We start from the raw sequence: 72,089 nt of genomic DNA, 5'->3' as shown, positions 1-72,089 counted from the left end.
TCCAAATCTTTGCAACCCCATGGACTGTAGTCCACCAGTCTCCTCTGTCCATAGGATTTCCCAGGCAAGAATACTGGAATGGGTTGCCAATTCCTCTCTAGGGGATCCTTGCGATCCGGGGATCAAACCCAGGTGTCCTGCTTGGTAGACGTCTCTTGCTCAGCAGGCGGATTCTTTACCACTAATCCACCTGGGAAGCCCTCCCTGATGGCATAAAGAAATAAAAATCGTCATAGCAAACAATGTTTGTTGAGCTGCCAATATGTGCCTTTAGAGCTTTACCTATTTGACTCTCAATTTTTCAGTTCTTCCATTACTATAGGGTGATAAGTCTTAGGGCAGGAATGGGGCCTCTAGCATTGATAAAGCCGAAGAATGCATATTCTAAGAGATGTGCTTACATGTTTGTTATAGTTATGAGGAAATACGGCCAAACCTGAATGTTTGGGAAACACCAGAGAAATTATTATGAGTATTTTTGTGGCCCATTCTTTTATTCTATGATTGTACTAGCATAGTAACACTATTTTTAAGATATTTTCTTATTGTTTCATAGGTATGTGTTTTGTCTCGTTATAAGCTTTTTGTTGATAAATAATTTTTGGTTCATCCTAGATGTTCTCTGGATGAGCCTGATTGTAACCTTGCATTCCAAGGGTTCAAAAATCTTAAGTCGGTAAGAGATGAAATCTCCAGTTTTAATGTATTGATGTCAAAATAATGCAGAAACTGCTCCAGCAATAGCTGATCATTTAGCAAGAGAAAACTTTTTGTATGATTTTTTATTCTATTGAATTTTTCAGTTTTACCCTTATAGAAAGGATACTTTTGTTGAAGAACTCAATGTTTGCTTAAGTATTCTCACAGTTTATAAAGCTTGACTTTATTTTTTTTTTTAAAGCTTGAATTTAAAAGTAAGTTAAATAAAATAACAGCTGTAAGACTTACTAATTGCCATCAAATTCTATGGAAACCCTGCAGTAAATAGTTTCCTCCTTATTACTTCCTATCTGAACAGTCTTTGTAAAGCTGTTCCTTTCACTGTAATGTAACAGCCAGCAAAGATAACAAGTGTACCATTAGTACTATTAAATACATGAAAATATGATTTCATTTACATTATAACTATTTTATATTTTACTTTCTCCCTCATGTTTCTTAAAATTAGTTGGGATTCAGACTAAAGCCAGTTGCATTAAAATTGGAAAATTAAACCTGAGAAATACATAAATTATCTAACTATAAATACATGAATTACCTAACTATATTTCATGATGAAATTATGTTTTTTAATAATGTGTAAGAGTTTAAAGATATTTCATAACTTTTAAAAAGTTATATAAATTTCTTAATTTTTAATTGCTTTGTTGTTGCAGGAAAAACCTATCTTTAGTGTAGTATAAAATTAGTGATTTAAATAGCATCTATTGAATGAAATTATGAGAACAAATTGCTGTTACACTTAAATGCAAAGTAAATGTTCATATTTAACATTCCCATAGGGATTTCCCTCAGCTCAGCCGGTAAAGAATCTGCCTGCAATGCAAGAGAAATGAGTTTGATTCCTGGGTCGGGAAGATCCCCTGGAGAAGGAAATGGCTGCCCACTCCAGTATTCTTGCCAGGAAAATTCCATGGACAGGGGAGCCTGGTGGGCTGTGGTCCATGGGGTCACAGAGTCGGGCACAACTAAGCGACACTTCACCTCTCTTCAACATTCCCATAAATTATGTTAGGATATTTTATGGGAACTAAGCAGTTAATAGTATTAAATCAGAGAATGAGTGAAGGTGGTCTTATGAAAAGTGTCTAATGAATGACTGAAAGTGAAAGTGAAAGTTGCTCAGTCCTGTCCGACTCTGTGACCCCATAGTGACTGTATAGTCCATGGAATTCTCCAGGCCAGAATACTGGAGTGGGTAGCCTATCCCTTCTCCAGCGGATCTTCCTGACCCAGGAATCTAACTGGAATTGAACCGGGGTCTCCTGCAATGCAGGAGGATTCTTTACCAACTGAGCTATCAGGGAAGTCCAAATGAATGATTACATTGCATAATTACATACTTTAACCTATAAACTTTAATATTAAGGGTATATATTTATTTCATACAATTTAAAAATGTAAATATAGTGTTTCCTCCATCAAGTGGAAAGATTGGTAGATAATTAAAAAGGAAGTGTTTTTGTAAAGTAGAAGTCAGTATGTGTATTGATAACTTTTCTGAATGATTTTAAAAGCCTGCAATCCTATTAAATTTTGAGAACTAATTAATTAAAATGAAAGGAAGCCAGTTTCCCCTCCACAGCATCTTCAAAAGTAATGATATTTTCAGAAGTTATTTAAAATCTTCAACAAGCATTTACTAAGCTGTAAATACTATATTTTTAGCTACTTAGAAGTTAAATTTTAAAGTTTTTTTAAGTGACCTAAAAGTGTGTTTTCTCAGTTATAAAATCCTAAGTGATATAGACACATGTAAATTAAAACATGAAGCCCTACCCTTCACTTCCATTCTCTAATTCCATCACTGTTAACAGAACTTTTTCTGTAAACAAAGAAACATATGAATATACATTTTTTCCATCAAAAATTGAATTATTATATACATTTTAAAAAATAATTTGTACTTAAAGTTATTCACCTTAAATATTGTTCTACAATAACATAAATTTTCGGAATTTATGACTGTAACTGAGTAGTTTCTATAACACTTACTTAACCTGATGTAATTCTCTTAATGTTCATGTAAATTAATTTCCCTTTTTTTCTGAATATTAGCGGTTATATGAGCATCTACGTGTGTGTGCACATGCATGTGCTTTGTCTACCCTCATGCACCTCTGTGGTTGCTTTTCTAAAGCTAGACTACTAGAAGCACTATTTCTTTTGCTAAAAGTGTGAGCATTTAAAATTTTGTTAGGTTTTATCAGTTGCCCCTGGAAATGGTGTGCCAATTTAAACTCTCAAAATATATATTAATAGTTTTTTTCTCAATACCTTCATCAGCAATGAATATTATTTATTCTCTTAATTTTTAAGCACTCTCATAGTATTTATGGATTATTTTCTAATCTCTCTAGTGATTAACCAAACTAATGTTTAACTGAAGGATTAGAATTGTGTGAGACCTTCTGAAAATGGGCACTTTAAACAGAATTATCAGAAGGAGAATAGTGTACTTTTTAAAAGTTTTTCTTTAAGGAAATAGTAATGTCTTATAAAAATCAGTTGAACTTCAAAGTCAGTCTTAAAACATATTGGAATATTGATACGAAGGAATTTCTGATGAGATTTTGTATTAAAGCCTTTTGAGGGAAAAGAAAATATCGATTTTTATTGGAAGAGAGGTGATTATTATCACCACATGCCCAGTTAAAATAAGAAATTCTGGGTTGGGCCACTTGCCCAGACTTTCTTTTTGTCTCCATGTTCTCCATTCCTCAAGTTCTTCTAACATACCCTTCAGTTCACATCTCCCTGACTTTAAAGGTTCCCTGTTACCTCTAAAAGATGAAAAATAATATCATAACTTGCAAACTTGTTCAAAAATCCAGTTTCTCAGGTCTCATCCCTGAAGATTCTGATTCACAAAATTTGGAGTGGGTCAGATCATCTGGGTTTTCAATAGAAATGCCAAGCGATTCTCCAGACCACATCTAGAGGAAGACTGGAGTGAACTAGTAACTAGTTTAGTACTGTCAAAGTCTTCTAATAATTACCTGTTAAACCTCTTCAGGCGAGCTTCTCAGGTGTTCAGTTGGTAAAGAATCTGCCAGCAATGCAAGAGAAATGGGTTCTACCCCTGGTTTAGGAAGATCCCCTAAAGAAAGGATCCAGTATTCTTGTCTGGAGAATCCTACGGATAGAGGAGGCTGGTGGGCTACCGTCCATGGGGTCAAAAAGAGTCAGAACTGACTGAGCAGCTAGCACTTTCACTTTTTTCAAACCTTTTTAAGCTTATATTTAATGTCTGTCTAGCCAATGGAATGGTGTGCTGTCTCTCAAACTGGATTCTGGGTTCTTCTGTCTGTACTGTTCCCCTAGAAAACCAATCCCCCTCTCCACTTCACTTCTCTCTTTACCTTATCCCTCATGTTCTAATCGAATCTCACCTGCTAAACAAAGACTTCTACTTCCTCATCCCACAATGATCCACTTCTGCAAGAATTTATTCCCATCACGCATTTGGTATTGTGCTGTAGAATTGTTACTTATGGTTCATGTGTAATTCTCTGTATCTCTCATTGTGCCTTACACATAATCAACACTAAAAATGTGTTGGTTGGCTGGTTGAGTGAGTGAGTGATAATATAATTAGACTAATAGGGAGCAGGTCAGAGATTGCACTTCAACCCCATGAAGCCACTTCTTGACATTTTGCAACTTGTTCTGCTCCTGAGAGACTTCCTTGCTCTCACTTCAAATTGGATTGCTTGTTTTGGTGAATAAAACAAAAGCTAATGCTTACCATTTATTTAGGTCTGTTAATTACATATTTAAATCACCCTATGTGAAGTGCTTGAGAACATTAATCCATAGCAGAGCCGGAGTTTAAAAATTAAATGTGAAATCTGCTGTTACAAGTCTGGACAATTTTTATCCCAGCAGGTCTGGGTTGCTAAAGGCCTGGATGTCTTAACTTTCTTAAAGTAGGTTAGCTTTCTTAACAGAAAATTATTTTTGTGTTTGGAATAATTTCTTATTAGAAGCTACAAAATAACATTGCGGTGAGGTCTTTAGGATAAATGTATCATTTGTCACAGGCACAGCGCTTGAAGTGCATTTGGCTTCTATGCTGTATACTTGCTATTTAGAACCAAATTACAGAATTTGGCGTAGCTATGAGTATAACCCAGAACTGTGTTCATAAAAACATGGGATATACTTAAAAAAAGATAATTTCCTGAGAATGGAAAATGGAGCTAGCATTTATTTACTAATATCATTCAAGATTGTCTCGAGAAACACTATTCATTTGAAAAAACTTAATCATGAGGTAGGCATTGTCCTAATACTGTTTACTGAAATAGGAAAATTTGCACTATATGTTTTTTTCAGTTTTGAAAAGCAAGCACTTGGTAAGTCACCTTGGAAAAATGGAAGTGATTTATTAATTTGTCATTTTCTGGGACTGAAAACAAGATCTTGACAAATAAAAAGACGTCCACTGGACATGTATTCTTTTCTCTTCAGACTAGCGGTTTAGTACTTTAGTGGAACGTCTTGGCCAGGCTGGTCTCCTGTAGGTTTGACTGTGGAGGAGCAGGTGTGCGCTTCCAAAGTGTCTTTACAAGTGTCTCAGTGGGGCTTCCCTCCCGCGCCTCTGCAGGAGACAGCTCATCTGTTTAATCCTTATGTTTTAGTCAACCTTTCTTATTATGCAGACAAGGCTCCGAGGCTCAGCTGGATCTTGACTCTCCGGATGAATTGATGGGGCTCTTTGATCTTAACTGTGTATTGCATCTGTTTCATCTTTCCTCTTCATGCATAGTCTTCCAAACTCCAGTTCTAGCTGGTGCTCTTAAAATAAATGGATGATTATAGAAACAAATAAAAATTGCCATTTAAAACTCAGGTACAAACATGTCCACTTTTCTTGTTGGACATTTTTGTCATTGTCCTGATAAACTTTCTTGAAAAAAAAAATTCCCAAAGCAATTAAATGATGTGGCTCTGGAAGGGACCACCAGAGTTAAGAGTATTTCACTGTGTGTGTGTTTGAGTGTGCACACATAGTGCTTTGTAGGACCAGACTTGCACAGAAACTAAGAATGACTGATCTTTGCAATTTAGTTTATTGTACGTTAGCATGATATCTTATTGATGGACCATATTGAAGTAAGAGGCATAGCACTCGCTTAGAAAAATCTATCATAGAATTATAAAGACCCTGCTAGGCAATATTTCTCTTTTTGATTGGACTGAAAAAAGGCTGAGTTGCAAGGAAAATCAGTTAGAATCAGAACTAATCCATATGGAAAGATCATTCTAGGATATAGGATGCTAAAATAACATTTCTTTTATAAAAAAAAACATCTAAAATGAAATACGGATGTAGCAACTTGTATGAGGTGGGAATGGAGGGATGTTGAGGGAACAGCATGGATTGTTTGCTTCCCTCATTAAAGCACATAAAGTTATGATTAATTGAACCAGAAAATATCAAGTTTTTATCTGAGTAACCTTTGATATTCTCATCTGGTATTTTGCAGACTTGTGTTAATTCTTTTTATTTTTAATTCCCCATGAATCTTCATTTAAGTGTATCACAGTCTTGTGATGATAATGTAATGTCAAAGCTGTCAGAATAATTCAGCTGAGCAAAATACTGATGTTTCCAGAAGCCCTTGAGAGGGTTATGAAAAAGTTTCTCTCTGAGAGAAAGAATATTGTGGTATGACCTGCTAGTCTATTAAACATATACTTTACCCTGCCATGCATACACTAAATATACTAATAACTATTGGTAAATTATCAGAATAAATACTTTCCTTCAAACCATTTAGAGATAAAAAAATATAAGGAATTTAATCCCTACTCATAACCCTATCATATTGCTGTTTTAAAAATATTCAGCTAACTAACTTACACTGAAAGTAACCCTCAAGCCCCCACACGGTATTCAACACTGCACTGGGGATTCTTTCATCACTATTCTTGTATTTCCCATATGGAATCTGAGAAGAACTGTACAGGAAAGAATACGGAATGTTACTCAATCCTTCAAGCAGAACTACCCTGTACTACCCACTCAGTAGTGTTACTCTCCTCTAGACAGTTTGTTTTACTACCACCTGGAATGTACTTTCCATGTATTTATGATACTTATTTACTTACTTCTTTCCTACCTACTTACTTATTACTTAATGCTTCCACTGGGGAAAAAAAAAAAAGATCTAGCAACCAGCCAAGCAAAGATACGTGGTTTCAGTGAGCTCCATTTAGGTTTCCTGACCTTATTTTCTGTAGTTTCTCATCTCCTATGCTTGACTGCTGTTTCTTCTGTATAGTTGAGACAAAAGTGCCTACACTCTTCTTAGTCTGTAATGATTCTGTGCTGCTTGAACTTCTGAAAGGTTTGGCCTTGCCCACATGAAGTGAGTCAACACAAGCCAAAATCTTATTTTATTTCTGTGCTTGTCTGTGATTTACATGTCCCAAAGAGTTCCACCTTATATTAGAATAATGTTCATTTGGTTCACCAATGTAGCCCCCAGGTCAATTCAGTTTAGTGTGTTAGAATTTATTTAAAAGACTCTACATTGCTACCTGCACATTTCCTTATGTTCAATAGTTCTGACCCATATTAATTCTTAATTTGCTTCTTAAATAGTAATTGGGTCATTTGACCTCCCTTGCTAAGTCGCTTCAGTCATGTCCGACTCTGTGCAACCCCATAGACGGCATCCCACCAGGCTCTGCCATCCCCGGGATTCTCCAGGCAAGAACACTGGAGTGGGTTGCCGTTTCCTTCTCCAATGCATGAAAGTGAAAAGTGAAAGTGAAATCGCTCAGTCGTGTCTGAATCTTTGCGACCCCATGGACTGCAGCCTGCCAGGCTCCTCCGTCCATGAGATTTTCCAGGCAAGAGTACTGGAGTGGGGTGCCTTTGCCTTCTCCGTTGACCTCCCTTAATCCTACCTAAATGTGAAAGGTGATTTTCTTACATTATCCTCCAAAGAAGGAAGGGGAGAAAACATTTATATTTTGCATATATTGGTGGGTTGGTGGAGATGTGGTTTCTAATTTTCAGCTGCCATTGAAATGCCCTTGTACAGGCTCTCTGACATGTATTTTGGTCTATGACCATCATACATGTCTTCAATTCTTGAATGTCTGTTGCATTTATAAATTTCCAGAGAACCATAAGTTACCCAAGGATGCATTATTGTCAACTCAGAAGTTTGAATAACTAATTAGTGGGCCATAAAATCAACTGAGTACATAAAGCATGACCAGCATTAAAAGAAAAAGGTAAAAGCAAAAATAGAAATATCATTGTGCATTGCATATAATAAAAGTAAATACTGTTTCATGAGCAATATTTTTCACAAATATTTTGAGTATATTTGTGGTACTTGGTTGTGCTATGAATACTAATATTTTCATACTATGAATCTCAGTTTTGTTTTGTTTTGTTTTTTTCAAGCCTAAAAATCCAAACCAAAAGTGAGCTGGATCATATAGCTTGTAGGAATGTTTTTGCCTGTGTGCTGAGTTTTAGAATTTAGAGTATTATTTTACCATATTTGAATTATATGTTTCACCAGTTAACCTGAAGCAAATCAAAGGAATTCTCTCATAGCAATGGAAATAATAATGAAAGCTTAGCAGATGTTTCCAGAATTCTAAAGCGCTAGGCTGTATCAGCATACTGAGTGTACAGTGTTCTTACCAATCAAACTATTTAGTTTTCAGTAGTTGTTTTAGAAACATGAATATTTAGTTACACCAGAAAAAGGATTTTGTTAATACCTTGTTTTGTCACTGGGCCAGAGTGCATATAGACTATGGCTGTATACTTCTTTTATGACAAGAAAGGAAATAACAACTATCAGTCTTTTAAAATATCTCAAGGTTAAAATCTTTACCTTTTCACTTAAAAAGCCATTGTAAATGTGATCCTTTCAGTATGAAAGATATCATTAGGGTTTTCCCCCTTGCCTTTGTATCCACTAGGAATTAATGTAGGGAGGAAGTTCTACTTGTCCTTCCATTGCACACTTGCATTTACTTCAGAAATGAGAAATGTAAGTGCTGCTCCATGAGGTAAGCGTGAGAGAAAAAGAAAATTATAATTTGGTTGCACACATGTGTATGGGGTTTAAGATTCATTGCCATGTCATTCTCACCCTTTGTGAAGTCCGTGTTGGTATGTGATTGGTATTCTGCAACTAGTAGTAGCAGAGTCACTTCAGAGCTTGTCAGAAATGTGGGGTGTTGGGCTCCACTCCAGACCTACCAAATCAAAATCTGCACTTTAACAAGATCACCAAGTATATGACATGATCATGAAAGTTTGAAAAGTGCTGGTATGTAGGCTGAGTATTACCAATTACTATATGGACCCAATGGCATTGTGGCTCAGATGATAAAGAGTCCGCCTGCAATGCAGGAGACCCGAGTTTAATCCCTGGGTAGGGAAGATCCCCTGGAGGAGGGCATGGCAATCCACTCCAGTGTTCTTGCCTGGGAAATCCCATGGACAGAGAAGCCTGGTGGGCTACAGTCCATGGAGTCATGTAGAATCAGACAAGACTCAGTGACATCTATCAGTGACTCACACACACACACACACACACACACACACACATGACTCAGTGACACGAATCAGTGACTAACACACACACACACACACACACACACACACACCCATAGCCATTTCATGGGTAACATTTTCGCTGGAAAAGAAAAATTGATGAGTGAAAAGAACCAGCAGTTTTCCATATCCTAGAGCTGCTGTGGACCATCTAACGGTGTTTATAATTAATGACAATGCCACTGCTACTCATCAGAGCACCCATTATCAAGTGCTCCCATGCCTTGGTCACTGTGTCTGCTACATCAGGTTACCCATTCAAGCATGTTCTTCGCCTACCAGTTGGATGCTGTTTCATAGATGAGGTAGTAGAGGCTAAAGATTGCCTGTTGTGAATCCAAGCATTTTGATGGCTAATATCTGTGATTGGTAGTCTCACTTTTTAAAAATAAAAAAGCCTTATTTGTTTCAGATAGGGATAAAGTTTGTTAGTTGAAAGATTCCTATGAAGGTAACTATTGACACTTGTTTAGATAATATTTTTAATTAATAATGAGTTCTAAAATTTGCATATTTGAAAAGTCTGAAATTTTAATCCCACATCAAACTGTAGGGTTACCTACCAGCTCACAGTCTATTAGGTACTAGGCTTTGCTGCTGTGTTGCAACTTGTATCCCGTTGGCTCTAGATATTCTGCTGGCATCTAGGGAACTTAGCCTTGAGAGTAAACTGCCTGTCAGAAGACAAACAATTGTACATTTGTAACATGAATAAAAGATGCCTTACTTGAAACAACTCTGGAATTGTCCAGAATGTAAGAATGCAGTTTGTCTCTCATGTACTGAATTAAATCCTTTATAAGGAAGAAAAACATCCTTTGAGAAAGGAGGTGCTGTAGTAATGTCAACATCTGGGCATTTACTGTATGAGGAAAATCAACTTATGTAACAAATGCTATTAAAAATTTTATCTCTGGGCTTTCTATTTTGTTCCGTTGATCTATATGTCTTTCTTTGTGCCAGTACCATACTGTCCTGATGACTGTGGCTTTGTACGAGAGCCTGAAGTCAGGCAGGTTGATTCCTCCAGTTCCATTCTCCTTTCTCAAGATTGCTTTGGCTATTCGAGGTTTTTTGTATTTCCATACAAATTGTGAAATTATTTGTTCTAGTTCTGTGAAGAATACCGTTGGTAGCTTGACAGAGATTGCATTGAATCTATAGATTGCTTTGGATAGTATACTCATTTTCACAATATTGATTCTTCCAACCCATGAACATGGTATATTTCTCCATCTGTTTGTGTTCCCTTTGATTTCTTTCATCAGTGTTTTATAGTTTTCTATGTATAGGTCTTTTGTTTCTTTTTTTTTTTTTTTGCATTTTATTTATTTATTTTTCTTTTTTTATTAGTTGGAGGCTAATTACTTCACAACATTTCAGTGGGTTTTGTCATACATTGATATGAATCAGCCATAGATTTACACGTATTCCCCATCCCGACCCCCCCTCCCACCTCCCTCTCCACCCGATTCCTCTGGGTCTTCCCAGTGCACCAGGCCCGAGCACTTGTCTCATGCATCCCACCTGGGCTGGTGATCTGTTTCACCATAGATAGTATACATGCTGTTCTTTTGAAACATCCCACCCTCACCTTCTCCCACAGAGTTCAAAAGTCTGTTCTGTACTTCTGTGTCTCTTTTTCTGTTTTGCATATAGGGTTATCGTTACCATCTTTCTAAATTCCATACATATGTGTTAGTATGCTGTAATGTTCTTTATCTTTCTGGCTTACTTCACTCTGTATAATGGGCTCCAGTTTCATCCATCTCATTAGGACTGATTCAAATGAATTCTTTTTAATGGCTGAGTAATATTCCATGGTGTATATGTACCACAGCTTCCTTATCCATTCATCTGCTGATGGGCATCTAGGTTGCTTCCATGTCCTGGCTATTATAAACAGTGCTGCGATGAACATTGGGGTGCACGTGTCTCTTTCAGATCTGGTTTCCTCAGTGTGTATGCCCAGAAGTGGTATTGCTGGGTCATATGGCAGTTCTATTTCCAGTTTTTTAAGAAATCTCCACACTGTTTTCCATAGCGGCTGTACTAGTTTGCATTCCCACCAACAGTGTAAGAGGGTTCCCTTTTCTCCACACCCTCTCCAGCATTTATTGCTTGTAGACTTTTGGATAGCAGCCATCCTGACTGGCGTGTAATGGTACCTCATTGTGGTTTTGATTTGCATTTCTCTGATAATGAGTGATGTTGAGGATCTTTTCATGTGTTTGTTAGCCATCTGTATGTCTTCTTTGGAGAAATGTCTGTTTAGTTCTTTGGCCCATTTTTTGATTGGGTCATTTATTTTTCTGGAATTGAGCTGTAGGAGTTGCTTGTATATTTTTGAGATTAATCCTTTGTCTGTTTCTTCATTTGCTATTATTTTCTCCCAATCTGAGGGCTGTCTTTTCACCTTACTTATAGTTTCCTTTGTAGGGTCTTTTGTTTCTTTAGGCAAAAACCACTACAATATTGTAAAGTAATTAGCCTCCAACTAATAAAAATAAATGGAAAAAAAATAATTTAAAAAATTTATTATTGTTCAGCCACTAAGTCCTGTCCTATTCTTTGTGACCCTGTGGACTGCAGCACTCCAGGATTCCCTGTCCTTCACTGTCTCCCGGAGTTTGCTCAAACTCACCATGTCCATTGAGTCAATGATACCATCCAAACATCTCATCCTCTGCTGCCCTCTTCTCTTCCTGCTCTCAGTCTTTCCCAGCATCAGGATCTTTTCCAATGAGTTGGCGCGTCATATCAGGTGGCCAAAGTATTGAAACTTCAGCTTCAGCATCAGTTCTTCCAATGAATATTCAGGGTTGATTTCCTTTAGGATTGACTGATTTGATCTCTTTGCTGTCCAAGAGACTCTAGCAAAAAAAATTTTTTTTCTTTTCCTTTGTATCTGTATGAGATGATGGATGTCACTAAACTTATTGTGGCAATCATTTCATGATATATGTAAGCCAGACCATTTGTGCTATATAAATCATTATATTAGTTTTTATAGTGCTACATGCAATTATTAATAAAACTGGAAGAAAAAATGAATTATTTAGAACTGGAAAAAATAGCATTGAAATGAGAGCTGGAAGCAAAAGTTGCCAAGGTCATGTTATGGCACAGAAAAACAGTGCTGTGTCCTTCAGATCAACTGGGCAAACATAAGCAGGTGAACCATGTCTAGTAACATGGGGAAATGGAGGGTGTCTGGATTTTTTTGTAAAGAAATAAAAATATACTGACTGCACATTCAAGTAGGGATGATGAAAAATATTTTAAGTGTTAATTTGTTAGTTTTAAATAAATAAATAACACATAAATTTATACAATAGCAAGGAATATACTGTGAAGAGTAGTTCTCCCTCACTTCTGCTCCTCAAGCACCAATTTCCATACTAAAGCAACCATTGTTGGCAGTTTCTTGCATATTTTTCAGAAATATTCTCTTTATATACAGGCATTATGTACAAAATCCTTATTAGATTGGTAATGTACAATAACATGGTTCTGTACCATTCTTCTTTTGCTTAAAACAATCCCAGAAGTAATTTCATATCAGTATTTTGTTGATTTTTATGCCATACAGCATTCTAAAGTATGGATATAATAGAACTTATTTAACCAGTTATCTTTGATGATATTTTTTAGATCATTCTCAGTTTTTGCTCTTACAAATAGTACTACAACTAGAATTATTGGCCATATAATGTCAAGCATATGGAATATATGTATTCTTAGGTTTTCATGTAAGTAATCAATGTACGTACAATTGTTTATTCTGCTTTTTTCAGTCAGCATAGTCAGAAGAATTTGGTTTTCTCAGTCATCCTCATTATCACTTCATGAGTGCATACAAGTAATTGCCATAAATAATTTAATAATATCTGCATTGGGGTACATTAGTTTGTTCCTATTTTTCCATATTTACTACTGCAGGGAAAAACTTTGTGCACATTTTAATCTCTTGGAATTTCATGGGGAAAAGTTTCTTTTTTCTTTCAAACAGTAAAGAGCTTTTTGACTCATTTTGACCTTCTGATTCAAAATTTTGTTCAGGGGAACTAATAGCATTATGGAAACACTTATTTAGGAATCTTATGAGAAATGTCTATTTTGAACTCTTTTAAAATATGAACTCTTTTTCAGTATTTTAAAGATATAATTTTGAATGAATATATACCCCAGCTAATAGATAGCCATCAGCATAGCCATCAGCATAGGGAGGCTGGCTGGTTGGCCTACAGGGTACAGTTCTTGCCTAGGTGTAAGAGGTACCAGGCTCAGGACCCGGATGAGCCCTTTTTTTGGAATTCCCAGGTGGCACTAGTGGTAAAGAACCCACCTGCTAATGCAGGAGACTAATAGACAAGGGTTTGATCCCTGGGTTGGAGAGATCCCCTGGAGAAGGGCACAGCAACCCGCTTCAGTATTCTTGCCTGGAGAATCCCAAGGACAGAGGAGTCTGGAAGGTTACAGTCCACAGGGTCACAAAGAATTGGACATGACTGAAGTGACTTAGCACATATCAACATAAGTCCAAGGGAATAATTTCTTTTGCATTATTAATTTTCAAAACACGTAAATTAGGCCTTGAGGAGGATATGTGCAACAGTGTTCATTCTTCATAGCCATGTATTTCTCAAGAAACTACTATGTGCCAGACCCCGTGATGGTTACCAAGGCTATGACAATGAATGTGATCGGCACGGCTTACTTTCTAACAGCATCTCTAAAAGCCGAATCTAAGATGCTTTGACCTTGACATTGTGTTACAACACATTCTTGTCCTCCAACATTTCCAATTTCTTTGTTCTTTTTCTTTTAGGGCATTTAACTCATTCCTTAATATCAGCCCAACATGTGAAGAGTAAACAATATCTTATGCTCAAAAAGATACATATATATCTTAGAATACACATATATGCATACATATGTATTATATATAGTTTAAGAATCTCTGAAATCATATTTCTCCCTCCCTTTCTGAGATTTAAGGATCACTTTAGGATGAAAATATCTTTCTCTGTAGTTTGAGGGCTCTCTAAATAATCTTATCCTCATTGTCTATATTTCAGATTGCCTCTAAATACATTTATCTTTTAAGCAATTTAGCCTAAATAAACCAAGTGCAGGGACTTTGGTCCCTCTGTTACAGGAACATCTTAATGTGAAAATAAAATGTATGTTTAGGCTGCACACCACGATTGATTAACACAGTGCCTGATAACCGCAATTTTCATGGGTAGAGATAACCATTTTGGTCCCTTTTAGGGAGTCAGATACAAAGAATCCTTATGTAAAATTGCACCTCAAAATTGCATTTTAACTTTTCACGAAATTCTTCCATCCCAGACCTACTAATTTCTTGATAAATATAACTTTTATTATCATAGTGTATTTTATTCGGACGTGGGGTATCTCTTCAGGGCTGCTCCAGCAAAGCGCAGCTGCTGCTCCTTGTTTCAAAAGCTTTGTAGTGCAGACTTTTTACTTCACTGATGCTTAAATATTTCAATGGAGAAAATAATTAATTAGTAAATATTACATCAGTTTAATGGCTTAACAAGCAGATCAAACTCTTCATTGACCAAGTGAATATTTCACTTTCAAAGATACTGTCATATCATTTTAAGGAATTTTATGTTAGTTAATATGCATCTAAATTTTACTAAATTCTCTATATGTACTTTTGTGTATATCTACACATTTCTATGGGCTTCCTTGGTTGCTCAGAGGGTAAAGAATTTGCCTGCTATGCAGGTAACCCAGGTTCGATCCCTGGGTCAGGAAGATACCTTGGAGAAGGGAATGGCTACCCACTCCAAGTGTTCTTGCCTGGAGAACTGCATAGACAGAGGAGTCTGGTGGACTACAATCCATGGGGTCTCAAAGAGTCAGACATGACTTAGCAACCATCACACACACACACACACTTCTATATAATTCCATAGGCTGACTTTTAGAAGGGAAAGTGTGTATTAGGATGTAATGATAACTGTCTCTGAATCTAAAGTTGTATAAGTTATTCTTAGCAGAGATACCCAAATTAGTTTCTCATTATTTTGCCTAAATAGAATTTGCACTTTAATGTGAGGATATGTTCCAGTAATAGAAATTTATAGACTACTCTTCTTGATGAAAAACAGAAGAGGGGAGACTTCTTAAATTCAGCATACCGCTTCCATGAGTTTACTTAAAGCTATTTAGCCATTAAACTGGCTCCTCCTGCTAACAAGCTGATCATAAGACATTACCAAGGTAGCCCAAAGGTGGAAAAGTAAAGACAAAGGCATCTGAAAATGGAACTCTGGTAGATTTAAAAAAATTTTCTCCTTATTCTAATATTCCGTATCCTTAATATTGAGGTTGGAGTCCTTATTGCAACTTTGCACATACCCTACTGTTTGAACTAAAAACCCCAGGAACTACCTGTCTGAGATCTGAATGTATTCTTGGTCCCAAATCAATCTTGTCACTTCTCAGGAAAGCAACAGAAGATAATAAGTAGTATTCACCTGATTGCTTTCCTGCTCCGAGACAGCTGGTGACGCGTGTCTTCCTGATAACCAGGAGTTTCAGATCTGAGGCAGGGATAAAGAGAAGCTCGGAGCTGGCAGAATCTAAATTTGACAGTCGATGGCTGAGGAGAGGGTCAGAAGGGATGGAATCTGTGACACGTATGAGAAAGGAACAAAATTTATCTGCTCTGGTTGCAATGATTAGATGTCTCTTTGTCTGGCTCTCCTACAGCGGTTGACTGATTGTACCTGCCAGCTGGCTAATATCATAATTAACAAAGTTGCTACTACGTCTGCAAAGTTTAATCGAAAAATTTGCCAGTGATATGATGGCATTGTCACAAAGATCACAAGGGACTCGGAGTCGACTTTCGCTCAAGGTGGAACGGCAGAGCTGTGGAGGCAAAATGAGAAATCTTGAACTTGTTCAGCCAAAGGTAGGTTTCTTTCATAATCCAACATCCTAGGCTCTCTTATTAAGATTTTTATTTGATGGTTAGTGGGCTTTTTTTGGTTGTGAGACTAGGACGATTCAGAGAAAGATCCATATGCTTCTTGAGCACTTACAGCACATTCTCAGAAAGCTTTGAGTTTTTTCCAAATATAGAAATTCAGAAATATAATGAAATAGCTTTTGATGCTGAGAATGGAATATAAAGCAATATATTTGCCTTTTATTTTATCTAGCCAATCTTTATCAGTTTACAGAATTACTGTTTGGTAACCAATATCAATTGAACAATTATATTGTATAGCACTTGGATTTATTTTTGTTCAGCAACGTAAAAGCTATTACTCCTCTTTATTCTACTGTGTCAACCTAGTTATAAGAGTGAATAAAAGCAATCGTAGTTATAGAATGTGTAAAGTTCTATTTCAGTTTCCAGAAATGCTCAAAGTGGAGGGGGAGGATTTCTAAGGTCTTAAGTCAAGCAAGAGATTGGGGCTTTTTCTTTGTAACACTCAGAAAAACCACTGCTTTTTGAGATCATGTGCTATTCCTCAATGCCAGTCTGGCCATTGACTATTGTACCTGTATTTTCTTTTTACCATGATTTGCTTTGCTTTATTGAATATTCATGCTCTGGGGAGTTTCCCAAATGATAGCCTTCACATATTGCTAATTAATGGAAGTGAATATTGATGAGAAGGGGCGTGCGCCTCTGTGTCTATGCTTGTGTGCTCCCTCTGAGTACAAAGAGAGAGGAAAGTATCTCAAAAAATCATGCGGGAGGCAAAGTTTGGGTTATTTATGCTGTGTCACAGCCCCGCTGTAATTCCAAGGCAGTCAGTTTGCAGTGTAATTGGGAGCAAATGTTAAGGGTCTTTTACTTTCCCTCCATGGTCATCTAGGCACTATGTCATGGCAGAAAAAAGTGCAATAATTTTTTTTTTATGTCCATTGCTATTTATCTTTGGTGTTAATAGCAATTTTAAAACATCATGAAATAACATTTCAGAAACAAATGAATGCACAGCACGTATATTTTTTAATAAGTCCATAAACTTTCTTGTGGTTTTATTCCTAGCCCTAAGGAGACTAGACATTCTGAATATGCTCATTTTTAAAACTTGACAAATTTCATATTCTCAAATATAAAAAATGAATCTTTTTTATGGGATTATAAATTGTAAAGTCTTTAGGAGTTGGATAGTTTACAAAACTGTTTATTGAAATTTTGGTTAAATTTTTACTTAATGCATTTCCAGTCTTCACTAAAATTTAATGACGTTGATAAGAAAAGCTAGAAGTGGTATTTTAAATCATGATTTTATTATATTCTGGACATTGCTTTTGGACGAGAATGTTATTCTCCTGACAGTCTCTCTTTTTTTTTCTTTGACTTTACTCTCTCCCTTGGTAGTATGTGGCACGTAATAGGCACTCGATGCATTTTTATCGAGTGAATGAATTAATGAATTTGAGTCTTTCTATTGCTATTCAAATATTGTTAGCATCTGCTGCCTCTAAATCGATAACTTTTGAATGTGGTAAACATTATGGACAGAAACAAGTAGATGAATGACACAGTCACAGACAAGAGGGAGGATTAAGTTCCTAAAATAATATAATGTTGTTTTAACTTAAACCTCCATAATATTTTGTGTAATTGAGATTTGCTATTGTAGAAGCTCAGTTGGAGGAGCAAAGGTCTATGAGGATTAGAAAGGGCCAGGAAAGCAGTTCACAGCTGATGCACACGTTCTTTTAAACAGGATTATCTCCTGAGATGTGTAGAAATGAACTCTTGTCAGAGTTTCAAAGGAATTAATATTTTTGGTAAAATGTGCTAATGTAAAGAGTTAGAAGATTAGTGATGCATAATGAAAGCAATGCATTCTTTCACATGGAAATAGGAATATAATAGATGTCCTGCAGGTGATTGGGGCTGTAGCAATTTTATTCAAGATTAAAGTTTGATTGACCTTTGTTAGGGTGATTAACCCTTCTGAAATTAAAAGCCAGAGCGGAATTATGCCTGCCCATTTAAATGCAAACATTGAGCAGGTCGTATGTCATTCAAATAATAATAATAAAAAACCCTCCTATTTTAATTTTCATTTTTGCACATCTGAATGAGATGCTGCTTTGGAAGGATTATAGTTCAGGCAAAAGCAGGCTGGTAGCAGAGCATACAGAATAACATATAGATAATTGAGGGCACGTGGGAAGAGTCCTAGGTTTTACCCCCTCCCCATTCAAAGCATCAAAACCACCACCCCAACAAAAGCAGGGAGCCTGAAGACAGTCTTCACACATTTAGAATGTGTGTTCTCAATAGAAAAAGAATATAGAAATAGCTGGAAAAGGGTTGGAATAAGTAACAGTGACATCTCTATTCTTACCCAGTGCTAACCACTAAACTGCGTATTAGATCCTTATTAAATTCATATGATGCCTCCTGAAAAATGGGGGCTTTGGGGTATGGTTGCTTATGAAGCTGTTCACAAAAGTTGATTGTTTCCGATAACTGGAATTTTATTCCCCGTGGTCTCTTATAGTCTATAGATAGCACAGGTCTTTTCAAAAATGTTGTATGAGAAGCAAACTAGTTCTTTACAAAGCTTTTCAATGGCTTGGTTTTATTTCTCTTTGTTAAATTTTCTTGAAGCCTTGTGAAAAGTTGCGTATTCACGTTGCTTCAAAAAACTGATTCCATTTTTCATACTATATTAAATATTTTTATCCCTAAGTCAGTGAATATTTTTAGTTTTAGTTTCCACCACATGATGAACGCATCTTCCTTTTATGTATCTGTGGACTATTAAAATGATAATAAATGTTCTCTTCCTTCCATATGTAATTTATTTCTCTCTAGTCATCAAAGAAGTTAGTCTGAATGTTTCAAGGTAGAAAAGTCTAAGGTATTATAGTGTAAAAATTAGGAAGCCCGAGGTACTATAGTTTATTTTATATAAGCTTTTCATGTGCTCTTTTAACATCCTTAATAATGATAGGCTTCTACTCCAGGCCTATGAAGAAAGTCAAAGATGAAAAACTTGTGATAGACTGACTGAGATTATTCAGCTAACAAAGTGACTCTCACATCCTCCAGAGAATGGGATAATACCACGCAGCACAGACTAATAACATGCTTAACTAAGATCTGTTTGCTATAAGGATAATTTCCTAATTCTTAATCATGGGGTTAGTATTCAACTATAAATGGTAAACAAATACTTTCTGTACCTTGCCTGATAAAGTGTAGATTATCAGCTTTAGTTTTGGTACATTGAATTGTCAAACTTAAAAAAATATCCAGCTGTTCCCTGATAATATTTTCACTAAAAAAAAATAAACCCCACCGCTAAATCAAATCCCTAAAATAAACACCATTAATTCTTCAGACATATCAACAGTCTTCTCTAATTTGATTATTCTTGTTTCACCTCTTACCAGAACTGAATGAAGATAATTTGGGGCATTCTGATTTATTGTAAACACACCATTTTCTAAACATAAAGAGCTAATGTGCCAGGCTACTGATAACATCTTCTCTGTGTTGCCGTTAATTGTCAGCAGTCTTCCATAACACAAAATCATAGATCAGAGAAGAGAAATTCATATCATCTTAGGGTAGAAAAAAGAATTGGTGAAAGAGCAAAGACAAATAAGATTATATTTTGTTAAATCCCAAATCCAATCATTTGTGTTGCTTCAGTGTGTTTAGAAGATGTTTTTATTTCTTTGTTGCCTTTGTTTGTGACAATCCGTTCCCTTCTAATCCGTCCAGTCCCAGACCTGACATTTTCACTTTTAGTTGTGAAATAATATTCTTTGCCATTAACAGGCTGAAATTAATCTGTTTGACATTTTCATGGGACACATATTCTAGTTGGAGTCCTGTTCAATAAAACATGCAGTTTAAAAAGTGACCAATGGTATTATTTTATATATCCTGTATTATTTGTCAGTCAGCAATTTAATTTCACAAAAATTTAGAGTAGGGTCACCATAAGCAATTTTATTGTTCTGGGCTGGAGAGGGAGAACAGGTGGCAAACTTGAGGATTTTCAGGGTTTTAAAAGTCAGTAATAGTGAAAAAAAAAGTCACACGAATTTTTCAAGATGTTATTCTCTTTAACAGACACTCAGTCTGGAAAAAAAATTAGTGGGTTATGTCAGTCCAGTGAATTATTTTTTGTAATTTGTTTGACAAAATAATATGCTCTCAGACAATAAATGCTCTGATGTTGACTTTACAGCTAATTGGGAAGGTTAATTCCCTAGCTTTAGTTTTAAAGCAAATTGGAAGGTGCCCTAATACAGTGCAATGGCCTGCGGCCTATTGATGCATTACCTGCTATTTGTATTAAAATGATCACACCATAATCCCTTGAAAGCTGGAGAACTGCTTAATATAATAACTTTGACTAAAATGCCTTTAGCGTTTCTGGAGCCATCACTGTCTGACCTTTATTCCATTTCAACATTTACTGAGCACCTCCTATGTTCCAGGTACCCCCTTCAACCAAGGGAGGTGGATCTGTGAACCACATTTTATGAACCAGAAACCGAGACTCAAGGGTGGAGAATGATTTGCCTAACGTCACACAGCAAGTCAATGGTACAGCCTGGGTTGGAAGCCAGTGCCATATTTCAAGGTCTTTGAGACCGGAGCTGCCCTTGCATAGTAGTCTTCCACTTTGCCAAAACTTGCTTATTGTGAGCACAGGGATGTTTAGCACTTTCCCCAGATGAAGGAATTTCCTAAATCACAGGATCTTCAATGAAATGATGAATTCTCTCCTGATTCACTCCCAAGGAAGGAAGAGAAGAGGTGCTTTAGAACAGTTCAGATTATTCCAGGTGATGAATGTCACTTATTGGTTCATTTCATGGAGACCAGAAATTGTCCTCTGCAAATATTGGCCATTTAGTTCAGAAAAATAAAAACACAACTTTTAGGCTCTTTTAAAAAATACGTTTACAATGTGTTTGCTTACCTATCTTTCATTTAAAATTCATAAATAATTGGGTCTAATAGAGTCCAAGTAAGAGGTACTTCATCCCCCCTCATCCACTTTGGCTGGTTGAATAGTTGGACAATCACTGATAAATATGCCCCCAAGTTTTATAATTCCTGCCTTTGAAACTGGATTTGAGCACAGAGTCTGTTAGATTTCTGTTCCATAGGGAATTGTCCAGTTGTTTATGCCAATTGAGTTTAAAGGAATATATGGGGAAATTTTTTTTGGTAAGTATTTTAAAGATACGAGTTCTATGGGGTGACTGCAATATGAGAAAAATACACCATGCTATTTAATGAAACAGTTTTGACTTTCATTTCCTCATTTATTATGAGAATAAAGGAATTAGCATGGATGAGTTAGAAAAAAAGTAAACCTCTAAAAAATTAGCCTCAGAGGTCCCAAAATTTGGGACTGACAGATACATTTTCCTTTGGAAATTTCTTCCACGTTTTGAAAGCTGGCTCTTTTGGTCTATAAATTCTCAGAGTGTGGCTCACAGAATTCCAAAGGTCCAAATATATCCCTGTATCTATCCACAGGGCCTAGAAAAGTGCCTGATACAGGTAGGTACTGAGGAAATGTTTGTTAAATTGGATTGAAAGTGACTATTACCATTAAATAAAGTTTGGGATGCTAACTAAACCCAGTGCTTCATTTAAAGGCCTGGTGTCTGCACTAAGAAATAATGTTTTAGACTTTCTAACTTCAGAGTTCGAAAAGAGAAAGGAGAAGTTGAGAGAGAGGAATACAGGTGTAGAGATAGTTATATTTTCCCATATGCATGTTAGGATTTTTGTTAAACGGTCCACTTTTTTCCTTTTCATAGCTTTACCTCTAAGCCTATCAACCTCGCCCAATCCTGACTTGTTAGTCACTAGTCACTTATAACCTACCAACAGGGAACTTAGCTTTTCTGAACTGATTAGAATATTTAATCAAAATGATACAATTGGATTATGTCTATAGGAATACAGGGAAAATAATTCACAATATTCATTTTGAAAATGAATGGAAAAGCAACTTAAGGGCACTACATAGAACCAGGAAAGTTTAAAAGTGTTTGCAGGAAAATAAGAAATTCTACTGTGATTCTAACTACAAATGAAATTACTTGGCAGCAGAGAAAATTAGTGTGTGATAAGATGAGATATACTGAGAGCATCTCTCCTAAGAGATGCTACACAAGAAGGGAGAGCAAGTTTGACCAACACCTCCACAAATGAGATAAGTACTTGAGCATTCATTAACCATTTGAGTCCTGTTTGATGATGATTAAACCCTTAGGTGGATGTGAATCAACTTTACTATGTGGAAACATTGAGGAAAACATTTATGAAAAATATGATCCAATTTCTGAAAATACAGGCCAATTAAAGTTTGAGTTTTTTTTTAATGCTGTCTGCATGATGTATATATTAATAAGTATGTCTATCCTCTCATTCTTCATCTTCTTAAGCAAAAGCAGATTTTTACTTATTGACATAATACTGAAGAATCTAGTTTTTCTCCAAAATTATACATTTTTTTGCATAAATGTGCCTAATTACCTGAATTCAGTTTTGATTAGCAGTGTTAATTGATGCAGCTGTGGATGGTATCTGTTTACCTAAATTACCATGTGCAAACAGCAATATGTCTGGAAGTGAATATGCTAAACTGAAAATACTAATTAGCTAAGACAGATTGTTATTCAAGTCACATCGTAGGGCTTTCTAATGAAAGCCTGGATGTGTCAGGGCTTTATGATATTCAGACAGAAATGTCTATATTACATATGATTTCTAAATTTAATTCATAAGAACAGATGGGATGTCAGCCAGGGTTCTTCTGCCTTATTCCAGTATTAATGTGAATATTTTACTCAACTAGAGATATATTCATATGTTTTTTGTAAGAAACTAGTTGTGTGCCTTTGTAAGAAACCGGTTGTGTGTTTTGACTATGTGCCAGCTTTGCACATTCAGAAACTTCTATTTCTTGACCAATATATTCCTAGATGGTATCCACCTATTGTCCCAAAGAGGAAGATAAATAAAACATCTTGCAAGTTTAATCACATCAATTGACTAATTTAATGAAATCAAGTAGCAGAAAGTTTAGTTAGAAAGACAGCTTACATTGAGTAATAATTTATGTGTGTTTTCTTGCATTCCAAATTAATAAATTAATAGTAATAATAATGAAAAAAGTTTGCTCATAGGAATCTTAAGAATCAGCAAGCAGTTTGCAGGGCTGAAAGGTGATTTCTCATTATCTTCAGATTTTCTTGCATCTTTAATCATTTAAAAATGAATAGAAAAGCAGTGCTTATTTTCAGCTACCCAGTTTTGAAGTATTAGAGTTTTTTCTGTGTCTGTGGTTCCCATTCCCTTTGTCCTAAAGCATGATCTGCTTTGCGTAAGGATTCTCTCCAAAGAAAGCATTAATCTTTTACTGTCTGCTGAGGTACTCAGCACTCATTAATTGCAGTGTAACTTAGATGTACCCAAAGATTATAGTACAAATCCTGGACATCATGTATTGAGGAAATAATGGACCCGTATTCCTTTTCCCAAGAGGCAAAATAACTATGCTTAATGCATAATAAGTCTCTTCTTCCCAAAGGCTGTGAAAATAAGGCCTTTTGACTCAAACTTAAGAGTTTAAGATCCCTTATTAGATGTTTTAAGATGGCATGAGCAAAATGGGGATAATTTTCATGATACAAATTTGAACATAATTATAGTTTGGCATATTTAATTTAGGTTTAAGTGAGAATTATAATTACCAAAAATTGAATTATTTCAATTATGCTAATTTCTATCCCCAAAGTTTTGTGTAATGTGGGTTCTCTAGGATAGGTTTAGATCCAGCAAAATTACAATAGAATCTACTACTAAAAATAAGGAATTTGTGAAAATGACTCTGCTGTAGTTACATTTTAGCTGCAAAATGTTAACACACTGTTAACTGGCCCAGGAGAACATGAAGTGCTTGAAATATCTTAAATCAAAGTAGAGAAAAGGAACATAATGCACTGCGTGGACCCTTTGCTTTCCATTTTCTGTATCACTACCAACTGTAGCATAATATTGCTATTTGTTGTCTAATCAATAAAGCTAATCCCAGTATTTTTAAAATAAAATTCATGGATGTGACAGTTATGATTATTTAATAGTACGCTTTGAAAAGTCACCTTCAGAATTGTCTTGCCTTTGATAACCATTTGACATTAGTCTTTTCAAAGAGACTTAAGGTAAGATCCCTCTATTCTCCTAATTTCCTTATTCTTAAAAGCTTGAGGAGGAAGGTTTTCTTTCCCAGTGGCTAATTGTAGTTTGCTTATTGTTCTGTGGACAGTCCAAGAAAGTTCGTTGTTATAAAACCAAAGTGTGTTTGTGTATGTGTGTGTGTCCACATATTCATCAAATCACCTAAGTGAAGAGTTGAATTCAATCACTAGAGCCAGTCAACCAGTTTGATTGTCAGGTGTGTTTACTTTCTGTGCTGCTGGATTCACCAAAGCAACTGCTGAATTAATTTAAGTCTGCTTTTCAAGCATAGATAAAAGAAGAAATATCCTCTCTAGAAAGTTCAGCCATCTATTTTATTCGAAGCAATGTTTAGGGAACTCTTTGCTCACCATGATATTCTGTAAATACTATAGTAAATGAGTTTTTGTTAGTTTGTTGCCATGTATAGACATGAACTTGTTCTGTGTCATCATCTTTTCTAGAATCTTTGTTGACCTATGTGAGCATTTGTATGCGAGAACCTTAAAATGGGGAAACAGGTCAGTGATGTGAAATGTAGAATGGAGTTAAGGCATCTTATCAGACATTTCAATGAATTGTCTTTAGGCCAATCACTTAACTTCAGGGTGCAAATTAGTTAATTTTAAGAATAAATATAGCTCTCTTTCTAACTTATTAAGGATTTATCACTGGTGCCCAAGATTCAGTGGATCTGTAAATGAAATGTATGAATCTTTTCTTTGAACTTTAATTGGCATGTGGGGGAAGCAGGTCAGACTGAGTTAAAGGCTGAGGGACTTAATCCTTTGAAGAAATTTTTATTTAGTTTTATTGCTTCTAAGTATTGCTAATATATTCTAAGATGAATTTGACACTTTGCTTCATATATGCTGGTTTATTTTCAAAAAGGTAGACTGTAGGCTCCCTGAGGGATATATTTTACTTCTTTGTTAAATCTTCCCTTTGTCTTCATGCAGCTTTATCACAGGAGAAGTATTACATACAAGGGTTCTCCCTGAGCAAACTGTGGCCACCATTGAGTAAAAATCATGGCCATTAACCCCATTTATAAATCTTAGTAACTTATGTTACAGGAAACCATGTTTTATCTAACCTGGGGACTAGAAACCCTCTGAAGATATTTAAAATTTTTTAAGTTCCTGTTTATTTTGAAAAAAGTGAATATTTTTGATCAGTTTATGTTCTGGTCAAAGGAACCCTAACAATTCACAAAGGACAGAATTCATCTGAACTTACTCCCTGAAATGTATAACATAGGCTACATTTGAATTAATGCAAATTTCAGATGAATGGAATTTAAATTGGTAAACAAAACTTGATAGACAGACAGACCTAAATGCAGATTTTGCCTGTCACATTTCAGCAGTGTGATCTCGGGGCATTTTTCTCAGTTCTTCTGGGCCTTAGTTTACCGTGTCATGGAGAATCATACACACTTATAGGAGTGTTATGATGAGCAGATTGTATAGTGTATGCAAGCACCTTAACCTGATACCTGTCATCAAGCTGACATAAATAATAGACATAATTACTGTATACAATGCAGTAGTTCTGTATTAAAAACCAACAGAGGCAATTAGATGCTTTTAATGTGGCATTCATTAACTCTTAAAAAGTTTATCCATTAAACTGATTAAAATTCCCCACCAATATATACATACAAGCCCATTTTATCACAGGCATATATTTGTACATAAACGTATGTGTATACACATACACGTATAATTTGTATAAGAATGAAATTAAACACCTGGCTTCCCAAGGTATATGGTACATGAGTTTTCTTTTCCAATAGTTTCTTACAGCTACCTAACGCTTCATAGCTCAAAAATTATTCTGTACACCTTATCATATGTAATCTTCACAGTAACAAGATAAAGCAAATGGCATTTCATTCTTCTTTATAAATAATTTATGCAAAGATGCTAAGTGACTTAACCAATGCCTCTTACTATATTGAGGGGCGGGGCGGATAGGGGAGGGGCAAGGAAAATGCACTCAGAGTCGGTATCTGAACTGTTCGGAAAAAGGAAACTAACGATGCTGTTTCTCCATGCAACATTGGTAGAGGAGTGTCCTAAGAGATTGTTACTACGTATACATGCAGGAACCACAGATGAGTATATTATGAAATCCAGGACATTATCCAGATTTTGATAGGTGGAGTGGAATTTGTTTCTCCTCAACAAACTTGTATTAAGATATTCTGACTGGTTGCACTGTTCACACTAGTTAGACATTATCCTTTCCACAGTTATTACTAGGGCTTCTGTGGGTCTTATTTGCAAAAGCTAGGATCAGGAACTTAGGTCCCAGGCCTGGAAAAAGGCCCGGAGGTCCACACATGAGTGCACATCTAGGGATTTCTTAAGAGAGTAGCACCTGGAGCCAGATTTACAGAAAAATGTATTCTTCCTTCATGTAAGGAGCTAGCATAGGAGAGGGGAAAGACCCTCAAATGCCATCTCACCCATTTATAATTTGTTTAGCTAAGTTAGATTATTTCACTGATTCAACAAATATCTTACAAATACCTTGAATGTGTGAGATATTGCAGAAAGCACTGTAGGTATGTAAAACTGGAATTTAGAAAGATTCAATACCTTCAAGAATTTTAAATAACCATCCTGTCATTGTATACCTATTATTGCAACAGCGATGTACTTTGGGTGGTAAATTTTTCCTCCTTTAATTCCAAAGATATTAAATAATGCATTTGTCCATTCATGTATTCATTCGTTTAGCATGTACTCTTCCCTGCACTGAGTAGTGGAACATGAATGTGGTTTTTGAGCCTGGATGGCCTGGGTATACATGGATCACTGTGCTGTCTTAGTCACTCAGTCCTGTCTGACTCTTTGTGACCCCAGGGACTGTAGCCTGACAGGCTCCTCTGTCCATGGGGATTCCCCAGGCAAGAATTCTGGAGTGGGTTGCCATGCCCTTCTCCCGGGGATCTTCCCAACCCAGGGATCAAACCTAGGTGTCCCACATTGCAGGCGAATTTATTACTGTCTGAGGTACCAGGGAAGCCATTTAATTCTCCTCTAATTATAGATGGGGCAAATTATTTGAATCTTCAGCTTGCTTATCTATAAATTTGGATTGATCATAAAAAGATTGATTTGGGAATTTATAATATGTATAAAGCACTTCCCATGTTGCAGGGTACACCTGAGTGCTATGATTTCTTGAACGTGAATGCTCTTCCACTCGAGGGACGTTAAAGTAGTTGGAATGTATATACACATACCTAGAGCAACTAGAGAATTCTAACAGGTGACTAAGTATAATCTAACAGGGTCCAGCCCCCATAGGTGCTGACAGAATTTAGAAACAGGAAAGATTTTTTTATTAGGGAAGAGGAAACAGTAAAAATGCTTTCTGAATGGTGTGGCTCGAGATTCCAGCCATGCCTTTTTCAATATATGCATGCAGCCTGATGACCATCTCCCTGGAGACCACTGTTAATTTAGGAACCTACAACATCTGTGCAGTCTAAATAGGCCCAGAGCCCAAACCCCCAAAACACATAGAGCATGATTTCTTAGTCAGTGCAATTGAATAGGACCACATCCACACCCGGGCTTTGATTCATAAACTATATGGACCTAATTGACACCAAGTTGTTGCCTTCTCAGCTAGCACGCATGGCAGAGTTCTGGTGTATTTGGGCTTCTTCTAGGTCCGTATCCAGAAATTTCAAAGTAGATTTTCGTCATTAGCTTGTCAAGCTTGTCTTAAGCCCACTTAATGAGGTCTGCCAGTGGAATGCCTTTTATGTTCTGTGGCCTTTATGCTTAGCCTCAGCTACTCTCAACTGTGGCTGAGAAGCTAATGAAGTTACCATAGTGCTCGCTTGTCTGCTGCTTTTGAAAACACACCTCGTATGTGTTTGGGTATTTAAATTCTGTTTTCTAGCTTTTAGGGTTTATATTCTCGTAGTGCATTCAAGTGCTATGGAAATAAGACCAGATGGATGTGACAACCAGCCATTCGGGAAATTACATACACATTACATTTTTGAAAACCAGTATACATATGTCTTTCTGGATGCATTCATATGCTGGATTATTTTTGTTGCATCCAAATGGTTGGGATTTCAATGAACCAGTTACCTAGAATGTCAACTGGAGAATTCCTTTCAGAGGAAAAGCATGGCCTGCAGTGAGCCATTTTGTCAAACACAGCTGAATATGGAAACAGAATAAAGGTCACTCTGCATTTCTCTGTCTTCCTTTAGTTTTCTGCTTAGTAATCTTCACTGTAGACATTATACAATAAATTTGTTTGTCTATCATCCCCCTAGAATGTGAACTCTATAAGGACAGGAAATTTTAATACTGTATGTAGTGTTTAATACTATAGTGCTCAACATATCTTAAGCATCCGGTATGTGATAGTGAATAAGTTGGCTGTGACTGAGATAATGAAATGGTGTTTAATTCCCCCTTGTGCTAAAACCAGTATAACATGCGGGTTTTCTTTTGTCTCTTCAATGAGGACCATATGATTGTGAATAATGATGAATACCTAAATGCATAATGTTCACTATGTATCAGGCACTGTTCTAAGCACTCATAAGAACCTTTAGTGTCAGTTCAGTTCAGTCACTCAGTCATGTCTGACTCTTTGCATCCCCATGGACTACGGCACACCAGGCCTGCCTGTCCATCACCAACTCCCAGAGTGTACTCAAACTCATGTCCATTGAGTCAGTGATGCCATCCAACCATCTCATCCTCTGTCATCCCCTTCTCCTCTCGCCTTCAATCTTTCCCAGCATCAGGGTCTTTTCCAGTGAGTCAGTTCTTGGCATCAACTGGCCAAAGTATTGGCATTTCAACTTCAGCATCAGTCCTTCCAATGAATATTCAGGACTGATTTCCTTTAGGATGGACTGGTTGGATCTCCTTGCAGTCCAAGGAACCTTCAACAGTCTCCTCCAAGATCATAGTTCAAAAGCATCAATTCTTCAGTGCTTAGCTTTCTTTATAGTTCTTGCCTTGAGAACCCCATGAAATTTTTGAAGAAGGGAATAGCAAACCCCTTCAGTATTCTTGCCTTGAGAACCATTAGTGTGGGGCCTGTTATTCTCTCTATTTTATGGATTGGGGTATTTGAAGCACAAATACTATGATGTGACAGCCCAAATTCAAACTTATCAGCCTGTGCTTGTGTTTCATGTGCTATTAAAATGTGACTTCCAGGGTTTGAAAATAAGTCATCTCAGGAATTTATCCACCTTTTTCCATTAGCAAAATCATCACATAACCATGATTTATTAGTTCTGTGCTATTCTTAAATATGCTCTTCAGTTCAACCCGGTGGTGCAAGGAGAATTACTCATACTTTGCTCTAAGAAGTGGGAATCTGTAGAGGCAATCGCTTTTCTTATTTGCCTTACCCTCTTCATTGGTTTGCTTCCTTATGAGCTCCTACATGGAAAAGATACTAGATGATAAATGCCGTAAATAAATATTTCAAGTTTCTGTGCTCATTAAGATATTATGTTAATAAGCCCAATGCATATCGTCAAGCTAAATGGAACTGTTGGTATTGGGGATTCTATCTTGGCTCACTCATGGTTAGTCAAGTTTCATTCTTACTGACACAAGTAGTGATGGAATAACCAAATTTAGATTTGAGATAAAAACATAGAACTTTGATGAACAAATGTGTCTGCCCAATTGAGTTTATTTAGGTTGATGAAAGATAAGTGTCTATATCTCAGCACAGAACTCTCGTGGTGGTATAGGATTTGTCTCAGGTGAAAGCCAGAATGGAATTGTTAATTCCTTACTATTTGGCAAAAATCACCTCCAAACACACAGGTATTCAGGGTGTGGACAGTATATGGAACGAAATGGCTAACTGATCTTCAGAATAGCAGTTTTCAGAGAGATGCTTTTGTGTATTGAAAGCAGAGTGTTCCATGGCCCCAAGGACCGTATTTCCCCTAGAACTGGGGGTTGTGTTCAGGACCTGTGTGTTTCCCTGCAGCCTTCCTTACTGTCTGTCCACAGGGAAGGATTACTTTACCAGCTCATTTCCCTGACACCTTCTGATATTAGTCCAGGCGTTCAAGTCAAACTTCCTCCATTCCTTCTTTTCCTGAGTCTATAAATTCCATGAAATCCCATTCAAAAATGAAATACCTTTATTTGGGGTTTACATAGTCCATTTATTTCTTTTGTGTAATCTGCATTTATGTGGTAAGCAATTTTAGTATTACTTAATATGGTAGGTCATATGTGAATGGTCTAGTGGTTTTCCCTACTTTCTTCAATTTAAGTCTGAATTTGGCAATAAGGAGCTTATGATTTGAGCCACAGTGGGAATGAGAAATAGATTTAAGGGACTAGATATGATAGACAGAGTGCCTGATGAACTATGGATGGAGGTTCGTGACATTGTACAGGAGGCAGGGAGCAAGACCATCCCCAAGAAAAAGAAATGCAAAAAAGGAAAATAGCTGTCTGAAGAGGCCTTACAAATAGCTGTGAAAAGAAGAAAAGTGAAAAGCAAAGGAGAAAAGGAAATATATATCCATTTGAATGCAGAGTTCCAAAGAATAGCAAGGAGAGAAAAGAAAGCCTTCCTCAGTGGTCAATGCAAAGAAATAGAGGAAAATAATAGAATGGGAAAGACTAGAGATCTCTTCAAGAAAATTAGAGATACCAAGGGAACATTTCATGCAAAGATGGGTTCGATAAAGGACAGAAATGGTAGGGACCTAATGGAAGCAGAAGATATTAAGAAGTGGTGGCAAGAATACACAGAAAAACTGTATACACAGGAAAAAAAAAGATCTTCATGATGCAGATAATCATGATGGTGTGATCACTCACCTAGAGCCAGACATCCTGGAATGTGAAGTCAAGTGGGCCTTAGGAAGCATCACTACGAACAAAGCTAGTGGAGGTGATGGAATTCCAGTTGAGCTATTTCAAATCCTAAAAGATGATGCTGTGAAAGTGCTGCACTCAATATGCCAGCAAATTTGGAAAATTCAGCAGTGGCCATGGGACTGGAAAAGGTCAGTTTTCACTCCAATCCCAAAGAAAGGCAATGCCAAAGAATGCTCAAACTACTGCACAATTGCACTCATCTCACACACTAACAAAGTAATGCTCAAAATTCTCCAAGTCAGTATTCAGCAATACGTGAACCATGAACTTCCAGATGTTCAAGCTGGATTTAGAAAAGGCAGAGGAACCAGAGATTGAATTGCCAATATCCACTGGATCATTAAAAAAGCAAGAGAGTTCCAGAAAAACATCTATTTCTGCTTTATTGACTATGCCAAAGCCTTTGACTGTGTGAATCACAACAAACTGTGGAAAATCCTGAAAGAGACGGGAATACCAGACCACCTGACCTGCCTCTTGAGAAATCTGTATGCAGGTCAGGGACCAACAGGCAGAACTGGACATGGAACAACAGACTGGTTCCAAATAGGAAAAAGAGTACATCAAGGCTATATATTGTCACCCTGCCTATTTAACTTATATGCAGAGTATATCATGAGAAACGCTGGGCTGGATGAAGCACAAGCTGGAATCAAGATTGCTGGGAGAAATATCAATAACCTCAGATATGCAGAAGACACCACCCTTATGGCAGAAAGTGAAGAAAAACTCTTGATGAAAGTAAAAGAGGAGAGTGAAAAAGTTGGCTTAAAGCTCAACATTCAGAAAACTAAGATCATGGCATCTGGTCCCATCACCTCATGGGAAATAGATGGGGAGACAGTGGAAACCATGTCAGACTTAATTTTTGGGGGCTCCAAAATCACTGCAGATGGTGATTGCAGCCATGAAATTAAAAGATGCTTACTCCTTGGAAGAAAAGTTGTGGCCAACCTAGACAGCATATTAAAAAGCAGAGACATTGTCAACAAAGGTCTGTCTAGTCAAGGCTATGGTTTTTCCAGTGGTCATGTATGGATGTGAGAGTTGGACTATAAAGAAAGCTGAGCGCCGAAGAATTGATGCTTTTGAACTGTGGTGTTGGAGAAGACTCTTGAGAATCCCTTGGACTGCAAGAAGATCCAACCAGTCCATCCTAAAGGAGATCAGTCCTGGGTGTTCATTGGAAGGACTGATGCTGAAGCTGAAACTCCAATACTTTGGCCAGTTGATGCGAAGAGCTGACTCATTTGAAAAGTCCCTGATGTTAGGAAAGATTGAGGGCAGGAGGAGAAGGGGATGACCGAGGATGAGATGGTTGGATGGCATCACCGACTCAATGGACATGAGTAAACTCCGGGAGTTGGTGATGGACAGGGAGGCCTGGAGTGCTGCAGTCCATGGGGTTACAAAGGGTCAGACACGACTGAGCGACTGAACTAAACTGAACTGAATATGGTAGGATATCAATTCCTGCCCCTACTAACTGAGACAATTTATGCAAAAGTGCTTAAAAGCCCAGTAAATGACATCTGTTATTAGGCATCTATGCCTTGTAAACATCCTCAAATACACTGGAAGAAAACTAAAGAAATCCATTTTACACAAGAACTTTCGGATGAACCCATGATTTTTCCCATTCAGTGTCAGATAACCAAAATCATATGTTTATGATTTAGGTTACAGTCTTGGACTTTGATATCATACTCACTCTAGTCTGCTTCCTCATATCTTTCCTTTATATATTATGAAATTACCTGGTCCTCATCTAACAGTCAGGTGTCCCAGGTAGCACTAGTGGTGAAGAACCCACCTGCCAATGCAGGAGACATAAGAGACACAGGTTTGATCCCTGTGTCTCCAGAGGTCGGGAAGATCCTCTGGAGGAGGGCATGGCAACTCACTCCAGTATTCTTGCCTGGAGAATCCCATGGACAGAGGAACCTGTCAGGCTACAGTCCATGGCGTCGCAAAGAGCTAGATATGACTGAAGCAACTTAGCATGCACATATAATGATATACACCCATCATTACAATATGACACAGAGTATTTTTATTGCCCCCAAATCCCTGCTCTGCCTATTCATTTTTCACCTCCCCAGTCCCACCCCTGGCAACCACTGATCTTTTCTCTGTGTCCATAGTTTTGCCTTTTCCAGAACTTCTCATAGTATTGGCTTGTTTCATTTAATAATGCATATTTGAGGTTCCTCTTGGTCATTTCTGGCTTGATAGCTCATTTCTTTTTTAGTGTGAATAATATTCCGCTGTCTGAATATACCACAGCTTATTTATCCACTTGCCTACCTAAGGACATCTTAGTTGCTCATGTCATGGAATTTGATGAGGAAAAAATCCTAGGGATATAGAAATTTTATTCATTAATGTTTCTAATATTGCAGTAATATTACTATGACTCCGCACAAATATGTCTAACAGCTTTAGCACTGAAAAGATGAATGTGGCGTGGTTTTTATAAATTATATGTGTTGTTGGGTGGAATGAAAAATGAGAATGGCCCAGTTTTTATTTAAACAACAGTATACCAGGTGACAAAACATTCAAGATAATAGCAAGGCCATATCTGTGAGTGTAACGTTGAGAGCTTAGTCATTGCAGGCATAAGAGGAAGTGAGAAATGGTTTAGGAGAAATGAAACAGATATACTTCAATGATTATTATTACAAACTTTTGTTCTTTTTCTATCATACATCCCAAATTTGGATGCCATCTTCATCCTCCAAGTGCTTGTATCATAGAAGAACATCAATATTTTTGTTAACTTATTTTTCCTTATCACTGAGAATATTTGTGTGTGTGTGTGTATATATATATATATATATATATCTGATTATAAAGATTTAATCTTTTCACATTTATGGTTTTAATCAAGGAAATGTTAGTGCCAGAGTAAATTTTTGTGACTTTGACTATTTTGTTGTTGTGAGAGTGAAGAAAAAATATTTTGATCCTATAAAGAGCAAATGAAGAAAATTCTACTAACTGAATATTAAAAATAACCAGTGGAGGTTGACTCAAAAGGTTTACATTTATTTGATCAAACTCTAACTGACTCTAAGTTCTGAAAGCAGAAACTTTGGAGGAATAATGATAGAATGATTTGGGAACGTTGACCGAAGGGGAAAAAGATATTACAATCTGCAGAAATAGAGGGCTGCTCATTCTCTGCTACTCATCTCTGAAAATGATGCTAGAACAAACACATATGCACATCATTAGCTTTAAAACCAGGCCCTGTAACAAGTCAAAATATTCTTATGGGAAGAAATCGGTAGACCCTCAAATCCTTTTTGGATTTCAGGAGAGAACATGTTTTACCTTATCGTATGACTGGTAGAGTGTTGAGAATACCTGTTGTGTACATGTGTTTTTGTTTGATTTGTGAACAGGCCCGTTCCCTTAATAGCCACAGGAGCCATTCTCAGAAGGCACACAGGCAATCAAAATATTTTCAAATCCCGAGAGCCACAGAAACACTAACTTTCGGTTTATTCACTGGGCTGTGCCTTTCTAAACATTTTCTTTTTTAAACTGGCCCTAAAGGGCAATAAACTAGGCCTCCACTAAGCCTGAGCAAATAGAAAAGAAGAGGATTAAGTGGAATGTCCTGCAAGAATGTCATGCAGATGGGGTCTGTCTCAAGACCGATGGCCCATAAGGTAAGTTTAAACAGGACCATTGCTCTGTGTTCATACCAATCAGCCAAAACTTACTCAGCAACATGTTTATTACAGACTCGAGTAGGTAGCATACTTGTTAACAAAACATACATATGAGGGGTTTTCTTTCTCAGTTCCCTCCCTCCCAGTCTCATTACTATGGTCAGCAGTGTGCTGTGTCTTAATAAAGCAATATAAATGTTGAAGAAATTGATGGGTAATTTTTTTTAAAACTGAAAAGGTAACTGTTGACTTAGAAGCAGGCATTGATAACAAAGGGTAGTTTCAAGATCAGTACTCTGCAAAAAGAGAGTGAAAATGCCATGAGCCAAGTTGGAATTTCAGATCTCTGCAGAATTCAGTATTTTGTAATGAATGTTTTCTTTGCTGTTTTATATTCCGAGAGACCAGGTTAAGTAATTAGCATCCATTATAAGTTCAAAGTTGAAAACAAATTGAGAAAATCAAATGGTATTATGGCAAAAGAGCCTTTCCTAAAGTTCTAAATGCTTGAGAGCCATTAAAAGTAATGAAATATTATAGGAATTGAAATAATGTAGATAGTGTCCAAATATAGGGACATCGGCTATGTTTTGACACCCTGGCATGGAACTTGTTCAGGGAATTCACCTGTGTCAGATAATTTAAGATGTAGTTGACAAATCTTGACTTCCTTTGAATTAAATTTAAACACACACACTTGGCTTTGTGAGATGAAATTTATCTGTAGGATCTTTATTTTCTTGCCTTTATTATTTCCAGTGTAATTTATACTGTCACCTTCATAATCCCCTGCCACCAGGGCTCCAAGACAAAACATACTTTTGTAGTATCTCTCTTTGTTCAATGTCTTTCGGCCATATGTTCACCCACATATCAGCCAGGTAGGATTGGGGAAGTGTGGTTGAAAAGTAGGCTTACCAAATCCCAGAAACCCTAGATTATTGAGTTTTCACCTAAGTTGCTGAGGAAAGTAAGTTGAATTACCTTTATTGAGCACCTATTATATTCCAGCTTATATATACAGTTCTGTTCAGTCACTCAGTCGTGTCCAACTGACTCTTTGTGACCCCATGGACTGCAGTATGCCAGGCTTCCCTGTCCATCACCAACTCCCAGAACTTACTCAAACTCATGTCCATTGAGCCGGTGATACCATCCAACCATCTCATCCTCTGTCGCCCCCTTCTCCTCCCACCTTCAATCATTCCCAGCATCAGGGACTTTTCAAATGAGTCAGTTCTTCACATCAGGTGGCCAAAGTATTGAGTTTCAGCTTCAACATCAGTCCTTCCAATGAACACCCAGGACTGATCTCCTTTAGGATGGACTGGTTGGATCTCCTTGCAGTCCAACAGACTCTCAAGAGTCTTCTCCAACACCACAGTTCAAAAGCATCAATTCTTCAGCACTCAGCTTTCTTTATAGTCCAACTCTCACATCAATAGGTGACCACTGGAGAAACCAACCACTGCTATCTGAAAAGTGGAGCATCTTATGGCATAAACAAAGAAGCAGTTACCTGGGACACATCTTGGTAACTGATGCACAGAATAAGTCGAGATAAAACCCAGATGCTCACAGACGAGGTTCAGAGGTACAGAGCCTGGATGCAGAGACACAGAGCGGAGGGAAGAAGCTGGGCGGGACTGACCTCAGTGCAGGAATACGCTGCCTCTAGAACGGCTCACTGCACGACAAACAGCAACTACTCTTCTTGCTTTTCCCCTTTTTCCATAAGAGCAAAAATCCCCTTAGGATTTCTAAAACAGATACTAATATAGGTCTTTCATAAAAGTGAGTTGGCCTAAACTTTCAAAAATCAGAGGACACCTGTATAACCTCTGATTGATACACAACAACCCAGAAAAGTAGACCGCACTATCACTATTTTATAGATGAGAAAACAAAAAGTGTGTTTAATGTGCTTTTCCAAGGTTACCCAGATCAGATTTTTAAATGACAATTGACTCTAAAGACCATATTCTTTCTCTCACAACACAGCATGCTTGAGAGACTGTACCAACTCAAACTATAAAAAGAATCAGTGGTGTTCATGGTCTGCTGTTAACAAACCCAAAGCCCTGTTCTGCTGGCCCCTGAGTCCTCCTGGTACTTGAAATGACCAAGCCTGGCATTTCTTATGCCATCTTGGGGAAGAGATAACATTAGCTAAAGGAGGGAAAAATTGGAAAAAGAGAATATTAGCTCTGTCTATTTGGTGATGGCTCTTAGAGGAAATAAATGGAAGATACATGTTTTCCTGTTAATTTTTTCTGTTTAAAAGAGAACAAGGGGCCTGGGGTGAAGAGCAAATAGAGAATACTGATGCTGTGATAATGAGCCAAAGAGCGTTGGTTTGGGGCTTATTTCTCTATTGCCCTGGTCATTTCATCCTTCACAGAATGAGAATATCCTGTTCAGCTTTCAGGCTGGGGTTGTCATGCGAGAAGAGTACGATAATTTCATCCTTTTCTGTAACTTTCTTTTGGGGATAAGCATTTTGGTTTTCTGCTGTTTATTATTTCAAAGGCATCTATATGCTAATATGTTTTATGCTAATTATTTTCATGTTTTCCCCTTAGGTTGTGCTTCATATAACCCACCAGGGAGGATCATCTCTCATGAAAACTTTCAAATTTGATTTTGAAAATTATTCAGAAAAATTTAAGCCATGCTATCTCCCAGGGTAGGAAAGAATATGCTCTAGAGACTTCTATAATTCAAAGGCAATGGACTGGGATAACATTTAAGTTATCAGGCTGCCAAAATCCTCTTGAGAACAGCCAGGTACACAAAACATTTAACACTGTGACACTGAAATGTGGGAAGAATAATTAAAATAAAAATCTAGTAACAGGCTTTCAGAAATCACTAAAGTACCGTTTGATCCAGAGAGGAGAAAGGAAAGGCTGTTTTCATTCTCCACCGCGTCTGAGGTGTGCTAACTGCTTCTGTTACTATGAGTATCATGTTTTAATTGTATGTCAGCATTCCTTAGTGTCATTCCTAGAAATTTAATTGTAATGATATTAATGCCTGAAACAGTTTGTGCTTACAGGGAGAATAAGGTGAGAGAGGTTTTCGTATAATGAGCTAGCTTGATGTTTTCTTCCAGTTTTTTTTTTTTTTTTGTTACAGAGATTTTTTTTTTTAATGAAGTTTCAATTTAGAAAGTAGGTTACAATTCTGGAGGAAAAAAACCTAGAAGTCAGTCAATTAACCTGTCTTTAAAAACCTTTTTGCAGGCATCTTCTTTTGAAGATAGCCAGGTCTTAAAAACTGATTCCTCAATATGAGATATTAAAACTTTATTTTTAAAGTTTTTTGTATTACAACTTTACATTTTTTGTTTGGTTCGGAAATGGACTTGTTTTGTTCCCAAGCACTTCAGGGATGCAAAGAAAAGGTCCCTATTTCCCACTCCTCTGCATTGTTCTCTGCCTTGCTCTGTGTATAAGGAAAGAAAGGATTCAGAAGCGCTGGGGGAGTCACAGTCCAGATTTCGGTTCATTCTGTGGGCTGTCTCTTTTGCACCTATTCCTCTCTCCACCTTTGTAGCTGCACCCCGTTTCAATTCTCTTTTTCAAATGCTTTCACTTTTAGAGCTCAGCAGGGTCTCCATCCTGCCAGAAGTGCGGCCCAGCTGCTGCTCTGTCTCCTCTTGATTCATTCCAATGCCTCTTGACTCCAAGATAGCTTTGTCAGCAGGAAAGTTCACTTTCGGGCTTGGAAGAAAGGTCTCCTTCTGGAAGGGGGCCTGACAAGTAAGCTAGACTCTCCCCCAGAGAGGAAGGGCTCAGAGTCAGCCTCCAAAGTGCAGATGAAGGCAGATCCCTGGACAATCTGTTCTGGGACTGCCAACCAGCATTTCAACACATAACTGTCATCACCTCTCTCCAAACAGGAAGAATCATTGCTAGGGATATGTTTGGTAAATTGGTTAGAATAAACGATTGTCTGTTAAAGGTAAAATAACATTTTCTTGAAACCTGGCTGTGTTTGGTACATTCTGTTGAAATAAAAGACCTGCAGTAGTTTATGTGCTAAACTCTGGTGACCCATCATTATTTTCCTTTCATTCCATTTATCTGTCAGTGACAATAACAAAATAGCTACACATTTTCCCTTTTAAAGTTGTGTTTAGAGAAGGATCCCTTGAGCTAACGTATTCGATCTTAATGCAGCCCCAGCTGAGAAAAAACTTTCTCTTCTTGCTCTTCTCTGAACATAATTCAAAGGTAGTTCAAAGAGAAAAGCAATTTGTGTACAATTAGGCTCCAAATTTATGAGGTATAGGTGAACCATGCAATTTGATTAAGGAGGCTGCTATGAGTGTATTATTCCCTTCGAGAACTAAATTCCATGAGGACAGAAAGGAGATCTATCAACAACTGTTAGCCTGTAGTGGCTCTAGGGGGGCTTCTCAGGTGTCACCAGTGGTAAAGAATCAGCCTGCCAATGCAGGAGCATAAGACATGCTGGGTCGGGAAGACCCCCTGGAGGAGGGCATGGCAACCCACTCCAGTGTTCTTGCCTGGAGAATCCCATGGACAGAGAAGCCTGGGGGGCCACAGTCCGTGGGGTCGCACAGAGTCAGACACAACTGAAGCGACTGAGCTTGCACGCACACAGCTCTAGAAGGGGGCTGTGGTTGGTGACTTGACTCAAATATGTGGTGGGCTTGACTCCATCTATCTGAGCAGTGAGATCAGCTCAACATGCTCCAGAAATGCTGTATGATCTGAGGAGAGTAGCACAGCTGGGTTAACATGACTTTGAAATGATAGGGACTAGAATCAGAGAACCTGGATTTGCATCCCATATCAGTACCTTTGAGTCATCTGACCTGGATGGATGAGTTTCTTGACCTCATTCTCCCCATGGATAATATAAAAGTCAGATACATCCCGGCACACTGTGTGTGTGTGTGTGTGTGTGTGTGTATGTGTGTGTGTTAGTCGTTCGGTCATGTCCAGCTCTTTGCCACCCCATAGACTAGAGCTCCCCAGGCTCCTCTGGCCATGAAATTTTCCAGGCAAGAATACTTGGGTGGGTAGCCATTCCCTTCTCCAGAGAATCTCCCGACCCAGGGACTGAACCCACATCTCTTTTGTCTCCTGCATTGACAGATGAATACTTCACCACTGTGCCACCTGGGAAACCCACATGGATAATATGGGAGGAAAAAAACCATACTGATTGTTTTAAGTGGGATGTAAGGATTAAACGAGATGACATATTTTCATGGTGCCCACGGCTCAGACATCCTCAATGATTGTTACTTCTATTTTATTATCACTATTCTTACTTGTAAATGATAGTTTTAGGATTTTTATGATCATTATAATCATTAGTGGTATTAATAGCAATGTGAAATATTCAAACTTTTTCCTTATGGAGAACTTAGCTGAAATTCAAAGATGCACACACTGGGTACTTTCTTCACTAGTCATACGTTTCCTGTGAAATGAAGATGTGGACAGGCTTAAGCTTTAAATGATTCACTGAAATCCTCTGGAATGCCAGTGATTCACTGGAAGTCTTTATACCATCGATAGCTTTTGGTAAAACTTTTTTCACGGTCAAATCTAAGATTTTGCACAAGTTGAAAAAATGTTTTAAGTCTGTTAAATGTTATTGCTTGTATTAACCAATGCCAAGTATTCAGTAATATATAGAAAAAGTCACTTGCTCAAAATTTTTACACTCACTGCCAAGAATTCAGCTATCTAGCTAATGAGCTGTCTTTTTCACTTGTCTTTTCTGTACCTAAAATTATGAAAACTTCTAGTGTTGCTGGTATGAGTGATCTTGTTGATTACAGGGTACAGTTTGAAATTCCTGAATTGCATGAGGTGTGGGATTGCTTAGAATAAAGTCTTTTAGAGGAAAAGCCATCTTGCTGGTCGATAAGCTCCCTCAGTAGTGAGCTGCCAGGTCATATTCATGGAGCCAGATCATCTTATGAAAGCATGCAGTCAGGTCTCAAGGTCATTAGACATCTCACTTGCTCGCAAAATGGGAGAAGAGAAAATGGGTTTGTGCTTGCCTCCAAACAGGTGGCTATTCCCATACAGAGAAGTCAGATGTTAATTAAACCATTGCAGGGTTAGAATAGATCATGCCGTTCTGGTTTGAAAAGTCAGCATTGACTTCTGCAGTTCCCCCCCACCCCCCAAAAAAAAAAACAAAATCCACAAATGCATTTGCTGACAAAGTTTTTATTAAATGCAAGTCACATTTAAAGTAAAAAGAAAAATATTTTTTCGTTGTCTGTAGAATGACTTTAGTCACAACAAAGACTTCATTAAAATAATATCTTGAGTGTATGTTTCAATTGTGATCCTTGGGATTTAATTTTTTATTTCATTTTCATCCTGTGCTTTCTCTGTTTCATGAAGCCAGCCCTCAAAGTAAATGCTTACAGTAAATTAACTCTGGTGTATTTTAAGGTATTTCATTTTAAATATTCACACTTGGATTAAAGCGCAGCATCATCTACCTCTCACAGTGCTTGGCATGTAATAGAGGCTAAATAAGTAGCATTACCAATAATGTAGCGTTTCTAGAGCCATAGCAATACTCTCCTGATTTCCTTTCCATTCTGCCATTCTTCAGTGTAGTTGGTGTAATTTCCCCTTGAACGGGCAAGATTTCGGATTGTTCACAGTCACAAGTAAGAGAACAAAGTAAGAGAGATTTTCATTTATAAGATTGCCTTTCTCTTATCTACTAGTCTTGCCTCCCAGACTGTCTGTCTGTCTGGAAAGCAAAGTCAATAAAAATGATTAGAGCTGACATCTCACAAATGTACACCCTTAAACCATGAAGCAGTAATGCTGTGCAGGAAATATTTTTCTGACCTTTTCAAATTGCATCCAACTGTCTCGGGAATTTCTCAGTGACTAGAGGTAATAAGGTTCAATCCGTTTTACTGGCTGACTTCAAATTTAGTTCCCCCGAATCTCTAACTTATCTATTCTTTGCATCTCGGCTCTGGCTTCCATTCAGCGTAGAAATCCATGCGTTTCATCTTTTTTTCCCCTCCTCAGGTTTTGCAAAAAGATCACAGTGTGGAATCTACAACCATGCCAACTCTCCATTTATCACCCCTTCAAAAACAAAGTATGATCATAGGGGAGCTTAGTGGGCATAATGTCTCTTCAGTAACCCTTACTGAATTTAATTAGCTTGTAGATTTCATCTCCGTCTTACCTCAGTTTTTACCTCAGTAATCTTCATCATATAAAACTTTCCAACTTAACTTTACCACAGGCCCTCTATAAAATATTAAAGAAGCAAAATACGTGAATTTCTTTTGTGTTGAATTGATTTGGGGTTTTCTTCCGTGAGTCCAAATGTTATGAACACAGTCTCTGAGTAAGGATGGGAGTCATCCAAGTGTGACTTGCTAAAAGGCAGCTGGGCAACCCCATTCTTCACTGTGTTCCCTGAAGGAGAACAGAAAACAGAAGCTGGGGACACATTTCATGACCTCACTAAAGTGTTGGATGTCAGGAAGCCTTGACAAGGAGTTAAGAAGCTTGTCTTACTTTTCATATTTAGAGCATCTCTGTGCTGACATGATGTGGGGGAGATGTCAATGTTTTCTCATTTGTAGGAAACACCAGATTCGACACATTTTGTTGCTCCCACCCATCGCCTTTGCACTGCCTCCTTCAGCAGTGATTAGAATCTTGGCTGAAAGCGCCTGTGGTCAGTGGCGCTTGAACTCCCTTTCTGCTGCCTCTCTTGTCACTGGCGAACAGCCACCAGGAGGACACCTTTTTGAAGTTCGCCTTCCAAGAGTGTGTATTTGTTTGTACAATAATTGTCAGGTTTGATCATCACAAGATATTTGGCTTTATAAAAATGAGATTATTTCAAATAATCCTATTCAGAAAATAGATTTAGAGGGAAGAGGATAAAGAGCAGACATTTGTTAAAATTCATAGTGATGCATGTTTCTTTCTTGAAAGAAAAAGTTCATCTTCATATATAGCTTAACTTTACCATTTTAGAAAATGGAAATAATGATGTTGATGAAAGTTAAAAGGTAACTTACAAAGTATGTTTCAGGATGTGGTGTTTTCTTGAAGTTGCTATTTTGTCATTTTGAAATTCAGTGTTTGCAGCTATGTGTGTGGAATGCACAATAATTTGAATTTGGGGTCAGAAGGCAACAACTCCAAAACTGGCTGGATTCCAGTTTCTCCCTGGAGATGTCATCTCAGTGGATTGGAAACTTGGTTATACCTATGGACTCTTTGAAAACAGAGTAGCTGAGTCAACTAGCTCTGATTATTACACATTTGGTGCCTTCTGTTCCCTGTGTCTAAATAGGCCATATTCCCCACCCCCAGGACCTGGAGGTTAAACAAAACCAGTGTTCAGCGCTTCCACTGAAAGTATAAACTGATCTGAACCTGCCGGAAGAAAGGAGTGAGGTGGTGCTGGGTTCCATTTGTAATGAGTGATTTTGCTTCGGTGGGGTTCTTAGAGATCGGGGAATAGTATGGGAACTTGTCAGGAGCCTCCTGGTGACGAGGCACCAGAGGAGTGAGTAGTCTAGTTAACAGTGCCTTGAATAGTAATAATTGCTCCTTATTGACTGCCATCTACCGGGTAGCTGTTACCATCAGTTACCAGTTACCATCAGTAACTCATGTAGCCTCCCTTAATCTTCATAGGAGCCCCATAAGACAGGTATAACCATCTTCGATTTACAGGGGCCGAAAGTGAGATTTAAAATGCTTAAAACTGAGTTTGCTTGTAAGTGGCAGGGGTAATGTATGAAGAGAATTATTTTTATATGGAAAGGAAAGAAATAATTCATTTACTGAACTCGGCGAGTTTTTGACATTTTCTCCTCCTGTTTTTTCTTCTCCTCCACTACCTTCTTACTTCTTCTTTGCTTTTCCTTCTCCTATTCTTTTCTCAAAGAAAGAATGAAACGAGGCCCAGACAGTAAAGCATTCTCTCCCACTGTGTCTTCAGCAAGACACCATTCTTCCCTGCATCCTCATAGAGTTGCTTTCAGTAAAGCTACATACAGCATTATTTTGGAGGTTTAATAAGGACTGAGCGTTCTGGCTAGTGGCTTATATTATTGCCACATAAAGTAATGTTTATTACCTTAAATAATACTACAGAAGACAGTGATTCTATGCTGTCCTCACAAGCTCACATTCAGCCCTGTTTAATCTGTCTGTCATCTGATTAATGATTAACCAGGATGAAAGAATGGATGCCGAACACAGAAGTTGAGAAGTATTTTTGTGAGTAATCTGGTAAAACCTACTTCTGCAAATGTAATATTTCTAAACCAGGATAACTAGAAAACTAAATTCCTTCACATATACAACTGGGATCCTTTTTCTTCTTCTGTCTGCTTCCCATCTCCATATTACAAAAATACACATTCTTGATTACCAAAGCAGGCTTGTTATTGTGGCCTTAGCTCAATGAAGATATTGATGCACAAGGATTAGATTTCACTCTTACAGGGATGCCTGATATACTTCCATTTGTCTCCTGGTGAAGGGGCTTGGCTATTTATTCCGGATAAACTGGGTTTGTGTTGCCTCAGCTCTGCCTGTTCTCTGATGCCAAGGCCAGTGACCTGACGGGGCCGCCTGTGTCCTCGGCATATCAGACAGAAAACTAATTCAAATCTAAGCCGAGTGGTGGAATCTCAAAGCTCTGTCACCACTATTCACAGCAACTCTATTTCTTCCTAGAGTGGGTGTTCTGAAAATTTGATCTGCATCTCACTTGAGATAAATAACCCTCTTGAAAAATTTCAAACAGAACTACACAGGAAAGGCAGTAAAAAGCCTTAGACGGAAATATAATTTCAAGATCCCTCTCTCCCTCTGGGGTCTCTGGACTATGCATATGATCCCAGTACAGAGTTCTTTCATGAAACCCTTTCTGTTTTGCACAAGCACCCTCCGAGTCCCACTATCACCTTTATTGGAAATAAACTCAAAATAATATAAGCAAACAGGAATAGATTGTTCTGAAATGATCCGCTGCACACCGTTCATCCTTCCATTACTGCTGAAGAAGAGAAATGATGGCATCAGCTTTAAATCTGTAGGCTGAGTGGTGGGCCCCTGTCTGTCCTTCTGTGACATAGAGGCAATCTCCCCTTATTGTTGGGATTCAGCAATACTTTTATACTTAACAAGGCAATAAATATATCCATACAGACATAGAGCATAACCACCATGGCCTATTATAATATTATAGTCAGAAATATCAACATTGGGATCAAAGTTAAACCAACACCTAGGCTAATAGAGTTTCTAGATCATCTTTTGATATTATTAGGAGTTCACTATTTTTCTGTGTTTATCTTTGGATTTAGAGCGAGGCCAGCAGAAAATTCAAATTGAATACCTTTTATCACAGTGTTTCCTTTTCTGTTTTAATTCCTCTTTGCATTGCTTCCAGAAGTGAAGGAAGAACTAACTGGTAAAATTACTGACTATTATACTTTATGAGCAAGGACACAACAAATACCAGAGGTCTGGGCGCTCTGTATAGAAATGGAGCTGTTTTATTCAATCTTTGTTCTACCCTCTCTCTTTTTACGTGAATAAATATAAGGTCAACTTTATGAAAATGCCTAGAAAGCCTTAATTTTACTAAAGTTAAGTTAATGAAAATGAAATTGACAAGTAAATCCCTTTCATCTTAACTCTCAGTGCCCAAACAGGACTCGTTACCTTGGACATCAGAGGGCCACTTCATTGTCTTTATTTATGGTCACAGCATTTGCATTCATTTCTCTCTTGTGCTATTTTTATTTTCGTCATTGGAGTCCATGAAGACTTAATCATCAGCCCTCTAATTTTCCAGAAAAAAAAAAAAAAGTTGATTTATCAAACTGGCGGCAGAAAAGGAAGAAGATCAATCTGACATTGTAGGTTAATAGTAGGGAACAAAACACATTCATAATTAGAAGAGAAAAGGACTTTCCTTGTTCATTCCAGTTTATAATAAAAAGCCCCTCGCCAAAGCGTCTTAGAAAATAATGCATTCAGACTGCGTCGAATTACCGCCTAGCAGATTCTATTTATCTGTAGCTTAAAAAGCAGCTGCGTTTTTGTAAAAAGCAATGAATGTGGCAGTCCTACTTAAAGGTAGAAGAAAAAGAACACCCCTTGTTTTGTAATAAGGGGATTTTCCATTTAAAAGAGAGAGCGAGCCCGTTGTGTGAAGTACGATTATTACATTCACTGTATTCTATCTCACCCACCAGGAGGCTAATAATGAAGGGGCCAGAGAAGGAGGCCAGTGCTACTAGGGTTATCTCGCAGCCTCAGATGTTGGATAAGTCGAAGAAGGCAGGATCGCTTCAGGATGACATTCAGAAAGGCCGGAGTGATTACCGGGAAGAGAAAAGCCTACCTATTCTTTTCTAAGGTAAACAGTTCATTTCATCTGTCAGCTGCATGTTTTATTATAAAAACATGTTTATATAAAGATAGCTCTAAAGTTTACCTTTAAAAATTATTTTAGGTGCCTGAATATTCCCCTGGCCTGCTTGTCCATGCACTGATGCGTTATTAGCAACCTGCCTTAGACAAAGGAGGCACTCGGAGCCCCACCACACCTCAAACCACGCTTTGAAGGATCTGCCAAGCTCACTTTTAATCATGAGGAAGGAATTACCCACATGGAGTCAGCAGAAAATGAGAAAGTGGAGCTCGTGCTGTGAATAATTCCAGCAAGTGCCAAGGGGCTAGTTGAGGAATGGTTTCATGAGGTGAATATCTTTAGCTTGTACTTAGGGTTTGGGTAGCGTATAATCCTTTTTTCTTTTAGGAGTGATGACTATCCTAAGTGTCCTTCCCAACTCAAGAGCGCTCAGAGCATTTGTCAGGCTGTTGACAGATTGCTATCAGTCTCGTCCTTGTTGTTATTTACTGTGACTAATTTTACATTTGCAAACATGCAGCAGCCCACTGGGGCTGCCGAGCCACGGTGCTGACGGCTGCGTGTGTCTGTGTGAGTGCGTGTCTGTGTGTGAATCCGTCTGTGTGTGTGCCCTTGTGCCCGTCTTCTCTGTCGTGCACGTAGGTGGGGAGGGCTGGCCAGCCAACGGCTTCTCAGATGTGGTCCGAGGCTTTTATTTGATTTTTGGACCGAGAGAAAAAGAACGTGTCACATCATGATGAATGGTCAATCTGAATTTTCAATTCATACAGAAGGAGAAGCGGGGAGGAGGCTATGAGCCCAGTGGTGAGACTAACCTTTTCCCTTTGGGAAGAGCTTGATTCAAATTAAACATCACTTTCAGTGTGAAATTAGTTTGAAGGTCTCTCTCTTTTTTTTTTTCCTTTGGTGCCTGGTTTAACTCCTTGATGGGCTGCTCTTTCAGGGAGGAACCCTTCCGTCCACCTTTGTGCTTGTGTCTGTTCCCAGCAGCAGCCCATAGTTCTTTGTCCTTTGTTCTGTTTTTCTAAAGATCAGGTCCAAAAAAATTTTTTTTCACTATATTCAAAACTCCCATTATTCACAAGATAACATTCTCCCTAAAACATGTTATTTCTTGATGTCCCAAACGTATATCTGAAATAAATAACGTTCTGCTTCAAAGGATAATCTTGCTGGGGAGGAGGGAGAGGGAAAATTTGGGATCTTTTTGAAAGAACCTCCCGGTGTCTCCTGCTTTAGGCCAGTGTCTGCTGGCCAAGGCAGTCAGAGAGGAGGAGTAGCAGCCCCAAAGCCCAAGCATGCTCTCGTTTCCCTAGTTCCCCACATAAATAATGAGTCGCAGGATCACCCAGGCCAGCCTGCTGCAACTCTGGCCTCAAACATGCAGGTGCCAGGAGGCTTCTGAAACCTCCTTTGAGTGCTCCCTGGTCCAAGGACTAAGGCCTGAACGTGTAGAAAGAACCGCTGTCCATGGACATCCAAGGCTGCTTGCCCATCTGGGCACACCCTTGCTGCTTTGGTTAGGCACCCACAGGGCTAAATATGTGATTGATTCTCTTTCTGGAATTTAGTGGCTTATGGGAAAAGGGGTGGTATGGAAAAGACTAAGAGACAAGGGTATTCTTCCAATGAATCTTCAGAAGGAAAATGCTTGGGTTTTTGAATTCCTAAAGAGGAGTGTGGAGGTCAGGCAGCTGGGTTTGGAGTGAGGTTGGGGAGGTGAGGCAGCTGAGGGTGGAGGTCGAGGTGGAGTGGGGGGTGGGAAGTGGAGGCAGAGGAGCAGCTGTGTTTATTTTAATCCATCTCATTTAACCCTCACCTAAAAACAAATTGGAGAGGTTTGGGAGTGCATTAATCTGGACCCAATTAGCATGTCTTTCTCCTTCAAAAGTGCAACCTGAGATTAATGAATATAAACTAGAGTTTCAGATGCAGTGCTTAAATCATTTGCATGTTTCATGCATGATAATTGAATTTATGTCTGCACTTCCTTTCACTTAACTATTTCCAGTCTCCTTCCTGTGAGTCACATAAAGCAAGATTTCATTCTCCTAACCTTTCGGTGGAGTTTGCCTAGCTCTTGCTCCTAATGAGAAACTCAAGTGCTTGTTCCTTTTATTTGAATTTGAATAATACAATATTTTCCACAAAGCAGAGGGCAAGGCTTAATAGACTGGGATGCTGTTTCAGGAACTGGTACACAGGCACTCCAGGTTTATTTTTTAAAGACCAGAAAACCCATGGGAACTGAAGGCATTGAGTTTTCAGTGGTCCCAGAAAATTGGGTTTCAGTGTGACCACTTTTAAGTGTATTAATAATGCCAAGAGGAAGGTCACTTTATGCAACATAAAGAATGTTCTCAGGCTCTGGACAGAGTTACTTATCACATGGGATTAGCGCACAGTACTTTTCTGGCATAGTTAGATATATGCTTCTGTGGAAGGGGGAGGTGGGTAGTGTCAGCCTTCATGAAGGTGTGTGTAGATGAGCAGTTAGCACTTGTGGTTGCTTAGCATGCTGTAGGTTTTTTTCCTCCGTTCTTTCTTTCTTTTTTGTTATTTAGGTGTAGAAGGCTTAATGCTGACTTACTGCAAGTAGGGTTAAAGTCCCCCCTCCCCACCTGCTCCAACCTGAAAAGCCTAAAAGCTGGCAGTGAGCATGAAAGAATGCTTCCTAGGGGAAACGCTGAGGCCAGAGGCTTGAAATAACCCACCCTGGTTTCAGTTTGTATCAGTGATTTGTCTGTCTTCTGTCTTTCCTCATGTGTTTCCAAGTCCAATGTCCAAGTGATGAGCTTTTCTCCAGGAATTGTCCCCAGTGTCCTTTGTTTTTTGGTGCATTCAGTGGTTGAGTGTTGCTGAGTGTCTTCTGGTCTTGTTTCCTGGTCCTTGTAGCTAAGCATGTTGCTGAAGGATAAAATCTTGTTAATTTGTGATGTCACCGTTTAAGTGTGCTTCCTGTCACTTATGTGTAGTTTAAAATGTTCCTTAATGTAGCATGAAATGATTGGTTAGCTTTGCAATGGTTGTGAAGTCATGTGAAGAAAATAAGTTTTGCATCCGACCAAGATAAATTCACTCTAGTGCTTTATGGCTTTTTATTCCTATGTGATAGTAATAAAGTCTCATGTAGGGATGGAAGCCATGAAATACATTGTGAAAAATCATCAACTAAGAAGGGGCCATCAGTATAGAAAATGTTAGCCTATGGAGCTGTGAACATGCTGGAGAAATGATTTGGCGTATAACTTTGCTACATTCATGGTGTTTCTTTGAGCTTCTTTATCCTGGGATTTTGAGAGCTAAGGAATCTAGGTTACAAGAGTTGATTCATCTCTGTAATCATTGATTTACATGCTCATTTGGGTTTGCACCTTTCTGTTTATCATACATTTTTCTCCATTGTCTCTTAATGAAACTTCTCTAGAAACTATTGGTGGCCCACCCATCCTGAGGCTTCGTTTAGTGTTCCTAAGCCTCCTTCCTCCTCTTGTGACCTCTCTTCTGAAACAAAGAAGAAACAGTCCAATCAGACTTGCCCTCTTGGAAATGTGGTCCAGATTGCTCTACTCCCAAGCTCCAAAAAAGGTGGACATTGAGTGGGCTCGATCTACACCTTCCCAGATCCATGGAGCCACTGAGAGTTGTTTCAGCTTTACGAGTGTAGTGTAGTTGAGAAAGTCTGGGTGTCAGAGGAAATGGGGGGCTTTGGAGAACTGGGTTCTAATCTCTCTGCCACTTCAATTTGGGGACCTGGGGCAAGTTGTTTAAGCTCTGTGAGCCTCTTTATCTTTAAAATGAGGAGAAGAAATACATCTTGGGAGGATATTGTGAGGATTAAGTGAGTGTTAGGCATACCTAACAAAGCATTTAGTATGTTAAAAAAAAAGTTCATGAATATTGCTTTTTCCCCTGTCCTCTCTCTTCCCTCTTCTGTTCCCATTTCTCCCCACTTCCTTTAGTGGAAAACTAGCCCCTTTGAGAGTGAAAAAATAGAATGTCTAATAAAATGCAAGCAACTTTTTAAAAAAAGAATGTTTAGTTGCCTCCTTCCCATATGTGACTGAAATCCCTTGCTTGGATCAATAGCTTTTTCCCTTGAACTACTTTACAAATGATTGACCTATTTCACTTCTACTGTTTTCTGTATATTTATTTTTGCTTGACTGTTTTAATGCTGACTATTGACGTCTACTTATTTTTACTGGTTTTCTGTTATTTTTTTAATGAGAATTCCAATAAAGCTTATTTTTGTTATCTTTTGTCTCTCCATTTCCTCTGCACAATGAGATTGTAGCCTGTGACTCTGAAATGTCTGGACTGCTCCACAAAGATAAATAGTGCCTTTCCTTAGAAACTACCCATTCCTGCTACCAAGAAAACGCTACCCTGCCAATATTTGCATACCAGTGTCTTTGGGGAGACTGGTCAATTTAGTTGTAACTTTGATGCAGTTTAATTTTTAAACATATAGAAATTACAACTGACTTTATCACTAAAGTCTATAAGATAATTGTGGATAAGGAAAAGGACTTCACAAATACACAAATGCTGAAACATTAAAAAGTTACAGTCTAAGTGTATTGCTATAAAAAAATATAGTGAAAAATCTGTGACACCATATTTGTATCCAGAGTTCTTTTATTATAATTGAATTTGTCCTTTAAACCTCATTCTCACCCCTATATATCCAGATCCTACTAATATCCTTAATCCTTAGCGAGTATTCAGATATTAAGTGCTGGTCGCTCAGTTGTGTCTGACTCTTTGTGACCCCATGGACTGTAGCCCACCAGGCTCCTCTGTCCATGGTATTCTTCAGGCAAGAATGCTGGAGTGGGTTGCTATTCTCTTCTCCAGGGATCTTCCTGACCCAGGAATTGAACCCGGGTCTCCTGCATTGCAGGCAGATTCTTTACCATCTGAACCATCGGCATATTAGTGGATTACTTAGTGGGAAAGGAAGGAAGAAAATGACGGGGGAAGGAAATGAAGTAAAAGGCCATATCACCATAAGAAGTCAACTGTATGGTTAAGAAGGCCATCTAGAACATTTAAGATAAAATGTAACAAATGACATACACAAAGTCACTCTGGGGATTCAGAGCGGGGAAAATTCCCTAGGATCAGGGATAAGACCTATGTCAGGATTTAGGACATCAACCAACTTTCCATGGGCAAGAATCAGGGACTTGAAAATTAATTTATCAAGGAATTATGAAAAGCTCAGATAAAGTAGTTCTTGAAAATCTTGTATGAAGTATTCAACCCTGGAACACATATTTACTTCTAAATGTCTTCACAAGTGCCATTAGATACAGGTAGTAGATCTTAATGGACACACTTACTTAGATTAATTAATTACTGCTGAATCTCAGTGGACTGCAATTAGCTCTTACCCATGTGGGACAGGACAAGTCTATGCTGCCAGCATGCCTGAGATTTCAAGGATAGCCATGTGTTTGCCCAACCTTTCCCCTCTCTTATTTTTGTATGGTTGTCTTTAAACTCCAGTACTTGCTATAACCATGAGGCAACTTGTGCAAAAGTGGTTGCCTTCAAGAAGGGCTCAACATCCCCCAACCACTCTGGATACTGATTCTGGCACCAGACACCAGCCTTTCAGAGTGATTTATTGGCAATAAATCCCATGGTATATTCCTATGTAAATGCCTATAAATTTGTGGGCCAGTGGAACAAAAGGTGCAATAAAAAGTGATTTCACTCAACAAGTGAACGAGCAAAATTGTGTTTCAGCAAAGGATGAGAGTGTGACTATGGGGCATAACAATCCTCCTCACTTTGTTTCCTTTCCACATCTTTATCAGAAGTTTCACTTCATCAGAATTTTCACCAATATTATGTTAATCAATGGAGGATAATATCTATGAGATCTGGGTTTGGGCAGCTTAAGAAAAGCTACACATTGTCCGAAACGTTCAAATCCCAAAATGAAGCTGTGGAACCATGAAGCTTCCTATTTGGTGAAATAAGGAGTGCAGAATTTTTCTGTCATTCTTTGGATGGTCCCAAGAACTCCGAAGTTATGTTGAAATAGCAAAATCTAATTGTTTTAGTCACAATTTGGACCTTGCCAAGTAGGCAAGTACTCTGAGTTGTCTTTGTTTGAGTAAGAGTGGGCTTGTAATGGCCTGTACTCTCACCTGCCTACCTTTATGGCCTTTAAGTCACTCAGTCTGATGTCAGGCATGGCTGAGGGTTCGTCATCAGCTCCGGATCAGAATGAGGTCCACACAGGAGCACAGAGCCCAGAAACTCAGTGAGCACCAAATAACACAACCCTCCGGGTCCTGAGCTTCAGGTCTCCCATCCCTAAACCATCCTTGGAACCAGAGCTTCCAAAGACAGCTACTCCAGAAAGAGTTGTCCCAGACCCTGTACTTATAGACTGTCCTTGGATTTGAAGCACTGGGGGGCAGAGGGTGGAGTGGGATGGGGTTTGAAGAAATCATTCAGACACCATTGGATGTCTCCTCTCTCCACTACCTTCCATGAAACAGACCCCTCGACATGTGACAATCTGCTAATGCCAGACCTCATCACACTTATTTTCACCTTTAGTCCTTATCTAGATGAATGTAGAATATATTGGTTGATTTTAGGTAATAATACTAGCAGCCCTGGAGTTTCATTCTTTCTTTCCATTACTCTTTTCTCTTTCATATGTTTAATGAGGCATGACAAAATAAATTTTCTAGCCAAAAGATGTAAAAATATTCTGGGAGTATGTTTTAACTGGGAAGATATAAGCAACTAACTGGTCATCCAAAATCAGGTTACACAAAGAGGGCTAAATAAATACTGATGACTTAATTGCTTGCTGAATTAAGTTTGAAGTGCTTCTAGTAACCCACAGTGCCTCACCGGGCATTTGTCCCCTCTTTCTGACCTCATCTCCTGCCCCCTCATTCAATCAGTCCAGGCTTGTGAATTTGGTCTTATTCCCTGAATATACTAGTTACACTTCTACTGCAGAGACTTTGAAATTGCTGTCCCCCCACCCCCACCCAGAATACTCTTCCTGAAAATCTACAGGTCTCACTCTCTCATTGCCTCCAAAGTCTCCCCTTCAAAGTCTCCTTCTTACAGTGAGGTCTGTCACGTGACTATTCTCTATAAAATAATAACTACTTGGCTGTACAACTGAAGCTAAAACATTATAAATGAACTCTACCTCAATAAAATAAGAATCATTCCCCTCCTCTTTCATACTCCCAGCACCTTGCATGCTGTGGGTGCTCGATCGATTCAGTCGTGTCCGACTCTTTGTGACCCTATGGAGTAGCCCACAAGGTTCCCCTGTCCATGGGATTCTCCAGGCAAGAATGCTGGAGTGGGTTGCCATGCCCTCCTCCAGGGGATCTTCCCAACCTGAAGACTGAACCCTTGCTTCCTGTGTTTCCTGCGTTTCAGGCAGATTCTTTACCCACCAAGCCATGTGGGAAGCCCTCCCAGCACCTTACCTTGATTCATTTTTCTCCACGCATAACACTCTTCATTATCTAATATACTACATATTTACCTGATTTTTTAAAAAATGATTGATTGATTGCCTTTCCTCACAGAACATCAGCTCCAGGAATCCAGGGGATGTATCTGTCTGTTTTATTTACTGGTTTATCTTCAGAGTCTAGAATCATGTCTGTACATAGTAGATGCTCAAATATTTGTTGGGAAGTAATATTCATCAGGTGCTTCCTGGCCTCTATGTGTCAAGATACTGACAGTATATATCCTAACAGCAAAGAATCTTTGGATTTCTCATCATTTGAATTAACCATGCTTTAAGCATTGTCTTTTCAGAAGACAAAAACCTTTACTTTTCCAATTTCCCTTCTTATAAGTAATAGCATGATGTGCATCTTTGTCCATCAAATTGAATCCAAATTCTTCCTTAGGAAAAATTCTGAGTTGTGGAATTACTGAGTCACAGATTAGTGGGTGTTTTTATGTTTCTTTATTTATCTTCCCAAATTGCTTTCCCGGCATGTTGTACCAATCCACACTCCAAGAAAAGGAAAAATGTAAGAAAATTTTTGTTTGCCTTTTTTGTTTAGCATCACACTGATTCCTACCATGTTCACTAGATTCCCCTTGCTCTCTCGGTTCATTTGATTGATTCCACCTGAGAATGTCAACTGTGCCATTTTAAATTTACGCTTTGGACTTTGATTCTAGAGCGAGAACAAAAGAAATTACTTTAGAGATGGAAAGAAGTCAGAAATTATATTTTCCAATTCCTCTATTAGGTGAGGCAGGCAGTAAAGTTCCAAGACCATCCTGTTAGTTGGAAGAAAGGCCGGGACTGAGGGGCTCAGGTCAGCACCTGAAAAAATGTGGAAACAGTGAGTCAGCTCACAGGAATGAGAGTACACCGTGCTACTTCTAAACTATCAGTGTCTCCCTGTTCCTCATTAAAATTAATGTCAAAATGTCCACAGGAGTGTCTTTTGATGTCTTAAGAGATTGGTGGTATTTATGGCAAGTAGGATATAACTTTTAGGTTGAACTACCTGTTCTACTGGCTGTGTTAACTTGTTCTGAAGTCTTTTATCTCACTCTCTCTTGCACAATCTGGCCCCTTCACATTTTTTTTTTCTGAATTTTATGCAATTACAAAACAACCAAGAAATGAGTAACATTTGTTGCATTTCTTTGAATATAAGTAAAACAATTAGATACCTGGTCTTTTGTGCTTCTCTGAGCTACCACAGAATTGTCATTTGGATACTTTGGGAATGACTATTCAAACCAGTTCATACTTTGATAAAACCTATAAGACAGTATCTCACGTACAAAAACACATAATCTTCCATTTCTCTCTAAAGAAATGTACACTAGCAAAAAACCTGGAATTTTATTTTGCCTTTCCTTTAAAATGCTCAGAATTGGTCCTGTATTTTTTTCTCACACGTATATGCCTTTATAAGATCTCTTGTCAGATAAGGTGTTCTTATCTTACTCATGGATTGAACTGTTACAAAAAATGCCAGAGGTGAAGATCAAACATTACTTAACATGAGTGAAAAACAAGAATAATTAACAGAATTCTGTTCACTTCCAGAAAGATCTTGAGAGATGAATCAATTGATGGCTTACATAGGACACTGTGTCCTGATAAAAAGCACCAGTGCATGAATATGTGTCTTAACCCAGGTGTCTCCTCTAAACGCAGGAAGTCTGAAATTTCAAACTTTCTATGGAGAATCCACTACTGTTTACTGATAGGCATTAATATTTCTCAAGAAATTTACCTGGGTGCCTAGGTAAAATAAACAAATAGCTCAAATTGATAGGAAACCTCCAAAGGGAACCAGAATGTCGTTCACCACAGCTGTGTAGGCTGTGTGTACTGTGGGCATATTCATCTGTTTCAGGAGCACACATTTATCTTCAATTCAAGGGCAGAAAGCTATGAGACCCCCTGAAAGAAACCAGACTCTGTGCAAATGAAACTCATGATTTTTAAAATTTCATTTTTACTTTAAATATCTATTTCTTGTTATGGCCCCATGTGTCTGGCTCTCTGCAGCCCCATGGACTGTATACTCCACGAAATCCTCCAGGCCAGGATACTGGAGTGGGTAGCCTTTCCCTTCTCCAGGGGATCTTCCCAATCCAGGGATCAAACCCAGATTTCCCGCATTGCAGGTGGATTCTTTACCAACTGAACTCTCAGGGAAGCCCCTCATCCTATTTAGACTGTAGGAAATAATTTCAATAAATATTTCCCTCAGTTTTATCAAAACCAAATCTTTAAAACCAAGGGACCCCCCCACCAATGTCTATCAACAGCTATGCCCTCTCAAGTCTAGAAAATAATCTTTTCTTCAGATATTCAAAGCCTCATTCCCTCTCACTCCATTTCCACACTGTCTTCCCCCTCCAAGATGCTCAGAAAGTAAAAAAACAATAATCCACCACCAGCCTGTTCCCGGCCGTGTCATTTACATACATCATTTTGATTAATCCTCTGAGCATCTCACCAGGAAGTTATTGTCCTTATTTTTTTTCCTTTTCGAATTTAGAAACTGAGGGGCTGAGAGAGAGTGATTCACCAGCTGCTTTCCACATGTTCTCATTACATCCCTAGTGTCCATCCTCAAACTCTGGACACGACTCTGCCAGGTGTGCCGGCTGTGGAGAGATTGTGTCTCAGCTCCAACCCCGCCCCTATGTCTTGTATATGGTGATACTAGGCCTTCCCTGGTGGTTCAGACAGAAAAGAACTTGCCTACAATGCGGCAGAGACCTGGGTTCCATCTCTGGGTTGGGAAGATCCTCTGGAGGAGGGTATGGCAACCCACTCCAGTATTCTTGCCTGAAGAATCCCCCAACTCGCAAAGAGTTGGACGTGACGGAGCAGCTAAGCACAGCACAAAGGCTCCCTTATTCCTACTTCTCCTTGGAGGTTTGAGACGGGAGTGGGCCAGTCCACCCTTCCTACGCGCGTGTGCACACACACACACACACACACACCCTTTCTCATTTCTTCTAATGAGTGAGCCTGTCCAGGAAAGAGGAATTGTGACCCTCAGTCACTCCATAAGCGCTGCCACCCAAGCTGCTTGCCAGCATTTTCCCATAATTCTGGCTAAAGGTCAGAATAACGCTAGAAAAGGCAGAAGTGGCCTTCTGGGGGCAAAATGTCTCGGAGTACCTGAGCAGTAAGCATCCTGCTACCCTTGAGGGAAGTCACTGGGTCACTGAGGAGGCTTTCCAGACCTTCCCCCACTTCTTTGCGTAAACAGTACAGTCAAGGAAACTGAACGTGAAAGTCTCTTAGTCATGTCCTACTCTTTGCAACCCCATGGGCTATAGCCTGCAAGGCTCCTTTGTCCATGGAATTCTCCAGGCCAGAATACTGGAATGGGTAGCTTTTTGCTTCTCCAGGGGATCTTCTTGATCCAGAAATTGACCCAGAGTCTCCTGCATTGCAGGTGAATTCCTTATCAACTGTGCTACCAGGGAAGCAGGTCCAAATCTTAATTCTACTAGGGCAGGTGACATCAAGAATAAAGGTGAGTGGTGAAGTAGATATTTTAGAACTACTCAGCCATCCTTTTCCAACCCATGAGAAGCTTTCTGTATTTGAAGAATGCGTTGTCTGATGATGGCTAGTGAACATGACAGTAGAATTACAGTCAGAGGGCTCAAGTCTGCCTCTGGCTAGATGTATGAGCATGTGAAGGTCACTTGTTCTCTTGACCCAAGTTCCTCATCTGTAATCTGGAATAATTTCCATCCTTACTTCAGGTGGTTTTGAGGCTCAAGCGATACGTAAACAGAAATGCTTCAGTGAAATGTAGGACTTTGGAGATGTAGCATCTAGAGGGTTATCAAGTTGTAAATTGACACAAAATGGCAAAAATTTAATGTCACTTGAAATTTAACTTGGTGATGTTAAGTTCATTCACTGGTTCATGTGCCAAGCCCTGTGTCAGGGGATGAGGTGATACCAAGAGCAAGGCAGGCGCAATCCACAGTGGGGATTAATGGCAGTGGTGGAAGATAGAGACAGAGCCAGTGGTCAGGGTAGAATAAGGGTTATGAAGAGGGATGCCTGGGGTTCAGGGGACGTATGGAAGGCTCCCTTTGGCAATAAGAAAAGTCGTCTTAGAGACTTGACATTTAACCCTGGTTTCAGAGGTGGAAGCCACAACTTCCTGAAAACCATAAAAAACTCTCCCACTCTGTGATTTCCACACCGTCTTTTGACACGAGTATAAAATAGGCCCCTAATGAGAACCTACTGTAGAGCTCATGGAATTCCTCTCAATGCTCCGTGCTGACCTAAATGCGAAGGAGATCCAAAAAGGAGAGACGTATGCATACGTATACCGGACTCACTTTGCTGTGTGGTAGAAACTAATACAAGATTGTAAAGTGACCATGCTCCAATAAAAATTCATTTTTTAAAAATGTCCAGTCATTCCTTCTACTGTCCCACAGATATAAAAGGAATTCTTAGTCTAAGGATGATAACTGTTTATACAAAGCATTTTCCACTGTGCTCCTCTTTGGCTAGCTAAGCAGCGCTCAGTATCTATGACCCATGTTTGGGACATGCACCTCCATTCTCCTGGAGGGTATAAAATGGGAGCCACATCTCCATGTCTTTGACAGGATAAAAATATGTTTTCCTGCCAAAGCAGAAACAAACCAGGGGCTTCCCTCTAAGCTGTTTTTAAAGTCAATCTCTCCAGCTACTTTCCTCAATAAATCTCTTTCATGTACAAAAGTTTTCAGAGAATTGTCATTGTGTGTGACCTTGGACAAGTTACTTAACCTCTCTATGGAGGAATAATTAAAACCATAGGGTGCTTCTTATAGGATTGTTGTAAGTTATGAACTAAAATAGCGCCTGAAGGACTTCCCTGGTGGTCCAGAGGTTAAGACTCCAAGCTTCCATTGCAGGCGGCTCAGATTCCGTCTGTGGTTGGGGAACTAAAGATCCCCCGTGCTGCGGAAACACAGCCAGAAGAAAAAAAATTGAATTTGAAAGTAGCGCCGGGAACATTTGTTGTTGTTCAGTTGCCAAGTCGTGTCCGACTCTTTGCGACCCCGTAGACTGCAGCGCACCAGGCCTCTGACAAGCATAAGCCAATATTATTATGATTATAATCACCATCTCTTTTTTCCTAACTCCTACTTACTTTCACTAGTTCACTAGTTCACTACAATTTGCTTATAATCCATGGCTTATATCCATAAACAGCTCTTCTTAAAGTAACCAATAACCTCCATGTAGCTGAATCTAAGTGGCTATTTTAGTTCCTATTTTACTGACTTCTTCATAGCAATCTAACCTGTTGATCTGAGCCTTTTAAACATATATATATTCTCCTCTGTTGACATCTATGACACAAAAATTTCCTGTTTTCCTTTTAATCTCTCTGGCTATGGCTCCATTTCTTTTGTTGGCTTTTTAATATTTAATATGAAGTTACTTAAAATGTGGGCCTGGGTCTTTTCCTTCTTTCCTCTTCTCTCCCTGGGTAAGCCTCTTTAGGTCTGTGACTTCATAACTTTGTTGTCTGTCTCTTTTCTGAGCTCCAAATCCATATAAATAACTACCTTCTAGTTATCTCCTAACCTACCTATCTAGACATCTTCACTAGGATGTTTCAAAGGTATATCATTTGCAACACATTTAAAACAAATTAGATATCTTCTACCATAAACCTGGGCCTCCTCTATAGGTTCCTCTTATTGTGAATTGTATCAATTGTGTAAGTAGAAATCCAGGCATAATTCTTGGTATAGTTCTTACCCCATTTTCTTTTCTTTAATTGAAATATAGTCAATTTGCAATGTTGGGTTAGTTTTTGGTATACAGGAAAGTGATTCAGTGATATATATATATAAACTGAATATACATATACACATATATGTATATTTCAGTATATTGTCTTTTTCATATTCTTTTCCATTACAGCTTATTTCAAGACACTGGATATCTTGTAATATTCCTGTGCTATATAGTTTCTTGTGCTATATAGTTGTTGTTGAGTCTGTAAGTCGTGTCTAAGCCTTGGCAACCCCTTGGACTGCAGCAGGCCAGCCTTCTCTATCCTTTACTATCTCTGGAGTTTGCTCAAACTCAAGTCCATTGAGTCAGTGATGTTTCTAACTATCTCATCCTCTGCCGTCCCTTTCTCCTCCTGCCCTCAATATTTCCCAGTATCAGGATCTTTTCCAATGAGTCGACTCTTCACATCAGGGGCCAAAGTATTAGAGGTTCAGCTTCAGCACCAGTTCTCCAAAGTATATTCATGGGTGATTTCTTTTAGGATTGACTGGTTTGATCTCCTGCCAGACCAAGGGACTCTCAAGTCTTCTTCAGCACCACAGTTTAAAAGCATCAATTCTTCAGCACTTAAGCTTTCTTTATGGTCCAACTCTCACATCCATACTAGAAAAAGAATAGGTTTGACTTAACGGTGTTTGTATCTGCTAATCCCAAGCTCCTAATTTGTCCCTCCCCCCAACCCATTTCTAATTTAAATTAAATCTTTTATGTATCTTTCTCATCCACTTTTCTCTGATTCCACTGCCATGATTCAAGATCAAATGGCAGAAGGACCCATAAGAGACTGCAGCTTGTCATTTCTGATCTGTCTGTACCCTCTTGGGGTCTCCAGTCTCATAGCACAGCCAGACATAGCTCTTCAAATTCAAAACTGACACATCAACTTCATCTCCTTCTTAAAATTGTTTTAGTATTTTCCAAAGCTGTTAGAAAACAGACCAAAGTCATCACCATGCCTTTCAAGAAACTACAGGATCTGGTCCCTGTCTATCTCCTTGTCCCCACTGCTCCATGCAATCCATTCTCCTTCGTGACTGTCAGTCCTTTAAACATGTCTGTTGTTCCCACCTCTTTACACTCAAGTCCTCCTCTGTCTGGAAGGCTCTCCAGTTAACTGCTCCACCTCGTCTTTCTGGAAGGGACGTCTACTCAGGCTTCACACTCTCCTCCTGCCATATGCCACCTCTCAGCTTCGCAGGCTAGATCTGGTTCATCTGTACCTATCTCCATAGTAGTGAGGGTCTTTCTTTAGGAATTTTGATTCAGTTTGTAATTAACTATTCACTGTGTACTTAATTAGTGTTTCTATTCCCAAATATAACTTCAATCAGTTCAGTTCAGTCACTCAGTCATGTCTGACTTTTTGTGACTGCATGAACTGCAACACCCCAGGCCTCCCTGTCCATCACCAACTCCCGGAGTTCACCCAAACTCATGTCCATTGAGTCAGTGATGCCATCCAACCATCTCATCCTCTGTCGTCCCCTTCTCCTCCTGCCTTCAATTTTTCCCAACACCAGGGTCTTTTCAAATGAGTCAGCTCTTCACATCAGGTGGCCAAAGTATTGGATTTTCAGTTTCAATGTCAGTCCTTCCAATGAACACCCAGGACTGATTTCCTTTAGGACGGACTGGTTGGATCTTCTTGCAGTCCAAGGGATTCTCAAGAGTCTTCTCCAACACCACAATTCAAAAGCATCAATTCTTCAGTGCTCAGCTTTCTTTGTAGTCCAACTCTCACATCCATACATGACCACTGGAAAAACCATAGCCTTGACAAGGTAAGAGAAACCCAAGTTAGATGGTAGGCATTGACAGGGGCATCAGAGTGCAGACAGACTGAAACCACAATCACAGCAAACTAGCCACTCTGATCACACGGACCACAGTCTTGTCTAACTCAATGAAACTAAGCCATGCCGTGTGGGGCCACCCAAGACGGACGGGTCATGGTGGAGAGGTCTGACAGAATGTGGTCCACTGGAGAAGGGAATGGCAAACCACTTCAGTATTCTTGCCTTGAGAACCCCATGAACAGTATGAAAAGGCAAAATGATAGGACACTGAAAGATGAACTCCCCAGGTCGGTAGGTGCCCAATATGCTACTGGAGATCAGTGGAGAAATAACTCCAGAAACAATGAAGGGATGGAGACAAAACAAAAACAACACTCAGTTGTGGATGTGACTGGTGATAGAAGTAAGGTCCGATGCTGTAAAGAGCAATATTGCATAGGAACCTGGAATGTTAGGTCCATGAATCAAGGCAAATTGGAAGTGGTCAAACAGGAGATGGCAAGAGTGAACATCGACATTCTAGGAATGAGCAAACTAAGATGGACTGGAATGGGTGAATTTAACTCAGATGACCATTATATCTACTACTGTGGGCAGGAATCCCTTAGAAGAAATGGAGTAGCCATCATGGTCAACAAAAGAGTCCAAAATGCAGTACTTGGATGCAATCTCAAAAATGACATAATGATCTCTGTTCGTTTCCAAGGCAAACCATTCAACATCATGGTAATCTAAGTCTATTCCCCACCCAGTAACGCTGAAGAAGCTGAAGTTGAACAGTTCTATGAAGACCTATAAGACCTTTTAGAAATATAACTTAGGCACTATGAAACTTAGGCACTATGGTCTTGCTCCTGTTTTACTCAAGCACTTACCAGAGGGTCTATTTTATAAGAAGGAACTCAATATTTGTTGAATAATTGAATGAGTGACTTCCCCTTCCTGGGTTATCAGAGTATTTCATGTTTCTTTTCAAAACTCTCATATCCCTTCCAAAGCTTGGTTGTATCACATTGTAAGAAAGATTTGAAAATTATAATTAAATTTGGGGCTAAAACATAGTGAGGGTTTCTTTCTGATAGATGAGGATTCCCTAAAAAAGTGAGGTTCATTAGAGCACAAGTTGAACGAATATGTGTAAACAGACTCCAATCAAGTACACAAGATTCAAATAGGAGAGAAGCCACAATTAATTTGAAACCTAAATTGTATTTTTGCATCAACAAAGTTATAGAAAAACAAGCCATTAAGTAATTGCTATTGTGACACAGATTCATGCTACAGTTGAAGTACTTTGCACAGCTGTAATCTCAAACTACCTTGAGGCTTGTCACATTTTTTAATTTTCTGATTGATTAAATGGATTATTTGACATTTTGGCAGATCATAGAAACTACGGAATAACAAAGACTTCTTTCATTCCTCATTATTTGCTCTTTCGGTGCTTAATGCAAATTCTTTAGAAACAAAAGTGTGATATTTCCTATTCTATAATTTTATTTCAGTGTTGTAGTTTTACTGATAATAGTAGCAGTTCTTACACAAAAATTTGCATAATTAACTTAGCATTCTTTCTAATTAAAATGTAATGCAGAAAAAGATATGAACTTCATGTCACATTCAGACTTTTATCTTCTTGTCATTTGTACAGAGAATTGTGTACTTTTATACTCTTGTCATTGGAACAGAGGATTAAAAAAAACCCCCTTACTGATGATGGAAAATTCAGTTTTGGAAGCTAATTCATCCTTTGAAAGACTAGGTATTTCCAGGTGGTCAGTTAGGGATGGTTTGGACAGTTTTACATAAACTAGACTGGCCAGAGAAGGGCTTTTTGATTCCAAGCTCATTTTCTCTAATCTATTCTGTTAGTACTGATTATATAAATAATACATAGTTGTCACTCATCCACTGGGACACCCACAGACCTCCGTTTACAACTTTCATCCAACTGCTAACTCAGGTAGTTTTCTTAGGTAGACTCTCTAATCAGATTCTCATGCTCACTCGAGGAGAGAGGGTATGTGTTTGGGGCTGACTGCCTTTCTAGGCAACCCCAATATAAAAATATATATACACTGAGTTTCTACTAAGTGACAGGAGCTGGACTAGACATTAGAAATAGACACTGAAAAGACGCCAAGTCCTCTTAAGCACAAGATCCTGAGACTTAATTGGTAAAATAATCATGATGTAGTAGAATAACTGCTATTCTGGACAATTTAACTATCCCCTACCCAAGCAGGGAAGACTTGTCAAAGAACTAACATCTAGCCCAGATTTGAAAAAGTAAGAGGAAATGCAGGGAAGAAGGGAAGGTGGAGGGGGGAAATGCAGAACTTGTAATGAAGGAGAAGCCTCTGTTAAGCTTGGAAACATCACCCGCCAGGACAAGATTCAAGATATGTAAGCAATTCCAATTCAGTACGTCCCCAAACACAGGCTTGAAGAGGGACAGCTTAAAAAGAGGCGATTCAAGCAGAAACCTGAAGGGTGTGTCAATAAGAAACTGGATTTTATCTCTGTATGTGATCGAGAACCACTCAAGATTTCGAGACAGGAACATTGTGTTCAGCTTTGCTTCTCAGGAAGATCTCTGTGATTGCAGGGATGAAAGGAAAATATAAGATGGAGAAAGGAGACCCATTTGGAGGCCAACGCAGTCACCCAGTACTATGCAAATCAAACTATTGTGATAGCAGTGAGGCTGGACATCTCAGCAGACAAACCAGAAAGCTATTTAGGAGGGACATTAGGTAGGAATTTGCAACCACTAAATGCACACAGGGAAGGAGGGTTGAAACTGAGAGCAATGCTCCGGCTTCCCTGAGCTCCTGTGTGGAAGGCATCACAGTCCATGATGTAACACAGACGTCCTACTGGCAGTGCTAATTACAAATAGGTAGAGATACACCCCTGGATCCTGGAAGACTTAAGCAAAAAGGATCCAAAGCATTTCTTAACCCATCAGTTTCTGGGCAAGAGATTTGAGGCTGTGGCCTTTTCCCTCCAAGAGAGTCTTCAATTAGGTGGCTTCTTGTGTTCTCAGGTCACCCTCCCTCCTGGATTTCTCTTTCTTAGCACAAATCAGATTGTGCTGTAGTTGTCCATTTCTTTAACTGTTTTCCTCAGCAGAGTACCTTTCAGCAGAGAACTGTGTCTTATGACTCAGGCATTCGTGAACTCAATGAGGGTCTCAACACCCACGGTGTCTAGTAGGCGTCAGGCACTCATCACGCACAGGACCTTACACAATGCCTGTAAGCTCAGCTGTAAAGAATCTGCGGGCGATGCAGGGGACTCAGGTTCAATCCCTGGGCAAGATCCCCTGGAGAAGGGAATGGCAGCCCACATAAGTATTCTTGCCTGGAGAATTCCATGGACCAAGGAGCCTGGAGGGCTACATTCTATGGGGTCGCAAAGACTCAAACACGACTTAGCAACGAAACAACAACATGTCGATTCCAAACTTTCCTGTCTTGTTCTATAATTCTCCTATCCTCTGACCAGGCTGCATGATGGTAACACCCAGTACAGAGAGCAAAAATATCTGCTGTTTTTTCAGGATAATAGTGATGAATGGTTGGTGCTTTGTAATCGTTCTATCAGTGTTCAAATCCTGACTCTGTCACTCATTAGTGGGATATCCCAGCTGCTTTCTTTTATCTCCTGAGCACCCATTTTCTCATTAGTAAAATGGGGCTAATAATAGCATCCACATCATAGGATCACAGTGAGGAATAAATGAGGTATTACGTGTCTAATTCAGTAATTGACACATAGAACTCATTCAATTTATCTACAATGATTTCATTTATGGAAATCCTTTTTAACTTTCCAGCAGTTATTTAATAACACTTATTAAAAATTTATGGTGCATAAAACCTAAAGCATAGAGGATGCAAAGATGCATACCTTAAGTTTAGTGAAGGAGATAAACAAAAAAACAAACAAGTAGACCATGTATTGTACTTATTGTACTAAAGAGAGAACATCTAGTATGAGCTGTTGTTACAGGTCTGTGGTTCTTAATGTGGCTTTTATGAATAACAGACCCTACGCCCAGATATATTGATTCACTTGGCTTGAGCATCTGGTACTTTTTAAAGTGCAACCTAGATGGTCCTATGTATAGCAGGTTTCAGACCATATACGTAAAAAATCCAAAGAGGGAGAAATTATTTAAGGATGAGATTCCTGAGGAAGTCTTCATGTAGAAAGGGAGGAATATGATAATTTCTAAACTTAATTAATACATCTTATTATAAAAATTAAAATGGTAAAAGACCATTTAAAAAATACATAAACCCTCCCCCAAATCTCATTCTTTTATTTCTATACTGTTTTTTTTCCTTTTTTTTGGTCTCTGAGCTTACATATTTGTCATGCTAAAACAAAGCTATTCAATACAAACATATTGTGAGCCACAAACTCAAGCCAGACATTTAATTTTAAATTTCTCAAGATCTACACTATAAAAATGTAAAGGTACAGATGAAAGTAAATTTTAAAATGTATTTCATTTAACCTATTATATAAAAATAGTGTCAATACAAAATTAATGATATAAACTCATATCTAAATACACTCTTTTGCATGTGAGTTGCTTAAAAGCCACATATGGATGGTGACTATCACACGTGTGCTTAGTCACTCAGTTGTGTCCAATTCTTTGCAACCCCATGGACTGTAGTCCACCAGGCTCCTTTGTCCATGGGGATCTCCAGGCAAGAATACTGGAGTGGGTTGCCATGCCCTCCTCGAGGGGATCTTCCCAACCCAGGAATCGAACCCAGGACTCCTGCATTGTAGCCAGACTCTTTACCAGTTGAGCTACCATATTGGACAGCATAGTTTTAGAAGGCATGAGCTATACAAGACATTTAAGGGACTCCAAAATAGTGAATAGATTTAACTATTATTATTGTTTGCTCTTGTTGTTATAGAGATCTGATTAAGACAAATCCCATAGTCAGACCACCGTGTAGATTACTTACATCTTGGGTGAAGGGATTTGAGTTTTCTTTGACGACCATGAGAAAGCATGGGAGATGTTGAGTAGAAACGCTAACGTAACTGGACCATGTTAGATGGATTGGAAGAAAGGGCAGTTGGAGGTGAGAAGCCCAATTAGAAGTCCAAGAGAGATAATTACGGTGTGGATTCCAGCCAAGGCAGGAAATAGGAGGAAAGGAACAAATGGGAAAATGTTCACAAAGACATGGTGATTGATTTCATTTGGGAACGTGGGTAGAGAAACAATAGAGGCAAAGATGACTCCGTGGCAGACGGGAAGGTTGGGGGAGGAGTTTGTCTAGGGGTTACAGAGTGATTCTATTCAGGTTTATACATGTTGAAGTTGAGATCTAAACAAGATGAGGACCTGATCCAAATATCTAGCAGGTAATGATTGGTATATGGACTTGGATTTTATCTAGAGTGATAGTTAAACCAAAGAAGAATATAGAGAACATAACAAAGGAGATCCATAGGGGACTATGAAAACTGTCTTTAAATACCTAAAGAACTGATATTTGGGAAAATTAACAGTTTGCCAGTGCAGCTCAGCAAAGCAAAAATGGGATTAGTAAGAAAAGTCATACTGAGGCAGAGTTTAGCTTCATATGTAAATAAATTACCTAACATTTAGATAATTGTCCATTTATAGAACAAGTGACCTCAAAATTCCTTGAACCTTTTCAGAGCAAACATTTAGAAATAAAAGCACATGTAAATACAAATCAGGTGTCTTTGTTGCTCTCGAACTAGAATTTGCATCGTTTCTGTAAGAGCTTATCAATCTTAAACACATAAGCAGAATAGATTGTTAACCTCTATTAAACTCTTTATTCACTGGTGGCTGGGCTTTTGCCATCCCCATTCACAGCTTACACACTGGCAGACAGGTTTGATTAGCCTACCTGGAGCCTTCCGTCCTCTGCTTGTTCTCGGATCCTTTCTAACAAAATTCTCTCATCACATGGCCCTCATGTTCTCCAGCCAGGCACTCATCCTCTTTTGACTTTCTTTTCTCTATTCTACCAGTGGCATCTATTACAAGGGCATGAATGTGTTGGCTTCTAGGAAGAGTTTATTACTTCCTTTCCTCCTCCTCCCTCTCCTCGAATTGAATCAGAATCAATAAAAAGAGCATTCATCAATTATGGGGTTAAGCTGTGGTATGAGTTTGGTATGATGCGAAAAGAAGTAAAATGGGAACCCGCTTGAGGCTGCATGGTCACTCTCCCTTCCCTCTCCCTCCCTCCCTGTCTCTTTCTTTCCTCCCTCTTCCTTTTCTTCCTCCTCCTTTCCTCTTGGATCCTTTTCTTACTTTGGTCTGATACTGGAAATAGTGGTGATTAGAAATAAGCCCAATATCCCACTAAGGATAAGAATTCTTTCTCTTCAATCAATCCTCATCTTTTTAGAAAACAGTCAAGATTCTGGGAGGATTTGGAACATGCCAGATGACACTATTGTGTGTGTGTGTGTGTGTGTTTTAGGTTTAGGCACAAATCCTGAAAGTAAAAGTTTTGGGGATCCACAGGGCCCAGGTTGTTAACAAAAACCAACTCCATCAGAGAGAGTACAGGGTAGTTGGTAAGAGCGCAGACTCTGGAGTCAGGCTGCCAGGCTCCGTCCTGGCTCTCCCATTCACTAGCTGTGTGTGCTGGGTCAGTTGCTCACCTGTGGGTTTCTCCCATTCCTAACCTGTGAAACAGGGATGTGATATCTCTGCAGTTGTGTGGCAGTCACTGAGAATAAGGCAGTAACAAAACAGATAACTTTCCTGTTGGGATAGACTTTCCATTCTAGCAAAGAAGACAAAACACACAAAAAATAAACATATGATTTTTATTGCATAGTGATCAGAACAAAGAAGAAAAGCCATACAAGGTGAAAGGATAGAGAGTGTGGAAGACGTACTAGTGTAGGGAGCAATCAGGTAAAGACTTTGTGAGGAATGACGTTTCAACCAAGACCTTGTGTATACCTGGGAGACAAATGTCCAAACTGAGGGAACATCAGGCATAAGGTCCCAATAAGAGATACTTCCCTGAGTGTTCAAGGAGCAGCAAAGAGACCAGCAGAAGCTGGAGTAAAGTGAGGGGGGAGGAGGTGGCAGGAGATGAAGCCGGGAAGTAGAGAGAGCACAGATTGTTCTGGCCACAGGCCTGGGCACAGACATCAGATTATCTTCTAGGTGAAATGGAAGTCCCTGGAGAGGAGTTAGAGGTGACTGCGAAGTATTTTGCTGGTGCAATTAGAGTTCTGCATAAAGTTGTCATTTACTGAGGGAGAATCAGAATGGGGAGATCAAGAGTTTATGACTAGACACATTAAATTTGAGGTGCTTATTAAATTTTTAATTGGACAAGTCAAGTAGAAAGTTTAATATATATCCTCAGAGTTCAAATGCTGCTGTGAGTCCATAGGAAATGAGAATTAAACATTGACCATTAAGTTTGATAAAAAGAAAAAAAGAGGTCGCTAGTGACCTGGACAGGAATATTTCAATGTTTTAATATTTCAATATTTCAATGGGAGGACGAAAGCCTGACAGCAGGGAGTTCGAGAGAGAATAGAAAGAGTCTGCTTCTGGCTATGATGATTGAGCTTGTATCAAACCAACCTCCTGCTGACATGACGAGAAAAGCTGGATTAAAAAAGTCTGTTTGAAGATATTTGCAATATACTAAGACTGACAGTATGTGAAAAGCCAAGATGCAGAGAGAAGGGAAGTGCATGGATGGAAGTTCAATATTTGATGCTAGTTCTTCTCCCCACCCCTCCCATTTAAGGCATTTGCCTATTCGTAAGTTGTACTGAGTGGAGGCTGGGAGACAAGAAGAACATGACAGTCAAGGAATTAAGAAGCTGACCTGACCCATGGACAGTCTAATGGAATTACAGAGAAAAAAATAGAGGAGACGGAGCTGGTGAATAACTCAGGATTTCATTTGGAGACCCTCAAGGGCTTCATCCTAAGAACAAGAGCAACCAGAGATAGACCAAATTTCCCAAAGAGTAAAGCTCAGCTTCTGCTCACTTCAATCACAGCCTGGAGTAACAGTTTTCCAGAAGCAATAATAAATCCTCTGGAGCAAAGCTGTCCAAGACAATCTTCCATGATGATGCAAACATTCTGTATCTGTGCTTCTAGTGGGCTTTCCCCAGTGGCTCAGCAGTAAAGAAGCTGCATGCAATGCAGGAGACGCAGGAGATGGGGATTTATTCCCTGGGTGACGAAGATCCCCTGGAGGACGGCGTGGCAACCCACTGCAGTATTCTTGCCTGGAGAATCCCATGGACAGAGGAGCCTGGTGGATTATAGTCCATTGGGTCTCAAAGAGTCAGAGACGACTGAAACAACTTAGCATGTGCGCTTCTCATGAGGTAGCCACTAGCCACATGTGGTTACTGAGCACCTGAAATGAGACTAGAATGACTAAAGCAAAGTGTAACTTTATTAATTTTAATTTGAATGGATTTAAGTTTAGAAGGCCACGTGTGCTATTAGACAGTGTAGCTTTGGAGGAAGATAATGTATTTAGTGACTCAAATTATCTCTATAATTTTTCACACAGAGTGTCTACTTTCAATCAAAAATTGCCAGGCATCCCAGAATATAAGAGTAAATGAACAAAAGACAAGAGAAAGAAATTATTAGCTTAAAATGTATTGTAAAAACTTAATGAAAAGATGGGGAATTTCAGCATAACACTGATACTAGACAAATAGAAATAAAAGGAAATTCTAGAATAAAAAATATGAAAACTCAGTAGATAAGTTTGATTATAGGATAGAAACAACTTATGGCAAAATTAAGGAACTGGAAGATAGGTAATTTGAAAATGTCTGGATAGAAGTACAGAGAAAGAAGAATGGAAAATACAGAAAAACATCTATATGTCATATGAAACACAGTGAAAAGATCTGACATACATGTAATTGCAGTACCAGAAGAGAAGAGAAAGAATGGGGTATAAACAGTCATTCAAGGCATAAAAGTTTCCAAAACTGATGAGAGACTTCAGACTACAATGAGGGGTTTGGGTTATAATTGTATAAATTTCAGAGTCATGGGTTCAAATTAATTTTACAATTCCCTTTCACATATCTTATATCAGTTCTTAGCCTAAATGAATAAAGCACTGTATCTCTTACCTAACCAATAGAAGCTGACACAAAACTATGCCCAATGCTAGATTAGTTACCAGGTTACCCCTATAAATCTAAGTATTTGAGCTTATTAGAATAACCACAGTTAAAATAATTAAACACAACAGAACAATGCATTGAAGAAAATAAATGAAAGTAATGATTTGGTGTTGAACACCTGACTGCTTTCCCTACCACACTGGAAACTGCCAACATGAAAGAGATGTGCCAATTTTAAACTCATTCACCTCCATTTCGGGTTTGTTTATTTGTTTGTTTGTTTTTTGGTTTGGTTTGCTTTTGTGTGTTTGTTTTTTAATATGTTTGGATGTGGGCCATTTTTAAAGTATTAATTAAATCTGTTAGGGTATTGCTTCTGTTTTATGTTCTGGTTCTTTGGCCCCAGGGCACACAGGATGTGCGTGTACCAGGGACCAAACCCACACCCCCTGCATTGGAAGTTGGAGTCGTCCTAACCGCTGGAACACCTCCATTTTGTTTTAAGAAAATAGACTGGACGATATACTTCAGGGCAATCTGACTCCTACTTCTCTTTTTCATATTAATCAGAAGTACCATACTTACTTTAACTTCTATTTTAGGAAAAGATTGCAGAGAATGAAAGTACCAACAATGACTCAGATACTTAGAATGGAAAGCTGACTTTGACGTAAAGTAATGGAAGAAAAGATCTAAAGGCTATTTAGTTTGGGATGTCTTGGAGGGTTGAAAGAAAGATGGGATAAGGCAGGGTTTGGACAAAAGGTCCATAGGGGATCTTCTGGTTTCCTTCTTCAACCACCGCTGTGCTGAGTGCTTGATTATGGTTTTATTTGAAGAAATGTTTCCACTGATTCCATGAAGGTAAAAAAAAAAAAAAAAAAAAGAACTTTACAAATTAAATGGCAGCCACTGGTCTAGCCCAACTCACTCAGTGAAGAAACTGCCTCAGAGAAGAGAACAGCAAAAGTTTAGGTTACAATTTTGTGAAGCTTCAAAGCAAACTTTTTTTTTTGGCTGCAAAACAACCTCCCAAGCTTTATCTGGCAGGAGTGCTCATGTGTGAAACCTTACATTAGTCAGGTTGAGAAAATTACCTGGATAATTTTACTAGCAAATAAATCAGTCATCTGAAATGATTTAGCATGGGACTAATGACACTTTATATCATTTTAAGTACAGTT

General features: G+C 38.6%; 1 long non-coding RNA gene across 1 annotated transcript; it reads left to right on the top strand.

The window, feature by feature from the left end:
- The first annotated feature begins 16,091 nt into the window (after positions 1–16,091).
- Positions 16,092–46,930, top strand: LOC122680323. Its single transcript, XR_006336676.1, has 5 exons — positions 16,092–16,280; positions 35,048–35,163; positions 37,749–37,953; positions 46,436–46,599; positions 46,696–46,930. It is a non-coding gene; the product is annotated as an uncharacterized LOC122680323 (long non-coding RNA).
- The last annotated feature ends 25,159 nt before the right edge of the window (positions 46,931–72,089 follow it).

The sequence above is a fragment of the Cervus elaphus genome, chromosome 22, assembly GCF_910594005.1.
Source record: "Cervus elaphus chromosome 22, mCerEla1.1, whole genome shotgun sequence".
NCBI lineage: Eukaryota > Metazoa > Chordata > Mammalia > Artiodactyla > Cervidae > Cervus > Cervus elaphus.
Note: the sequence above shows the minus strand (reverse complement) of the source record. Positions and strands in the feature narration are given on the sequence as shown.